General features: G+C 33.3%; 4 protein-coding genes and 1 long non-coding RNA gene across 5 annotated transcripts; 4 read left to right on the top strand and 1 right to left on the bottom strand.

Moving 5' to 3' along the window:
* Window positions 1-11,937: 11,937 nt before the first annotated feature.
* LOC139485989 (uncharacterized) lies at window positions 11,938-16,517 on the bottom strand. The gene is made up of 2 exons (XR_011655444.1): window positions 16,382-16,517; window positions 11,938-14,711 (listed from the first exon to the last, which is right to left on the bottom strand). It is a non-coding gene; the product is annotated as an uncharacterized lncRNA (long non-coding RNA).
* Window positions 16,518-43,548: 27,031 nt separating this feature from the next.
* LOC139484214 (trichohyalin-like) lies at window positions 43,549-53,380 on the top strand. The gene is made up of 23 exons (XM_071267947.1): window positions 43,549-43,754; window positions 44,777-44,926; window positions 46,013-46,173; window positions 46,589-46,636; window positions 46,970-47,017; window positions 47,351-47,398; window positions 47,732-47,779; window positions 48,113-48,160; window positions 48,494-48,541; window positions 48,748-48,795; window positions 49,129-49,176; window positions 49,510-49,557; window positions 49,764-49,811; window positions 50,145-50,192; window positions 50,526-50,573; window positions 50,907-50,954; window positions 51,161-51,208; window positions 51,669-51,716; window positions 51,923-51,970; window positions 52,304-52,351; window positions 52,556-52,603; window positions 52,937-52,984; window positions 53,318-53,380. The coding sequence occupies exons 1-23, from the start codon at window positions 43,718-43,720 to the stop codon at window positions 53,378-53,380; spliced, it is 1,323 nt and encodes a 440-aa protein (XP_071124048.1). The 5' UTR covers window positions 43,549-43,717.
* A 209-nt stretch (window positions 53,381-53,589) lies between these two features.
* On the top strand, window positions 53,590-58,438 carry LOC139484213 (uncharacterized). Its single transcript, XM_071267946.1, has 8 exons — window positions 53,590-53,700; window positions 54,330-54,482; window positions 54,897-55,489; window positions 55,683-56,410; window positions 56,882-56,995; window positions 57,332-57,406; window positions 57,993-58,061; window positions 58,407-58,438. The coding sequence occupies exons 1-8, from the start codon at window positions 53,677-53,679 to the stop codon at window positions 58,424-58,426; spliced, it is 1,776 nt and encodes a 591-aa protein (XP_071124047.1). The 5' UTR covers window positions 53,590-53,676; the 3' UTR covers window positions 58,427-58,438.
* A 592-nt stretch (window positions 58,439-59,030) lies between these two features.
* On the top strand, window positions 59,031-61,646 carry LOC139484212 (uncharacterized). Its single transcript, XM_071267945.1, has 6 exons — window positions 59,031-59,061; window positions 59,560-59,610; window positions 60,330-60,398; window positions 60,574-60,672; window positions 61,004-61,222; window positions 61,441-61,646. The coding sequence occupies exons 1-6, from the start codon at window positions 59,031-59,033 to the stop codon at window positions 61,644-61,646; spliced, it is 675 nt and encodes a 224-aa protein (XP_071124046.1).
* Window positions 61,647-61,716: 70 nt separating this feature from the next.
* On the top strand, window positions 61,717-67,114 carry LOC139485945 (sentrin-specific protease 1-like). The gene is made up of 9 exons (XM_071270627.1): window positions 61,717-62,257; window positions 62,717-62,847; window positions 63,341-63,472; window positions 63,801-63,869; window positions 64,689-64,777; window positions 65,027-65,147; window positions 65,767-65,869; window positions 66,200-66,261; window positions 66,449-67,114. The coding sequence occupies exons 1-9, from the start codon at window positions 62,206-62,208 to the stop codon at window positions 66,572-66,574; spliced, it is 885 nt and encodes a 294-aa protein (XP_071126728.1). The 5' UTR covers window positions 61,717-62,205; the 3' UTR covers window positions 66,575-67,114.
* The last annotated feature ends 4,975 nt before the right edge of the window (window positions 67,115-72,089 follow it).

Here is a 72,089-nt window from a genome sequence, read left to right as displayed (position 1 = left end):
TCTTGGAGGCTATTTCTTTCTTTTCGGGAAGGGACTCCAAGCAAACAACATGCATGTGTATAACGGCACTGTAGATTTTCGTATTAAATAAAGAAAGTTGCCGGTCCGGTACATGAATAAATTGGTTAGAAAGCAAGGTTTTAATTTTAATTAGATTGGAAAGCTTAATTCGAGGGTTAAACATAGAGAGCACAAAAAAAGGGGGGAGGTGTTCCACAGGGAATATTTTTTATCTTATGAACTGTACATTTGAAAGGTTTATTATTTTTTTTTATTTAATCAAAAAAGAGAAAAACAAATATAAGACAAATTGTGAATGGTCTTTCTTCCTTTCTCCAGTCAACTGTTTCGGTTCTTATACACGCTTTGCTTTCAAATATGCGACTTTGAGCGTTCCTGATGAAGGTAAATCGTGTTGTTTTGGTTTTGTACATTACAAAACATCAAACATGCTTTGACCCAATATATTAATGTGATATCTCATTGGTCGACTTTAAACTTGTTGGTGGTATTATTCCAATTGAATTCATCATACATACCAGGATTAATCGTTTGTATTTGCGCCAGACGTGCGTTTCATCTACAAAAGACTGACTCACCAGTAACGCTCGAATCAAAAAAGTCAAAACGGTCAAATAAAAAACGAATTTAAAGCGCATTGAGAACCAAGAAGATTTTAAGAGGAGTAAAAAAACACCATTTGATAATAATCTTGATATCAGAACTATATGTATTATTGAAAAAAGACTAATTAATATGTTTCATATAGCATATAGATCCTGCTCCACCTGTGGCGCCGTCGTGTTGCTCATATTATTACAAACCCTGTAAATAATAATTAATTCGGTAGGTCTTAAACCGATACATTGACCCATGACTAATTTTTTTCATTACAGTGTTTCTATGATTAAAGGAAATGTTGTTTTTTTTCATTCTCCTTTATTTCTTTTTATTTTTTTTAAGTATATTTCTCAAATGAAAATATAAAAAGAGAATTGTCTTAATGCACATTTATTTTTTATTCTCAATTTTGAGTTCTGAGCTGTACTATTTAGTTTCATATTGAAGGAATATCTCATACACATCAGACATAATCTTGTTATGTGAGCGTGACGTTATCAACGTTTTATTTTCTTTCTTGATTTACTCCTTGTTTAAAATGAAATTAATGGTGACTTGTAATATTTTTTCTATCCATTTGAATTAATCTTAAAAAAAATGGGATGCACACTTTTAAGTAACTTGTTACGCAGGTTGTTCAGTATGCACCACATTTATGTTAATTTGAATAAAAGAGAAAACATATTACAGTCATTCTTTAAATTTTTACGAGTTAGACTAATTCAATTTGGTCACAGTTCTATTTTAAAAACTGGATTGAATATTTGAGAACAACTGTAACATAAATATTTCAACAATTCTTAATTTAAAAATAACCAATACGAATTAGTATGCTGCTATTCTACCAGATACATTTTGCCAGATACAATTGTCTTTACTGATCCATCATGTTGATTGAGTTCAAGTATTCCCTTTTCTGTGGAGCATAAAATAAGACTTTTTTCCGCATACGCAATACCAGCACTAGGTGAGCCTAAACAGTATGTTTTCAGCACTCCTTTGGCATTTATATCTATAATTTTAATGTCATTTGAATTTCTAGATGTGACAGCTATGGTATTTGCATTAGAAATATACGTGATATCAAAAGGAGCGAATGGTTTTAAATCGATCTTAAAGTCAAGTAGCCCGTCAGCTGTAACTACTATAATGCTGCTTTCCATTTCATTAGCAAATGTAATTTTGCCATGTGGAAGTAGTGTACACCCCGTCACCCCTACTCCACATGCGAGAATCTCCTTTTCAATTTTGAGGGCGATATTTGCAAATGACTTTACGGTTGCTTTGTTCGTCATCATCTGCGCTTGCTTTTCTTTCTTTTTCATGATACTTACATGACTTGGAGAGTATTCCACATCGACTTTTCCTATGTACGGCATACTAACAGTAATTGTTTTAGTGTCAAGTGCGTCTTTTAAAACTAGCATCACTCGACAAAGGCTCTCGTTTTCTATTAACGATCGAATTAATTCTTCATCTTTCTCAATGTTGGTTTCCATTAGTTTCATAGAGAGAAAAAGTTGAACATCTGTCGCGTATTTCTCAATGTGTTCAAAGGTATTTTGATATTCTTTTATTTGGCACTGCTTTTCTTCTAACGATTTCAGTACCTGTTGTATTTTTTCGTTTTCTTTCTCCACCTTTACATATAGGGTTTGAATAAGATCGGCCTGTAGTTTATCGAGATGGTTGTTGATTTTAATCCTGGTTTATACAATATCGTTTTCTATTCTCTTTTTTTCTTCCTGTAATGATGTCAGGTTTTCCTCCCTGTTGATACGGATTCTTATGATATTTTCAGCTGTTTCATTCATTATTTCTTCAACCTCTTGAAACCTAGCCGAGGACTTAATGTCTTTTATGTAATCTTCTATTTCGATTAGATTTTTGCAGTTATTGTGTGTTTCGATGATACATTTCCTACAGCAGGGACTATCGTGTTTTTTGCAAAATATTTGCAAAATTTCATTGTGTTTTTTACAGTTTCTTGTGATTTCTAACACGTTTTGTGGTAATTTTTGATACTCAGTAACAGGAATGATAGCATGATTCCGTGTTGCCTTTAGTAAACTATGATGTTCTTTGCAGTCTATACAAAGTCCTTCTTCACATTCTAGACACCAACCAGTCGTTGGTCTGGAAAGGTGACGAAGACAGCACACGCCACACAGAGCTGTAGAATCGGACATTATGACTCTGAAATAAAATATTGAAAATTAAAAAAAGAAGCTGTAGTTGCAAACATAAAAAAAAATCAAGGTAAAGGTGAAGGAAATAAGAAAGTGTTGTTGTATACCAGGCATCTCGTCTTTCAAATTTTTGTACACTCTCAACGGAATTACAAAGGGACATTAGCTGTTACACAATATTAAAAATTATTACAAATTAAGGAATGTATCTCCCTCATGCAAAGCTCTGATTCCTTTCACGAATTTGGCTATACTTTTTGGACCTTTTGGATTATAGCTCTTCATCTTTTATATAAGCTTTGGATTTCAAATATTTTGGCCACGAGCATCACTGAAGAGACATGTATTGTCGAAATGCGCATCTGGTGCAACAAAATTGGTACCGTTGATTTTATTACTACCACTGGGTCGATGCCTCTGCTGGTGGACTATTAGTCCCCGAGGGTATCACCAGCCCAGTAGCCAGTACTTCAGTACTGGCATGAAAATACGGATTTTTTGTGTTATTAAAATTTGCTGTGACACAATATTAAAAATTATTATAAATTAAGGAATGTATCTCCCTCATGCAAAGCTCTGATTCCTTTCACGAATTTGGCTATACTTTTTGGACCTTTTGGATTATAGCTCTTCATCTTTTATATAAGCTTTGGATTTCAAATATTTTGGCCACGAGCATCACTGAAGAGACATGTATTGTCGAAATGCGCATCTGGTGCAACAAAATTGGTACCGTTGATTTTATTAAGTTCATAAGTCGAAATCAAACTGACAATGAATTTGCTAACGAAGAAAAGACAACACACAACACACAATATAGAAGACTGAGAAACACGAACTCCACCAAAAAGGGGGAGGTGGATGATGTCAGGTGGTTTGGACTGGAAAGCAGATCATATTACTCATGTACGTACATGTGAGGTGATAAGTCTTATTTCGAAGGTCACATTTGAGAAAAAGAGGACGGGATCTATTATTGTGGTAACACCATTTTAAACATATCCGTCGTCATCTTTGAAACATATATTACATAACGGTCAACCAAATCCTGACTGTGTCCGGTAAATTGTCGACTGCTTCTATAATTCAATGAAAACTTTGTCGAATACAGTTTAACATAGTTTAAGTTTACATGCTGTTACTTATATCATTGTTTTGTAAGCTTAACAAAATGTTCATAGCATACATGACAGATCATGACATACGATAAAATTGAGAATGGAAATGGGGAATGTGTCAAAGAGACAACAACCCGACCAAATAAAAAACAACAGCAGAGGGTCACTAACAGGTCTTCAATGTAGCGAGAAATTCCCGCACCCGGAGGCGTCCTTCAGCTGGCCCCTAAACAAATATATACTAGTCCAGTGATAATGAACGCCATACTAATTTCCAAATTGTACACAAGAAACTAAAATTAAAATAATACAAGACTAACAAAGGCCAGAGGCTCCTGACTTGGGACAGGCGCAAAAATGCGGCGGGGTTAAACATGTTTGTGAGATCTCAACCCTCCCCCTATACCTCTAACCAATGTAGTAAAGTAAACGCATAACAATACGCACATTAAAATTCAGTTCAAGAGAAATCCGAGTCTGATGTCAGAAGATGTAACCAAAGAAAATAAACAAAATGACAATAATACATAAATAACAACAGACTACTAGCAGTTAACTGACATGCCAGCTCCAGACTTCAATTAAACTGACTGAAAGATTATGATTTCATCATATGAACATCAGACACAATCCGTCCCGTTAGGGGTTTAGTATCATACCATCATAACATATATGAGAAGAACATAACCCGTGTCATGCCAACAACTGTTTTTAGAATAAATGTGTTTAGTTCCGATGCAAAGACCTTATCAGTGACTCAATATTAACGCCAAAATATGCAATTTTTAATGACTTGACAACAGTATCGTAATTATATCCCTTCTTAATAAGTATATTCAAAGGTTTTGTAAGTTTCTGAGGTGAATACTGACACCTTTGTGCTTTATAAAGAATATTACCATAAAAAATTGGATGTGAAATACCTGAACGTATTAGAAGTCTGCATGTTGAGCTATATTTACGAATGATGTCTTTATACCGATGATAAAATTTAGTAAATGTTTTGACAAGTTTGTGATATCGGAAACCCTGGTGTAATAATTTTTCAGTAATACATAAATTTCTCTCGTTAAAATCTAAAACATTGTTACATACACGAGCGAATCGTACAAGTTGAGATATATAAACACCATAAGATGGTGACAAGGGAACGTCACCATCTAAAAACGGATAATTAACGATAGGAAATGAAAAATCATCCCTTTTATCATAAATTTTAGTATTCAGCTTTCCATTAGTGATATAGATATCAAGATCGAGAAAAGGGCAGTGGTCATTGTTAGTATTAGCTTTATTCAAAGTAAGTTCAACAGGATAAATTTCATTAATATACATACTGAAGTCGTCATTATTGAGAGCCAAAATGTCATCCAAATCTCTAAAAGTATTATTAAATTTGTTTATCAGATGTTGTTTCGATGGGTCTTTGCTTATTTTTGTCATAAATTGTAACTCATAACAATACAAAAACAGGTCCGCAATAAGTGGTGCACAGTTAGTCCCCATTGGAATTCCGATAATCTGACGATATACGGAATTTCCAAAGCGAACAAAAATGTTATCTAGTAAAAATTCAAGGGCATATATAGTATCAAAGCATGTCCAATTAACATAGTTTTTTTGTTTATTGCTACTAAAAAATGACCTAAAAGAGTTTGAACATATATATTCACATTCTGATTTTTTGAATGCCCATTTAACTAGGTGTGTGAATTTTTTCTTAATGAGAATGTGAGGCAATGTGGTATACAGGGTAGAAAAATCAAAACTTTGAACAGATTCAAAATCACCAATATAAGCATGCAATTTATCAAGTACTTCCAACGAGTTCTTGACACTCCAAAAGTAATTTATTCCACTATTTTCGAAGGCCTTATTTGAACAATTTATTATCTGGTTTTTAATTGTACCAAGTGTGCTGGTAAGAAGAATAGACAATTTAGTAGTTGAACAATGGCTTGAAGACGAAATAAATCTGTATGTGTAAGGGGTTTTGTGTAGCTTCGGAAGCCAATATATAGTTGGGACTTTCATTGTATTTGGCTCTGCTTGTAAAGCGGTGGCTAAAAGTTTATGTTTGTTACAGAACAGTTTTGTAAAACAAATTACAGTATGATGGTGTACACAATAGAGAAAAAGGAGGAAAAAAACACAGAAATGAAGCACCTCCATCTAGATCCTTCTGGGTTGTCCCCCTAATTTTTTAAAGCCTAAATTCAAGTAAAACGTGGAATATCATATTGCCTACAAATCTGGAAATTAGGGACAACATTAAGGTCTCAGGTTTTTTTTTAAGACTAAATAAAGTAGGACTCAAATCGACATTTAAATCAAATTCTAAACTCGTCGGCGCTTGTATTACTTAATTTGTGGATTATTTCAATGAGTTATGTACAATGAAAACGAAAGTAAAACTGAATATTTCTGTTATTTTTATTTTCCGACAAATGAAAATTCAAATTTCCAAAAAGTAGCTACCGACCTTAACCTTTTTTGCAGCCGCTCCGTTGCTTTTATTTCTTTTAAGTTTCACTACAAAATCATAATTATATGCTTTGGCTGTTTTGTCAAAAACATAAAAGTTTAAAATATATATGTAACTTACCTAATGTACTATTGTATGAGTTAACCACACTGACCTCACTATCATACACATGTATCTATACACATGTACCTGTATCAAATATTACATTTATATCGGATTCTAATATACATTTCAAATGTTTGTAAACCTACATTGCATATAATGTAGGTGTAAACTATAAATAAAGTAGGATCCAAATCGACATTTAGATTTAATTTAAAAACTCGCCGGGGCTTGCACTAGTCAATTTGTGTATTATTTCCATGAGTAATGTACCGTGAAAACGAAAGTAAAATTGAACATTTGTGTTATTTTTATTTTCCCGACAAATCAACACGATAAAACATTGAACAAATGGATTATACTAACTTTTTAAGTAGAAGATCATTAGAAATATACCCGGAGTTTTCACAATTCTTCGTCGGATTAAAAACCCTCCTTTTTCTAAATATGTTCAAGAAACCACGGGAATTCAAGTAAATTTACAGGTTATTTTTATAGTTAATATAATTTTCAACTGATGTGACCGATTGATATTTGTTTCGTCACAAAAGTTGCGGCATTTTTTAATTATTTTTTTTATCCTATCCGACGACAAAACCTTTTCTACTGGTCACAATATTGGACCGTCATTCGCTGTTTTGTCTTCTGTGTAAGCTTTTGACAGTTGTACTCGATATTCATTTCATGCTTGATAATATATGATGGCATAAACATTCCAGATCAAATAACTAACTTAACATCTATCTATTTCTATTCAGTATATAATACATAAAAAAAGAGTGCAATTTTGTTACGTATAACAAACAATAGGCAAAGTTAACACAAATCAATATTCTGCAATTATTCCAATTGCATTAATTGTAATTTCTGTGTCAATTAATATAAACATTTACCATAATATGTGGTAAGGTCAAACTTGTTTTCATATTTCTGACTTGGTATATGCATTATATTATGTAGAAAATGGTGGATTAGACCTGGTTTTATAGCTAGTTACACCTTTCACTTTTATGACAGTCGCAAAAATAAAACATTATATTGACAACGATGTATGAACAAAACAAACAGACATATCAGGTAAAATTTGGGTACAGCAATAGCGTCTTTTCACACTTTGTGACGTTTGTGATAATTAAAGTCGTCTCACACTTTGTGACGTTTGTGATAATTAAAGTCATCTCACACTTTGTGATGTTTGTGATAATTAAAGTCATCTCACACTTTGTGATGTTTGTGATAATTAAAGTCATCTCACACTTTGTGACGTTTGTGATAATTAAAGTCGTCTCACACTTTGTGACGTTTGTGATAATTAAAGTCGTCTCACACTTTGTGACGTTTGTGATAATTAAAGTCATCTCACACTTTGTGATGTTTGTGATAATTAAAGTCATCTCACACTTTGTGACGTTTCTTATAACTTTACCTCCGACATTGTGACGTAGCTGATAATTTCTGCTCACACGTAAAAGATGTAAAACAAGAATTTCGGGAAAATTTTGTAGGATGATATAGGCTATTAAAGGGAAGAATTACCGTGGTTATTATCATACTCTTTCTTGTCACAAATTCTGTCATAGATACTACATATTGATAAACGGTGCTGTCTGATTGAGTCTACCCACAAATGCTTTAAATCATCTGTTCGTACCATTTATGTCCACCATTTTCTACATAGAAAATGCCTACACCAAGTCAGGAAGATGCAGTTTTCCATTTGTTTGAAGTATTTGAGCTTTTGATTTTGTCATTTAATAATAAAAAAGAAACACTTTCTGTTTTGAATTTTCCTTGGAGTTCGGTATCTCTGTTATTTTTTATTTAACTTATTCTCCTTTTAAGAACTTTAATCAGAATTTTGCTTAAGGGTTGTTTAAAAAAACCATAAATTTCAAGTCGTTACTTATATAATTCGACCAAAATTTATTGTTAATAATACTTGGTGTTAATTATTTGAATACTATCTTTATGTACTGTTCTAACCATACAGCTCTGCAACTAATATTTTTTCTTATAAATCATTGGCTCTCAAGTCTCAAATACTCCACTTTGAGCGTTCCTGGTGAAATGTTATTCAGCGCATCGGACGCATGAAATTTGTAAAGCGTTGTTTTTTATTTGTTAGAAGTGTTTGAGCTTTTGAATTTAAAATCATCCCTTCGTAAATAACCGTTTCACAAATGATATCGGATATGTTCCTTACGTCGTAACTACAATCCCTTTACCTTTTATAAATATGACCTACCGATTGCGGAATTAAGACTGTTTACGGGATTTGTTATCACATAACTAACACGACGGGTGGGGTTCGTGTTGCTTATTCTTTAGTTTTCTATTTTGTGTTATGTGTACAATTGCTTGTCTGTTTGTCTTTTCATTTTTAGCCATGGCGTTGTCAGTTTATTTTGGATTTATGAGTTTGACTGTCCCTCTGGTATTTTTTGTCCTTCTTTGATAAAGATTTGTGCAGCATTGTGTCTATTTCGCTGCTGGTAGACTGCGTATGCCCGATGGTGTAATCAACTCGATGCATAGCATACATTTCTTTATATTCCGTTAAAATTTAGAAATTATTAAGATTATAGGGTTTCATCTCCATCAGACAAAGTTTGTCTGAGGCGATTTAGCTATTATTTGTAGGTATTTTGTTTTGTCATATAGTTCTTCAACTGTTTTAGTTCTTATACATACTTGGTTTTCAGGTATTCAACTTTCCTGGTGAAGTTTAATTAAAAAAAGCGCTTCTGACAACTGAAATTTTTAAAATGTTGTTTTCATTTTTCGGGTATAATTTCTTGACAGATATTCTTCTCAACATTTTCCATAAGAAACCAAAAGGAAATGTTTATGACGTTTTCTTCATTTTTTATTACTACGTAGTAGAATAGGTGAATGCAAACAAAACATCCGCAACTATATTCTCAGATTGCGTCGGTACTGACTCAAACAATAATGTATCTGTCTTCATTTCTACGAAACATCAAGGTTGACCTGGGTATAATACCGTATAGTAGGTTATTTTCGCGGTTGTAAAGTTTTTCTATTTCGGGGCACCAAAGTAAACGGAAAATTTTCGCGGTTGTAAAGTTTTGCTATTTCGGGGCACCAAAGTAAACGGAACATTTTGGCGGTTTTTATGTTGGTGGATTGTTTAATCCCAGTTAAAATAGTTTTGCTGATACTGAATTGGTTGCGGTTCAAATATTGTAAAAATGGACAAACAAGTGTATATTGTTATTGTTTAATAATTATTTTACTTGTATGTCGTCTTATTTATTGAATATATTTTGATACAGTTAATCAAAAGAAAACCGGTAATTTAAAATATTTTACACAAACTTTTTGTAAATGTTACGGAACGTTTTTGAAGGTATGAACAGTTGATTTTATAAATTCATTAAAGAATTTACAAACTGAAACATGTGGTACCCGTCCTCGAGATATCATTGCAAGATCGTAGATATGAATAGAGCAAGGCTTACAGAAATTAAAATTGTTCCAAAAACAACTTAGTTCTGAAGTCTATAGAGGACAGTATATAGTATTAAAGTTGAATATGCGTGTCGAATTAAGGAATCACGTCGACCTAAACCATGGCGATATAGGAGAAATAACTCTTGATAAATTTGCAAAAGGGGTCAGTAGATTTCACAGGGTGCACCTACTTCCTGTATCACTCTGTTAAGCTTTTTTTTAAATTGCATATAACGGCATTGTTTATCATCAATTTCGTACGGAGCCCTGTTGGTTTCACACAGATTATAAAGTGTCTTTCAAAGTACTGCGCTGAAGATGTGTAAAGTCTAGCGCTGGAGATGTAAAGTCTAGCGCTAGAGATGTAAAGTCTAGCGCTGGAGATATAAAGTCCAGCGATGAAGATGTAAAGTCTAGCGCTGGAGATGTAAAGTCCAGCGCTGGAGATCTAAAGTCTAGCGCTGAAGATGTAATGTCAAGCGCTGAAGATGTAAAGTCTAGCGCTCGGGATGTAAAGTATAGCGCTGGAGATGTGTAAAATCTAGCGCTGGAGATGTGTAAAATCTAGCGCTGGAGATATGCAAAGTCTAGCGCTAGAGATTTAAAGTCAAGCGCACGAGATGTAAAATCAAGCGCTGAAGATGTAAAGTCTAGCGCTAAAGATGGAAAATCAAGCGCTGGAGATGTAAAGTCTGGCGCTGAAGATGTAAAATCAAGCGCTGGAGATGTAAAGTCAAGCGCTGGAGATGTAAGGTCAAGGGCATAACTGGACATCTGTGGCGCTTGACATTAATTCTCCAGCACAAGACTTTGCACATCTTCAGCGCTTGACTTTACATCTCCAGCGCTTGATTTTACATCTCCAGCGCTAGACTTTACATCTCCAGCGCTTGATTTTACATTTCCAGCGCTTGACTTTACATCTCCAGCGCTTGACTTTACATCTCCAGCGCTTGACTTTACATCTTCAGCGCTTGATTTTACATCTTCAGCGTTAGACTTTACATCTGAAGCGCTTGATTTTACATCTCCAGCGCTTGACTTTACATCTCCAGCGCTAGAATTTGCATATCTCCAGCGCTAGATTTTGCACATCTCCAGCGCTAGATTTTACATCCCCAGCGCTAGACTTTACATCTTCAGCCTTGACTTTACATCTCCAGCGCTAGACTTTAGATCTCCAGCGCTGGACTTTACATCTCCAGCGCTATACTTTACATCTTCAGCGCTGGACTTTACATCTCCAGCGCTAGACTTTACATATCTAGCGCTAGACTTTACATATCCAGCGCTAGACTTTACACATCTTCAGCGCAGGACTTTAAAAGACACTTTATAATCTGTGTGAGACCAACAAGGCTCCGTAAATTCGTTTACCTATACTTTTTAATTTTGACCCGAGTATTAAGGATCAAAGGATGTCCAGCTTAAAAGTCATAAAATATTTTGATCATTTGCTAAAATGTACTTTATATCAAGGACACCGGCTTGTTTTCAACCTACAGGTGTAATTTTATCAGATATTGAAAACACTGTGTTTTAGAATAAAAACTAAACCATTGGGTTAAAAGATGAATCGGTCAATCAATAGGCTTTTGAAATAAAAAAAATCACACAATAGGTAAATTCATTACACATTCCAGTAAAGCAGTTACATTATCTGCAAAGTTGAAAATATTGAATCAAACAAAAATCATTATCTATTTGGAAAAAAAAACAGCCGCAAAAAATATAATAAACTAGTTTCTTTTCTGCATTCAGATTAAATGTCTAACACATGAACTCTTCCTTCAAATTGGCACATTTTAGTTAAGATCTAGACCAAATATTCTGTTATCAAAATCGAAGATGATTGAAGACTTCCAATCTGCCTTAGATTGAGTTTCGCAGGGGAAATAACATTTCATCAAAGGGCATAATATGCCACAAAACAATATGAAATAAAAGATTAAAATACGCATTAAGAACATTTTCACCTAAACTTTGATCATGTTGAATAGTTAATGCTTTGTGTCATTTGAACAATCCATCTTTACAATATTTTTTTACTATTCATTATCTTTTTCACATTGTTTACACACTTTCTATACATATATATCTTTATCCTTGATTCTTTTCTTCATTTCAGTGGCTTTATATACACACTTACTTCTTTTTCTTTCCCTTTTTTTATTGATCGAATATTTACTCTTGTAAAGGAAAGTAAATGACTTCATACAAAATGTAGATCTATCTATGACTGTACCTTTTGCTTTGAGAATTACTTGATTATGAAGTTTGATCAACGAATCAGTATTAAGGTGCCTCGGGTGTCTTCATCTATCTTGGATTTTGAAGTAGCAGATAGCATTGGTGTAGATCCTTGATAAAATGTCAAAATTTTCAGAGTAGTATGTAATTTATTTAAAAGACTTTTGATGAAAATATAGAAAACTGTTAGTTTTATCATTACTACAGTTGTAATCTCTCAAAAACATATTATTTGTGTTTGATTTCTTTTTCAATATTACCAAAGTAGGGGAGGTATCTCAGATAAAGTGATTTTTATCAACGAAAGTGTTGTGAATTCGCCTAATTGATATGAAGCGAGAAAGCAAGTTCAGTGACCCATTTTTCTTTTTTCTTATCTGAGAGAATGTTTTAAGAGCTATCTTCTCACATTTTATCTTTAAGTTCTATCAAGAAATTTTCTTTTTATTACAAAACATTTGATTTTCCATGAATAATCTTTACAAAATCTGACAACTTTGAACAACCTGAAGCATAAAAAAGGCCGATGACCCATACTTTTTATTATATTTTTGAAAAAAAAACAAAATAAAAAATTTGTTTAACAAATTATAAGAACTTCTGTCAATTTTAATTTTAAAAAAGACGCACAAGACACCTAAAATGAACTTATTAATTTAAGTGAAACTTTTCGATTACTAGCTGTAGTTTGAAAAGTTTAATGATTATTCATCAAAAGCTTCAACATACATTTTGTAAGTCGTCCCTAAAACAATTCTTTCTATATAAGGTTTTGTTCTTTACCTATGTCACAGTATACAAAACTGCCCCTTTATAGTAATTTGTAACAAGTAACTGGTTGTTATCTCTATCATAGATCAAACCTATTGGATAACAGACAGCAGCCAAGGAAGTCAACACGTCTCTGTGTTGTTGACCGTTTGGAGATATCACATACACTCTATTACGACTAAAGTCAGCGACGAACACGTTTCCATTATTGTCTACAGTGACACCGTTATGACTATTAATATTCTTACATGGGAATGTCCAAAGTATATTTCCTTTAAGATCACAACAAAATACTCCACCAAAATCTAAATCAGTGTAGAATATCTTTTCTCCTAAAGTAGCCAGGTAACTATTTGTGGACATTGTGCACGATAGTATTGTCTTCACTGAGCCACCAGGATAAGTTACTTCAATTAATCCTTTTTCTAAACCACATACAATCAATTTTCCGTTTGTGAATGCTATACCAGCACAGTTTGAACCCACCCACAGTATTTTGACCACTCTTAGTGTATCTCCATCGATAATTTTGACATAGTGGGAACTTGAAGATGTGATGGCGATGGTGTTTTCTCTTGGAATATATGTTATGTCATGCGGAACGCACGGTTTAAAATCGATTTTACGGTCAAGTGATCCGTCAGAGTTAACTACTGTTATAGATCTTTGCTCCTCATTCACAAACACCATTTTGCCGCGTGGAAGAAAAGTACATCCGGTCACCCCAGCTTCACATGATTCTATCTTTTTTCGCAACTTTAAAGAAATGTCTTTTATTGATCTTATGTGCTCATTGTTTACCATCGTTTGCGCTTGATTTTTTTTTCTCGTGATATCAACTAGGCTTGGAGAGTACGACACGTCTACTTTCCCTATGAACGGCATACCGGCAATAACGTTTTCAGTGTCGATTGTGGCCTTCAATACTAACACAGCTTGGTATAGGCCCTCGCTGTCAATCATTGATTGGATGAATTCTTCGTTTTTCACCATGTGTTTCTCAATTTGCTTCATGGAAAGTAAGAGTCGAACATCAGATGCATATTTCTTAATGTTTACAAGGTCAATTTGGCATTCGTGTATTTTCTCTGTTTCTCTTCTAACGATTCCATCACTTCTTGCATCTTTTTAATTTCGTTCGCTTCTTTGGCATATAAATCTTGAATGACATCGGCCTGTAGTTTTTCCAGATGGTTGACGAATTGAATTCTCATCTGATCAATGTCCTGTTCTATTCTTTTTCTTTCTTTCTTTATAGAAGCCATATTTTCTTGCCTGTTGAGGCGTATTTTCTTAATGTTTTCAGCCATTTCATTAAGCATTTCTTCAAGCTCATTATACCTGACCGACGACTTGACATCTTTAGTATAATCTTCAATTGCGATTAAATCTATGCAGTTGTTGTGTGTTTCTATGACACATTTTCTGCAGCAAGGGCAATCGTGTTTTTTGCAAAAGGTTTGAAAAATTTCGTCGTGTTTTGTACAGTGCTGCGAGATGTCTAACACGTTACGTGGTAATTGCTGATACTCAGTTATAGAAATAATGTTATGATTTCTTGTCGCTTTCAGTAAACTATGATGTTCTTTGCAATCAAGACAAAGTCCTTCGCAACAATCAACACACCAGACTATTGATGATTTAGAAAGGTGACGACGACCACACACACTACACAGGGCTGTAGATTCGGACATTATGATTCTGAAATATTTTACATACTTATAATGATTAACAAAAATCCCATGTTGCTTCAACACCATTGAATTATAGTAAAAGTGAGTGAATATCAAATAATTATTTCACATGCAATACAATGAAAGATGTAACGGTACAGGACGTTTTGACAAACATAAACTTCAATGGTTTAAAATATAACTCAAATAAGGCTTTTAATAGAATCTACGACAGTACTTTGCTATAAAATGTGATATGGTTATATATTAACAGCAAACCTGACCGATAGATAATGAATATATGGTAACGGTCAAATGGATTTTTAATATCAATAACATATATATAATCCTTGCAACATTTTGTTTTCTCGCCACATAAACATATATTTATATATCTAATGCAGACTATAATCATCCTAAAACTTAACACGGAATTCTGTAATGGGAAAATAAAAAGAGTCGATATGCCTTTATTTTACTGATATTCTAAAGTTCTTATATTTCTTTCGATGATCGTATGTGATTGTATTTTATATGTATTCACCTCTTGTTCAACACGTGAATGTAACGGAGTGGGCTTTTTTTTTAATAAAGCATATTGTATTGTATTGTATTGAAATAGGATACAAAAAAGCTTTAGTTGAAATAACATTATGAATAATACAAGTCAGAGTACAAATCTGGATATAAATATAAGAGAAACATTTCAGGTTGCATTTCTGTAAATATTGACAATGCAATTTCCCATAGGAACTCCTTTTACAGCTAAAACTGGACCACTTTTACAATAAAGTTTTGAAAAAAAAAATCATATCCTAAATTAAATAAGGCCGTTAGTTTTCTCGTTTGAATTGTTTTACATTGTCATTCCAGGACCTTTTATAGCTGACTATGTGGTATGGGCTTTGCTCATTAATGACGTCTCACGTTTTATTTTATTTTTCAATAGAGCGGTCTCAATGTATTGCTTTATTCTTTCGATCAATAGAGCGGTCTCTATGTATTGCTCTATTCTTTCAATCGATCCAGGGATGAGTTATATTCATATTACAACTTATAATTTGTGTATGTTTAATATACCTATTGGTGACCTTCTGCTGTTGTTTGTTTTATGGTCGGGTAGTTGTCTCTTTGACACATTCCCCATTTCCATTCTCAATTTTATTAAGATACTTTTGTTATCAGATTGTATACAGGAAAACATATTGTTTCTCAAATGTTTGAATCTGTGATTAAATGAATACATGTATTTAAAAACCTACAAATACTGTAGACCGCCTGCATACTTATCAAGTTATAGAATATCATATTCGATGTGTTTATTTTACCAAGTTACATAGGCATGGATAGGTTATTCTCAGGCATAGATTACCTTAGCTGTATTTGGCAAAACTTTTAGGAATTTTGGTCCTCAATGCTCTTCAACTTCGTACTTTATTTGGCATTTTTAACTTTTTAGGATTCGAGCGTCACTGATGAGTCTTTTGTAGACGAAACGCGCATCTGGCGTATATACTAAATTTAGTCCTGGTATCTATTGATCAATTGAACATACCTATGTTAATCATTTCGAAGTTCATCATACATATTGACTACGATATCCATTATTTATGAAAGAAAAACTTAACATGTATGCCATCTATGCTAATATGCCTCTTCAAAGTAATAAATTAGGAAAATCAAGAAATGTGTACTTACTTTTCAATGATAAGTCTATTCTCGTGTTTTCAGTATGTGGATCAATCATTTGAAGTCTCAGATATATTTTTACTTCCTTCAACTTGAACATGTAAAATGTTGTCATTTCCCTGTCTTTACAAACCACGTGATTTCAAGTACGGACACAGATAATCAATAAAACATTTTTAAAACGGTGTTTCTATCGATCTTGAATGAACGAAATAGTACACGTTTCAGCCTCATTTAGGCCAGTCACTATATTCTTTGTTTGTAGGTACTTTGTTATTAAACTTATATTATTACATATCTCGATGTTGTGTATCGAAAATATCAGAACATAATTGTGTATGCGCATCCTAAATATATAGTCATACTGTTATCAAATGTATACAGGAAAAAGTCTTTATGAGTTGGTTAGAAAATGTTTCCATCTTTTTTTAATTATTAACTACAAAAAGTATTGACCACAATATGCGTGTTTGTGTCCCCAATTTGCATTTTCATTCATTACAATACATCAACTATTAACAAAACAACAAAAAAACTCGCAAAGGGATTTTCCTCTATTAAAGCTGAACTATTAATGAGTTATGAAAAATAAAATCGCAAAGAAAAAAGAAAAGTATGCTGTCTGGAGCAGAGCTTCGAGTTTTTATTTGAAATTTAAAAGCCTTTCTAACACTTTAAAAATTGTATTCCAAAACAAGATGAGATATGAATTTGTTATAAAACAGCATGGATTGCAACACCGACGACATAATACAGCGATAACGCAAAATATCCCCCGCGCATGCATCTGATATCACGTAATTTCAGTCAAGCAACACGTGTTGACGTTTGCCACGTGGTTTTGAAATAATATCTGTTTTTTTTTTAAATGTAGGGAATATTTGTGATATGGATGTTTATTTACGTTTGCATCGTATAACCTAATTAACACGTACCTTAGTCAAACTGATACCAATCACCTTAACCAACTTTAATGAAATTCCTATTGAACGTCGTAACAAATTGAAAACAACATGTTTAATAATTTCATGCGTCCGCAGTGTTTTTCTGGATTTACCTTCGTCAGGAACACTCAAAGCCAAACATTTAAAATACGAAGAAGTATAAGTACCGAAACTGTTGAATAGCTATATACCAAAAATACCTAAAATAAATAGTCAAATTCATCTAAAGTCAACTTTGACTGAGGGAGTTGAAACCTAAGTTTCTTAATAATTTCAAAATTTATAAACGGATAATTTTAGAAAAAAAAAGTTAAATCAGGTCAGTTCAGAAATACTGACTACTGAGCTGATAATACCCTCGGGGACTGATAGTCCATTAGCAGATCTAGAGGTATCGACCGAGTGATGTAAATCAGACGGAAATGCTAAACATTGCATGACTTTCAATACCGTACCATAAATAAGATAAATATTGAATACTGAACATATATTGTTGAAACGCATACACACTGATAAGACTTATCACTTAAACATTTAAACAGTATGCTGGTTTTACGAGATATGAATTGCGGTAAACTACTGTTCCTTTAATCTACACAAAGCTGTTCTGGTGAAAAGAAATGTTGATTGAAAATCAAAAACTGGAAATTTGTCAAAGCGGCAACAACCCGACCAAAAATTAAAAAAAAAAAAACAGCCGGTGGCGACCAGTGAGTCTTCAACATAACCATAAAATCATTTACACGGATGCCGGTTCAGGTGCCTTAAACAAAAGGTGTACTATTTCAATGAAAATAGACGTCACAATTATCTCCGAAACATATAAATACCAAAATTTAATAAAAGATACGAACTCCTTTGATTGTCTAATAACTTTGAACTCTAATTTGATAAATATAGCAGATTACGTTGTGTTTTATTGGTTTTTTTTGGTTTCATTAATTTTATTGTTGTTATTATAATTATTATTTTGCACTTTTTTCAGAGGCTTCATGAGTTTTATCCTATTTTTGTATTATGTCTTGTTGAGCAGTCTGTATTGTTCTATTTACTGTGGGATTGTTTTTTCTTTTCCACGCGTTTTGTAGATGTATGTTTTATTTGTCATTGATAGCCTCCTGTGTATCTTCTACATCTTTATATTTTATCTGCATGACAGTCATCCCGGTTTCACTAGATGTTGAACGTCATATGTTTTTAATGGATTCAAATATATTGGCCGTCTGAGTGGTTTCTATGCCTTCTATAGGAACCTAAATCGTTTTTATTTCTTTCGAAGTTGCATGTGTCAATTTCATGCCAAGATTTGTTGAAATATCAAAAGTATTAAAATCTGAGTACCGATTGGTTATAGGCTTGTAATAATTTTACAAAGAATTACTTCAATAGGACAAAACCTCAAACATGTTTGGACCAAGCACAGTACCATGATTCCTTGTGATTATAAACCATTTTATGCCTCCTTCGTTAAATTGAGGATGGACAAATTCTCAAGTATTTTGTTTTGTTTTGCAAGGAAGTCATTCCACTACGCTTTTGTTCTGCCTCAAAAGGCATATATAAAAACTATACTTTTCATAATTTATCTGTAAATGCTATAGTATAGTTTTCCTTTTTATAGTCTTTCCTAACTTGGTTTTTTCCATGTGAAAATTCAATCGATTTTAATTTAAACCCCTCCACCTTAAACCTTAGCATGATAGAAAGAATAACACATTGGTTGAGGATGAGACATGGAGACAATCAAAGAGCATAATAAGAAATGAAGCTGACAACGTCATGGTAAAAACATTGACGTAGAAATTGCCAACAAGTGCATATACATAAAAAACGAACGATAGAACAACACGAATCCCACTAAAGTGATTTCATGTGCTGTTTTCCATCTTATTTGACATCACTATTTCTTTATTTTTATTTATCTTGGGCTATTGGAGAATGTACTTCTATCGCAAATATTCTTAACACAATTCTTTGTCCTCGGTTTTTATTTATATCAGCGGTTCTATGTAGTGATATGATATTTTTTACAGTATTATTTTTGTTTTAATATTTTACTTACTTTCCCTCGATTATAATAAAATGATAACTCCCTTTATGAAAATCTAGCTTTAAATGTCGCAAACTAATATTTTGATCCGAATGTGTTTGATTGAGGAGGAATCAACACCGAGGGAGCCATTATGATATGATGTGATTGATTTACTAACACAGTGTAAGGACTACTGCAGAAACATTAATTTTCGTGGGGTTAAAATTTCGTGGTTATGTCTCTCTATAAAATTTCATGGGGATTTAATTTCATGGTTTCCTTAAATTTAAGTGGTATTATATGGAGGCTAAATTATCGTGGGGGCTTTAGTTTCGTGGATACATTCTTTCCACGAAATAAACGAAATTCATTCCTCCACGAAAATTTCTGCTTTTACAATATGTTAGTGTGATGGAATACTGTAATCTCCCATATGGTAAAATCAATTCACTATAATCAGTTACATTGTATGGTCCTGTAGTTGACGTATATTTCTAATATCTCGCAGCTTATCTATTTTGTAAAATGGGTAAAATGTTACAATTCCAGTTTTGTAGGATAAAAGAGGGACGAAAGATACAACGTCATGGCTAAAAATGAAAAGGACAAGCAGACAAACAATAGTACACATAACACAACATAGAAAACTAAAGAATAAGCAACACGAACACCATCAAAAACTAGGGGTGATCTCAGGTGCTCAGGACGGGTAAGCAGATCCTGCTCCACATGTGGCACCCGTCGTGTTGCTTATGTGATGACAAATCCGGTAAATAGTCTTTGACACATTCACAATTTCCATTCTCAATTTTATTATTCGGTAGGTCACATTCATGAAAGGGAAGGGGACCTGAAAAAATTCTAAAAATTATTTTAGTTATATATAACTATATAATATATGATTATTCGCCTTTGAATTTCTTGTATAAGTATTATCATGTTGAGGGTAAACCCAGAACCTCTGATTAAAAGCATCAAAAGTCATATTTTAAAGGAAGTATGATAAAGAGATGTTATATGAGTGCCACGGAGACACCTCTCCATCTAAATCTCAATTTATAAACGTAAGCTATTATAAGTCAAGGTACGGTCTTCAACACGGAGCCTTGGCTCACACTAAACAACAAGCTTCAAAGGGCCCAAAAGTGACTAGTGTAAAATTATTGAAACAGGAAAAGCAACGGGCTATTCTATATTATAAAGACGATTAGCATATATAAACCACATTAACAAACGATAACAAGTGAACATCAGGTTCCTGACTAAGAACAGGTGCAAACAAATGCAGCGGACATGAATGTTTTAATAGTACCATCCTTCACCCTTACCAGAAACCATCATAACATAGAAAGACACGCTATAAAATATCAATTCAAATGGTTTAACTCAATCAAAAGAAATACTAACACAAGAGAACACAGACTTAACGATTAGATTTTATCTATGACACGCTGCTAATATAAAACCAATCAAATAAGGGGTGAGATGTTACACGATATCAAAAAGACAATCATAACAACAGGCCGCCAAAAAGAATAAGACAATAACAATCAAAACCAATGAGTAGACAAAGACTCACAAAACCAAAGGACATTTACATCAACAGTTATAAGGTATGGTACATTGTAACTGAAAATACACAATAAATAATTTGAGAATCAGGCCTCTACAATAACTTTTTTTTCAACTTGTTCTGTAGGACAAGTACATACCAAAATTTACTTGTCCGAATGAAATTGTTACTTGCCCAAATTTTAAAAATAACCTTTTTACATTTTTAGTTGATTAAAGGAGCAAAACAAATTTAGACAATACATTTATAACAGAATTAGATGTATTTCTTTTGAAAAACTTTTTTCAACAGTTATATATACACAGGAAAAAGAAAATAATTTTGTTGACACGACAGAACGATTTTAGAGCACTCGCAGTATTAAACTGAAAGCTAGTTATAAAGGAAAACATAATAATAATAAAAGGAGTAGGTCCGGTAAATTTCAGGTTCATCTGACGTTTTTTGACGATTTTGACCACTTTGTAAACACTTAAGTGTCTATTTCATATGAATGAATTAGTTTATGTGAAAGATTTTAAGTGATTTAGTCATTAAAAACGATCCAATTCAAGCTCAAATATGAAAAATCTACCAAATATGCCGAAAAATGTCACTTTTCAGATAGTTTTTGTCAAAAATGAAAATGGCCGCATCCGTGTTCATCCTAAACCTTTATATATGTTAAGTATTATCATAAAATACAACTTATATTTAAATATTAAGGATGAACACGAATGCGGCCACTTTCGTTTTACACGAAAACCGTCTAAAATTTCACTAAAATGATAGAATTGTGAAGATTTCAGTAATTTAGCATGACTTAATGATGCTAGTACCCGATATATGTGCATCGTATTATCAAAAACAGCCCATATTTATGTAGCAGAAGCATTCTACTGTCCAATAAATAACTACAAGTTTACATTTTAACAATTTTGTAAAACTGCTATATTTTGGGGCCAAAAGGGGTCTTACTGAACCTACTCCTTTCATTCATCAGAGACTAAGTTCTTAATAAAAGTTAAAAAATATCCTACACCATTGCATTGAATGATTATTATTAATATAATGAGTAATTGGAAGGTAATTAAATCTTTAGTTATATAATTTCAAAGTATTTTTTGATTATTTTTCCAAAGTAGATATAAAGTATAATGAGGACCATACTAATATTCATATTTGCCCTAACAGTCATAAAAATTAATTAACAGATTTTGGTAATAATTTCAAGTTTAGGGTCAAGTTTTCAAATTCATTATGTGGTAAAGCAGTGTTATAAGTACTTGAAGAATTTCGTGTATAGATCATGACAAAATTTGTTTCAACAAAAATATTGAACTAGAATTGGTTACATTTGTATTTGTTAAAAGAAATCTATAACTATGGATAATTTCGCTAAAAATTTAATGAAACTAAATTGGTTTCGAAAGCCTTTATACATTATTATAACAAATTTCAATGTTAACAGCCCGAGTTTCAAGAAAATTTTAAATGTAATATGTCTTAGCTATAGTATTTGAACACTGCATGCACATGTACTTTCATTTATACATTTGGTACTATTTTTTTTTCATTAGGTTGAAGCCAGTTTTGTTGCAGAATGGCAAATGTTTGGTACTGGTTGGAACTATGAAAGTAATACAGGTAAAATTAAAGAATGTAGGCTTTAACTTTATTAAAAGAAAATATATTCCTAAATGTCAAGGTCAAAGTGGACATTGTAGATTCTAAACACCCCTGTGCAATCTTTATAAGCAACAGTCTTCTATGGTGAGAGGATGCCATACTTTGCAATGCTTTTGTTATTATATGAAATATGATTTTTTTTCAGTTTCAATGTGAGTGAATTTTATAGTTAATTTATAAAAAAAAATGGCTCGTTTATCATTATTTTTATCATTTTGTTATTGAACAACCAAAGTTGATAACAAGTAATATAAAAGTCTCACTCATTATGAATCCTATAATTATATAAATTTAATTTACTCTTAATACAATTTTTTTATATTTCTCATCAATTGTATGTCTGCTGGTGGACGTTTCGTCCCCGAGGGTATCACCAGCCCAGTAGTCAGCACTTCGGTGTTGACATGAATATCAATTATATGGTCATTTTTATAAATGTTCTGTTTAAAATACAAAACTTTGAATTTTTCGAAATACTAAGGATTTTCTTACCCCAGGAGTAGATTACCTTAGCCGTATTTGGCATAACTTTTTGGAATTTTGGATCCTCAATGCTCTTCAACTTTGTACTTATTTGGCTTTTTAACTATTTTGATCTGAGCGTCACTGATGAGTCTTATGTAGACGAAACGCGCGTCTGGCGTATAAAATTATAATCCTGGTACTTTTGATAACTATTTACACCACTGGGTCGATGCCACTGCTGGTGGACGTTTCGTCCCCGAGGGTATCACCAGCCCAGTAGTCAGCACTTCGGTGTTGACATGAATATCAATTATATGGTCATTTTTATAAATTTTCGGTTTTAAATACAAAACTTTGAATTTTTCGAAATACTAAGGATTTTCTTACCACAGGAGTAGATTACCTTAGCCGTATTTGGCACAACTTTTTGGAATTTTGGATCCTCAATGCTCTTCAACTTTGTACTTATTTGGCTTTTTAACTATTTTGATCTGAGCGTCACTGATGAGTCTTATGTAGACGAAACGCGCGTCTGGCGTATAAAATTATAATCCTGGTACTTTTGATAACTATTTACACCACTGGGTCGATGCCACTGCTGGTGGACGTTTCGTCCCCGAGGGTATCACCAGCCCAGTAGTCAGCACTTCGGAGTTGACATGAATATCAATTATATGGTCATTTTTATAAATTTTCTGTTTTAAATACAAAACTTTGAATTTTTCGAAATACTAAGGATTTTCTTACCCCAGGAGTAGATTACCTTAGCCGTATTTGGCACAACTTTTTGGAATTTTGGATCCTCAATGCTCTTCAACTTTGTACTTATTTGGCTTTTTAACTATTTTGATCTGAGCGTCACTGATGAGTCTTATGTAGACGAAACGCGCGTCTGGCGTATAAAATTATAATCCTGGTACTTTTGATAACTATTTACACCACTGGGTCGATGCCACTGCTGGTGGACGTTTCGTCCCCGAGGGTATCACCAGCCCAGTAGTCAGCACTTCGGTGTTGACATGAATATCAATTATATGGTCATTTTTATAAATTTTCGGTTTTAAATACAAAACTTTGAATTTTTCGAAATACTAAGGATTTTCTTACCACAGGAGTAGATTACCTTAGCCGTATTTGGCACAACTTTTTGGAATTTTGGATCCTCAATGCTCTTCAACTTTGTACTTATTTGGCTTTTTAACTATTTTGATCTGAGCGTCACTGATGAGTCTTATGTAGACGAAACGCGCGTCTGGCGTATAAAATTATAATCCTGGTACTTTTGATAACTATTTACACCACTGGGTCGATGCCACTGCTGGTGGACGTTTCGTCCCCGAGGGTATCACCAGCCCAGTAGTCAGCACTTCGGAGTTGACATGAATATCAATTATATGGTCATTTTTATAAATTTTCTGTTTTAAATACAAAACTTTGAATTTTTCGAAATACTAAGGATTTTCTTACCCCAGGAGTAGATTACCTTAGCCGTATTTGGCACAACTTTTTGGAATTTTGGATCCTCAATGCTCTTCAACTTTGTACTTATTTGGCTTTTTAACTATTTTGATCTGAGCGTCACTGATGAGTCTTATGTAGACGAAACGCGCGTCTGGCGTATAAAATTATAATCCTGGTACTTTTGATAACTATTATGGTCATACATCCTTTAACAGCAGGTTATTAGCAGCAGTTTTATAAAGGATATAAATGGCTGTCAATGGTAAATACATACATTTTAGGATAATTACATGTAGTAACCTTTGAGAACAAAACTTGAGGTTTCATTTGAGACTTTTTAATTAGATAATGGTGTTTTGCTGGCATAAACATTTCTTTTTTGGACAATATGTTTAGTAGATTCAACTATAAATTGTAGGATCATGTAAATTTGTACACAGATGTCTTTGACTTACATTTGCCACTTCACTGACTTTGGTTCTGTTAAACATCCAAGTTCATATATATCTCAGCAACTATAAGGTGTCAGATCATGCAAACTTATAATTATACACACAGATGACTCTCAGAGTCTTATTTAGTAACTCAGCTTCCAGGAAAAAAAGAAAGTCACAGTGATCCACATTTTACACTATTGACTTGTACTTTATTTTAAAATTCAAATATAAAGTATATTATCAAGACTGCCACTGGTGCCACAATGAAGCTAACTATGTGATGTAGACTACTTATCTTTATCACAAACTTCATCACATGCTGTATATGTAAATTATACAGCATGTGATGAAGTTTGTGATAAAGATAAGTAGTCTACATCACATAGTTAGCTTCATTGTGGCACCAGTGGCAGTCTTGATAATATACTTTATATTTGAATTTTAAAATACCAAAAAGAACAGTTCAACTGAATTGATTTAATGTAAATGGTCAAGGTCACGGCTATTAAATATATACCTTGAATTTGCATTTGTATTGGACACTATAATGCTCCCTATATTGTCACTTATATTTCATTCCAAATTGCCAATGTACATAAAAAAAATACTAAAAAGAATGTTCATCATATGCAGAAGCAGTATGAAATTGCATACCCATGAGGTGAGCTAATTATTGCAATCACTTCAAAAACCTGGCCATATATCACATTATGATGTTAAATGCCTAGAGTGCCTTTGCTAGTCAGGTATATTATCTTTTTAAACTGATGTTTTAATGCACGATTGGATTAATTTTTGCACTGTAATATCATATATTACACCTTTTCATTACAAATAAATAAATTAAACTTTCAGGTAAATGAGGCATCAGAACGTTCTCCAAGAAAATTTATGCTGAAAATATGGGAAAGTATTATTAAAAAATTGGAGAGGCAAAGAGATAACCAGAAAACACAGGATTTAAAAGAGAAGAATTGAAAAAATAAAGGGAATAGACAGAGGCCCCAAGTGTTCAAGTGTTAAAGGAGGACCAACATATGAAATAGAAATTAAAGTAAACGACAATCTTTTGTGACATTCAGCAAATTCTTTCTCATATTCTTTATAATATATATATATATGTATACATATATAAACAAGTCTAAATTGAAAACTACGTTCAAACCTATGATTGCGTTGGATAAAAACTGCATTTTTTATACGTGTGCATGTAAAACAAATTTCGTTGTAGAATGGTCTAAATACAGCACAAACAACATTTTCCAAAAAAAAAAAAAAAAAGTGAAGAAGTATATTTTAACAAAACGCATTTGACAAACAGGTCGAATAACTGATGTTCTTAAACCCTGCTGACTGCCATTGGCGATTGCCAAATAAATTGATCACCAAAAGATGTAACAAAATGGATCTTAATATGAATTTTATACTAAACAGAAAAACAATAAACTTGCAGCAAAGATTTTATACCACAAACACGAGGTGCAAAAAAAATTTGTACACCAGATCCGGATTTCGACAATAAATGTCTCTTCAGTGATATTAGGGATCGAAACGGTATTTGGAAGGCCGTATGATTTATCTCAATTTAGGATAGACTCTTAAATTTAAAGAGTCAAAGTAGGATGAACGGATCATATAAACTGGAGCGAAAATATGATACAAGTCCAAACGAAAAAATATAAACAAGTCTAAATTGAAAACTACGTTCAAACCTATGATTGCGTTGGATAAAAACCGCAAATTTTTATACGTGTCAGCAGTGGCGGATCCAGAACTTTTCATAAGGGGGCCCGCTGACTGACCTAAGGGGGACCCACTCCAGTCATGCTTCAGTGATTCCCTATATAAGCAACCAATTTTTTTTCCACGAAAGGGGGGCCGGGCACCCCAGCCCCCCCCCTCCCCCCCCGTGGATCCGCCTATCGTGTGCATGTAAAACAAATTTCGTTGTAGAAGGCCATAATTACAGCACAAACAACATTTTCAAAAAGACCAAAAAAGTGAAAAAGTATATTTTAACAAAACGCATTTGACTAACAGGTCGAACAATGTTCTTAAACCCTGCTGACTGCCATTGGCGTTAAATCAGATAATAAGATATAACATTTTAAATGAACATGTTCAAAACAATCGTGGTGCGGTCGTGTTTTTTTTAACACAAACAAATCATATATCATTACTCTTATAGTCAAATAAGATACTAAGATATAACATTTTTAACACTAATTTCATTGTTTGGGATTAGTGGTAGTACTTTGCTTGTTGTGTAAGTGATTAGAGACGTGTATAGCTTTTGACTTTTTACTTTTCAACATGAAGACGTTATGATACAAAGACGTAATGAACATAGTCCAGTCGATTTGTGCAGATTTTTGACAAAATTGCTCAGATTGTGGTAAAAGCATGAAATTTGGCATAGTAGTAGTATATGTCATGGACAACATTTTAAGCTATGGACCTAATCTGAAAGTTGAAATTGGCGGAAGAGGCGGCCATTTTAAAATGGCGGCCGTTTGATCTCAATAGATTAATAATGAAAAATCATGAAAATGATATTAGAGAAGATATTGACATGAAATCTGGTTAATAGAACAGTGCTGAATCCAATTGTCTTGTAGAACAAAAGTTTTGGAAATATTACCCATATTGAATGGCGGCCATCTTGAAAATCTTTTTTTTTTAAGACAAAATATGTAGTCATTACTCGATATAATAAAGAAAAATGCATTGTGGAAGATATACAAATGTATTTGTTGGAGCTATATAAACAGGACAAAATGCGAGCCTATCCCCCTCCCCGAGTTATTCTTCTGTTTTGTAGCGGGTACAAAAGCATTAACACTCGGACACGAAGAGGATCATAAAATGAACTATTACTCTGAAAGCAATATTCGTGCAACCGCTTGTTCAAAATAGAATAACAGGAACATTTTATTGTATACGTACAGATAAAGCAAGTAAATATTTGTATACCTGTCGTTTATAATTGTTGGCTGATTACTGGATAATTCGTTTTGCTGATATTGTTCATTTGAAACAACTTTCAAAAACCTTGATTGCAGACATATTGAATTTTATATCATACAAGTAATGTTATAAGAACATAAACTGCTCAAATGTTCTCAATTGACGTTAAAAATATCTAACAATAAATAAAATGTACATGTTTTGTCAAACCGCACTCTGTTTATCATATTCTATCGCATTGTCCTCCACATTAACATAGAGTAGTACAACTTAATACTGCCTTTACACATTTGCATTTCCTTAGTAACCGTGTTCACTTTGACTTATAAGTTAAGCGCTTGCTGCAGGAAATTATTATATAGTCATATGGTATATTCATCACAGATGACAAGGACTGTCATCTGAGGACTTCATATATATATATTTTGATTTTTTGGTAGCCATTTTGAATGATGGCCATTTTGAAAACATGAATTTCCAATATATCATTATTCGCTAATCTTATTAATTCACTGTTTGCATTCATACTTTTTTTACTAATTTATATTGGATATTTACAAAGAGGTCAGATAAGGCATGCGCATGTTTACAAAATTAAGATATCAGAATCAAAATTTCTGTTACTTAAATGTTTGCCTAAGTACTTTTTTAAAACAGAAATTACATTATATAATTTATGACCGAAAGTTTTTTTTTTTTTTGAAAAGATCAAAATTGTATATTTCAAAAACACTGGAACTAGATATCAGAAAAACATAATGGGCAATTAGACTGGAAGGAATGTGTGAAACGGCAAGAGAGGACATGTAAGGGTTTGCAATGCCAAGCAGATACAAACAGTACAGTCATAGACATTTGAGCTGGCAATCACTCTTTAGATGCAACCATACGAAGATGTTGGGTCTTGAATTGGTTTTCCTTTCGCTCAATTCGAAACAGTTGAATGAGGGCTATGGAACTGCAGAAGCACTCCAGAATCACAAGGCAAAATGGCACAAATCATGTCAAACAAAATTTCAGACCTCAAAATATTTCATCAGCAAAAGGGAAAACATACTTGTTGATATTGTTCATTTGAAAGTTGTTGACACAACCTTTTTCAACTTTTGATCTTCAGTGCTGTACAACTTTGTACTTTTTTTCGCTTTCGATCTTTTATATCTGGGGGTCACTGGTGAGTCTTGTGTGGACGAGGCGCGTTTTTGGCGTATTAAATTTTAAACCTGATGCTTTTTGTTATTCATTAATCATGTGTTTCTTTGTCTAATACGTTTTCCTATTTATTTGTATTGTAGTCCTGTAATATTATGTTGTCATTTCTGTGTTATATTTAACATTGCCATTAAAGTGCGAGGTTTGGCATGCCATAAAATCAGGTTCAACCCACCATTTTTTCCTTTAAAAATGTCCTGTACCAAGTCAGGAATATGGCCATTGTTATATTATAGTTCGTTTCTGTGTGTGTTACAATTTAACGTTGCGTCGTTTGTTTTCTCTTATTTTTGAGTGTAAATTGACATTGCGATAAGATGTGTCACGGTACTTGTCTATCCCAAATTCATGTATTTGGTTTTGATGTTATATTTGTTATTCTCGTGGGATTTTGTCTGATACTTGGTCCGTTTCTGTGTGTGTTAGTTACATTGTAGTGTTGTGTCGTTGTTCTCCTCTTATATTTTTGCGTTTCCCTCAGTTTTAGATTGTTACACCGATTTTGTTTTTTGTCCATGGATTTATGAGTTTGAACAGCGGTATACTACTGTTGCCTTTATTTCTGATGTTAAAGATAAGTTCCCAATTGAAAGGAAACAATAGTAAAAGTAACCAGACACTGTAAAGTGGAACTGGATCAAAAAGAACAATGACTGCAATGTATTTTTTTCTGTGATGATGTATCTGAAGATCTCCATGATGCATCGACATTTTTAAATCGACAAAAATAGGGCATGACTGTGCACTTGTACTACAAGACATATTCCCTTAGCCAAAGTAAGAGCTGGAGATGTCAAATCACTATTATCATGTTTGATGATTGATGAAACTTGACAACATAGCAAATAGGCAGAATAAAAGACACAGAAAGAAAGCCAGGAATCTTTTATCCTTGGGGTTGTGCTTTCCTAAATTATAAAAATTCATTGATGGCACACGGTCTGGAAGAGATATTGTACCAATCTCCAAGCTTGCAGATCACGCTAAATTGTACAGTAAACGCCTTGAACATCTTGGAGTTATCATGAAAGGAAGAACTGATGCAACGCAGTTAACAAAATTGGAATGTTGCTGTCATAGGATATATATAGGCATACAAGCAAGATAAATTAGTGCTCTTGATTTTAAACAAATGTAATCGTGAAGCTCTGAAACAGACCTGATAATAAAAGAGTAAAAATGAAGTCATGACCATAGCCATAACAGGTAAAATATATATGTTTGATACTAAGAATAACTTTACAGGGACACTCAATAACAGCTGTTGACACGAATCAGTTCAACAGACATAAGTTTCCTTAGTAAGAATAATACAGGATGGCCAAACATCGAGATACAGTCCAGACATATCGTTGAGAAGGAGATAAGACTTACCATTTCTCAGCTATAATAGTTCAATTGTGCAAATCGTCGTTGAAAGGATACAACTGCAACTTTTCGGTTCTCAAATAGAGAGTAAGATGTCTCAAAGATTGTGGAACCGATTCATTTGGAATGCCTACATTGAATGTCCCTGTAAACCTTTTTATAATAACAAGCTTAACTCTTCAAACTATTCTTGTTACTTTGACTATGAAGATGCCTTCATAATCACGACTTAAAGACATGGCCTGTTTCAGAACTTCCCCAGCATATTCGTTGAGAATCCGAAGAAAGACGCAACCTTTCATGTGTGCTTGCATATCATCTATGACAGCTAGTATTCAATTTTTCAGAAGTGTTGTATTATTCATTCCTTCCATGACAACTCATATTTACTAAGAACGTTTACTGTACGATTTACCAATATCATCAATTTCAAATATTAAAACAATATCTGTTCCAGAGTGTGAGCCGTCACTGTTTTCCATCAATTTGGCGAGCCCCATTCCATGGATAACAGATTCTTGACTTTTTTTCTGTGTTTCGAATTCTGTCTATTTGCCTTGTCGTGCAGTTTTAACAAACATTTAGCATGATATCTGCTCCTTAAATATTAATCTCTAGCACTGAGTCTGGCTAAAAGACAATGGTTAGTAGTTAAAGTGACAGTCACATACTCTATTGTCGATCATAATTGTCGAGGCTTCATGATGATAGTCAGATACCTCATCACAATGAAAGAAAAAATTCCCTGCAATCATATTGTTCTTGTTAATTCATCACAACCGTGGCTGGTTATTTTACTTGTATTTTCAATCCGAGACTTTTTTTTTTGTTTTTCCTGACAAAATATATTTTGATCTTTAGATTTGCTTTGACAGGATAAGTACCTTTTGCCTTGTGATTCTCCCGTTACGGAATTCTTTCAAGTCTATTTATTATTTTTTCAGCTCCAGTGACTTTAATACCTAGTAGTATTCCTTTTCAACATACAGTGGTCATAACTTATATTGTATATACGCATTTTTGGGGGGTAAAAAAGTAACTAAGCCATACATGCTAAACTGCAATTAAAAGAATTTACGCGTATTTTTTAAATACATTTATTTGTCAACATATGTATGCCTTATTTGAACACTTGGTGAATATATCCTATATGAATAGCAACAGTCATAAATAAATGATTCGCAAAACTAGTTGTAAATGCATATAAAACTTAGTATCAATTCAAAAAACGATTCAGTATAGCGAATAATGATATTTTCGAAATTTACGTTTCCAAAATGGCCACCATTCAAGATGGCCACCTAAAATTTCAATAGTCCTCAGTTGATATTCTTTGTCATTAGATAAACGAAAGTTTATCAAAATTGGTAAAGTTATATATTTTTCATATTTTTTCTAATAATTTTTATCAATTTTTGGACATGATTTCAAAATGGCCGCCCATAGCCGCCATTTGATTTTCTGAATTGGGTCCATAGCTATAAATGTTAGTTATGACCTCAACTAACACTCTGTAAAATTTTATGCTTTTACCACAATCTATTACAATACGTTACGTTAAGGGCATACGATACAGTTACGGAGGAGGTAATGACGTTGCTAATGTAAAATGTCAAACTGTGACATATCGGGAAAAGATGCATTTTTCAACTGATTTTTATCATTCAAACTAATTTAATTTTAAAACGAGTGCATGGACCCCTATTTTTTAAAACGACATTTTGTTTCATTTTGCAGGGAGATTATGTGGACTAAATTTTATAAAACTGTAAATAATGAAATTTTTAAAATTTTGATAAATATACAGCAAAAAATGACGTTTCTTTCTCAATTCATGTCTATTTGATAAATATGAGTTATTTCTGAATAAAAAAGCATAAATTTTTAGAACACTTATAAAATACAGAAATTACAAATTATTTAACAAAAACCAATTTGTGTTTATCTTTTAAAACAAAAAAGTTATGTCTTTCTTTCGAAAGAAAAAATACGGCCACAAATCCGAATTTTGAGCAAATATACAAAATTTCAACCTCATTTCACTCAAAAAGTAGCACATGAAGGTATATTTTTTATTACATATTTGATTTAATCAGACAAAAAATAGCATATAATATATTATATGAAAATTTTCATCAAACTGTAAATACGGGATCAAAACTGTATCGTATGCCCTTAACAACCAGTAAGTGTCTCTGTATTGCGGTTAATTCGTTACAATCATTACTCTTATAGTTAATTAAGATATAACACTTTTAAACAAGAATGTGTCCCTAGTACACGGAAGCCCCATCCGCAGTATCATTTTCTATGTTCAGTGGACTGTGAAAATGGGATAAAATCTCTTATTTGGAATTAAAATTGAAAAGATGATATCATAGAAATTATGTTTACTAAGTTCCAAGTTGATTGGACTTTAACTTCATCAAAAACTACCTCGACCCAAAAACTTTAACCTGAAGCGGGACGAACGGACGAACGATTGGACGCACAGACCAGAAAACATAGTGCCCAATGGAGCATAAATGTGAATATTAAAGGTTTATGACCCCTTCTGTAGCCATTTTTGTACGAATTTTTCAAACTTCAATTGTATCAAAACTACAGATGTAATGAATAATAGAGATATGCCATTTTGTACATATACCAAGGGGAAACTTGATGCAAAGCATTATTATTTATTGTTACATTGCATTTAATAGAAAAAGAGTACTTTGTGGCAAATAAATCAAGATTTTTATAGAAAATTCACAGCCTTTAATACAGAGATTTTTGTTATAAAATTTGAAACATAGATTACTCACTTGCTTTTCTATGATGTGCTAGTGTTTATTTTTTACAAAAAGTTCTAAGCAACCTGTAAATTCCAAAATACCTCGTGCTGAGTCACTAAAGTCGAGCGCACCCTAAAAGGTGTACTTGATTTGACCCATATTTTAATTTGTTTTAACCAATAGCTACATTAGTAAACTCGTTTGAATGAAATCAATGCTAGCACTGCATGTAACAATCTTATATCTATCAGTCATGAAATTGCCAAATATGAGAGTACAAGGATAAATGCTGTGGATTTTCTATAAAATTTCCATATGTTTAGCATTGAATCAACACAAGGGTACATAATCCTTAAGATAATCGTGTAAAAACATTTTTTTTTATTTTTTTAAGGGTTTGAAGAGTTTACTCGACTTGTAAGTCAAACGTAAACAATTTGGTTACACGCCATTATTCCGACAGCCCATTGGTCCGACAACCTAATAGTCCGACAACCCATTGCTCCGACAGCCCAATACTCCGACAACCCATAAGTCCGACACTTATCAAGTCAAGTACCAGGGTATCAGGGTAAAATAAAATGTGTCTGTCCGTATTATTACATTTAGATAAGTAATAACATATTTTAAGAAATAACTCCGTATATATATAACATAAGGCTAAGGTAGTTCGAATACTTTCTATATATACACAATTCGAAATCTGTATATAGAATATAACAGAAAAGAATATGTCATTTTCCAAATTAAAGGATCTTTAAAAAGCATATAAATCAAGAACAATCATTGATGGTACGAGCTACTGATGACACCCCGCCCAAACATTTCGGTAGACAGGAAGTGTTTGAGTTGTGAATCTGAATAAGCATCACACAGTATAACTGACTTATATAAATCTTGAAATCAAATTTCAGAAATAATTTCTTGTAGTTCCTGAGAAAAATGTGACGACAATTTTCAACTTGGCTGTCACATGTAATGAGTAATGAATTTGAAAACGCATCACACGCCATGCATAGCCGACTTCAATTTACGCTGTTCCTACAACCCCTAGGATTTGTAACACAATCTTCGAAATTTCCTCCGCAAAACAAAATAAAAATGTTAGCAAACACGAACCACTATTAAAACAAATTCAATATATGTTTTAAATGATGTTTTTATAGCTCTTGATCATATACTAAGTATTATCTAGTATATTTGAGGATTAAAATAACCAAGCTATGTGAAAAAAACGGATGTCCAACGTTACATTTATGAAAAACTGTTTTGACTCTTATGTATAGTGATCATATTTTTTATTCTCTGATCTTTCAGAAACTTGACAGGAACAACGGCATGTGTATATTAGCCGTTTTACGGACAATTCAGGAGTAGATTACTATATTTTAAAATGTATATCAGAAGTTAAACAATTTAAGCAAGCAACTTTAGAAGACTTGGAAAATAATTCTCAAGCCAAGATTCAAGAAATTGAAGGGGTGTATTTCGACAAATTATGTGCCAAGAAAAATACAATTCTATTCAAATAAATCAAGGTTAAAAAAAGTTTCGATTTACTTGCAGAGTGTCAGATATATTTGTATTGGGGTTGAATTAAGATATAGAAATTTTACAATAACAGATGATATGCACCATGAAAGTTAAACATCATATGATAAAAGTTTTGCACATTATTTATGGAAACCGTATACATGTACAGTACTTCCGTCCAATTTTTCCTATCTACATTACTTGCAACAGTAAGCACTGCATTTTAGGTGAAATAACTTAAAAGGTAAACATTATTAAATCGATTTCCACAACTTGGGGTAATTTATGATAAAATGATATCACAAAAAGAACAGAACCAGAAATCAACCAACAACATATAAAAAAAACCGAATAAAACTTGCAAAAATTAATCAAAGTCAAAAACCCTCTTTGTCGCCGCATTTTTAGTGTAACGTCGTGTTGTAGGAACATCGTGCACAACGTTTAAACCTTTCAGAAATTCTTGTAATGTAGTTCATGAAAAAGATGCAACGAAAATATTTATGGGACGGACGGACGAACTGACGGACGGTTAGACGGACGGACAGATAGAGGTAAAACAGTCTACCCCCACATTTTCGAAGCGGCGGTCTGATTATTTGGTCAACATTCATGACATTAAGACATTACAATACTAATATGATATAATTATCTTCATAGCACTATAAGCCTCGGTCACAATCGGAGCAAGACAAAATAGAAAAAAAAACCTAACACATTGATATCAAATAACAGTCAGTATCAAGACATGTTCTCCATAATTCAAAAGAACTAACAAATTGAATGTAATCATCATTCCCTCCCCCCTAATAGTAAAGTGTTCTTGTGTTAACATCGTATCATATTTTATCTTACTTTTTAAAGTTCTTACATGTGCTAGAAATATGGTGAAAGAGTTCATCCCTCAAATTATTATGAAGTGAGCATTTGATTGAAAAATTACTCCCATACTCAACTGTAATTTATCAGCTGTACAATACGATTTTTTTAGTATCTAGCATTTTCAATTCTTAATGTAATGGAAGAGCACCGATTGTGAATTAACATATGAACTACCTTTCTTAAAGTCAATAATATCTAAATATTTTTCTTCTTTTTAAAAACATTCTTTAAATGAAAAATAAATTTCAAGTCTCCAACAAAACACATAATGTACTAATTTTTAAAATTAGACAATATGACAAAGACACAAGCAGGACAAGAATGTCACACATTGTATTAGATTTTTTACTGGTTTGTTATTGGCTTTCATACTGCACTCATCTTTGAGCAGTCAAAATGCGTTGACATATATTTCTGCGACAAAATTAATTTAAATAAAACGATGAGTGATATAAGGAGAGAAACTGTTGCGACCAAAGAGGTCGGGTAGTGTTATCCAACTCCGATATAATTATCTATGTAGTTAATAGTGGGGGAAACATCACTCCCCTGATACGCGAAAAAAGGGGAACCGAAGATCTAGTTAAGTCTTAGGTGCATGATTTTTTTTATTAGTTGTTATTGGCTTTGAACTACAGTGCTTTCAGATAACTGCAAATACTCTCAGATATATTCCTAGTGTCTTTTTGTTGTCGGGATGTACAAGTTCCCGGGCACATTCACTTGTATTTTTGTCCATCTGATGAGGTAAGCCTTTTTCAACTGATTTTTATAGTTCGTTCTTATGTTGAACTGTTATACCACTGCCCTAGGTTAGGGGAGGGTTGGGATCCCGCTAACATGTTTAACCCCACCACATTATTTATGTATGTGCCTGTCCCAAGTCAGGAGCCTGTAATTCAGTGGTTGTCGTTTGTTTATGTGTTACATATTTGTTTTTCGTTCATTTTTTATACAAATAAGGCCGTTAGTTTTCTCGTTTGAATTGTTTTACATTGTCATATCGGGGCCTTTTATAGCTGACTATGCGGTATTGGCTTTGCTCGTTGTTGAAGCCCGTACGGTGAACTATAGTTGTTAATGTCTGTGTCATGTTGGTCTCTTGTTGATGGTTGTGTCATTGGCAATCATACCACATCTTCCTTTTTTTTATAAAGAAGGTAGATCGAGACACACATGCGAAAAAATAGCGAACTAGAACAGCACAGACTGATAGTGGACACACAAACAGTGAAATATTAAGATAGATAAAGTATCTTTACACTTAAAACGAATATGGTACGAGGGTAAAGACTGAGCAGTTGCCATAAGCATGTGTATTAACTCTAATATACTGAGACAAATATCCCGCATGGAAAGAATAATTGTAATCAGGACGGAAAACCACACATATCATAGAGAACGGTCGGAGTTGGTCTCTTTAGAGAAAATTCATCCATACACATAACGCATTGTCGGAAAAATGGGCTGTCGGAGTAATGGGTTGTCGGAATAATGGGCTGTTGGAGTAATGGGCTGTCGGAATAGTGGGCTGTCGAGTAATGGGCTGTCGTAATAATGGTTGTCGGACTAATGGGATGTCACCAACAATTTTACCCAAGTAACCCGAGTCGAAGTTGACCCGGAGGGTTAGACTGGTTCCCGATCGTAATATTCAGTATGTTACACATTTACCAACATGAGAGAGTATGGCTATTAGCTAATGCCTGGAACGTAGTACCGGGAACCAGAATACCGGAGGGACAAATCGTGTAACCCATATAAAAAAGATGTTGTATGATTGCCAATGAGACAACTGTCCACAAGACCAAAATGAAACAGATATTAACAACTATGGGTCACCGTACGTCCTTCAACAATGAGCAAAACCCATACCGCATAATCAGCTATAAAAGGCCCCGAAATGACAATATAAAACGATTCAAACGATAAAACTAACGGCCTTAGTTATGTACAAAAAATGAACGAAAAACAAATATGTACATGTAACACATAAACAAACGACAACATCTGAATTACATGCTTCCGACTTGGGACAGGCACATACATACATAATGTGGCGGGGTTAAACATGTTAGCGGGATCCCAACCCTCCCCCTAATCTGGGACAGTGGTATAACTTTACATGATAAGAACGCATGAACAACATAAGATGTCTGTTTATCAATACCATACATAAAATAACTGCATATACACTAACTTTTTTTTTACAGTACTTTTTATACCCCCATTACTGTTTCACTTGAACTATTGTCAGCTTATTCGTATATGTGCATGTTTTCTGACACATATAATAATTGCAATTCATCTAAATTAAATGTTTTAATGTTCATTTATACAGTCATGTAATTATAAACATTAATAAGAACATGAAATCAATTTTTCTTACACTTTTAAAATTCAAATGAAGTAAAACATTACATGCAAGTGAAATCAATACAATATGTTACACAGAATAATAGTGGTGCATTTCTTTCCAGTTGGTCTCAATCAACATATACAGAAGTTATGGTAAGAATTTAGTCTTAGATGCATATTTTTTATTAGTTGTTTTTGGCTTTGAACAAGCTGTCAATAACTGCAAGTACTCTCAGATCTGTTCTTAGTTCCTCTGTTTATAGGAGATACACTTTTCGTTCTTTTTGTATTTGTATATAAATTAGACCGTTAGTTTTCTCGTTTGAATTGTTTTGCATTTGTCATTTCGGGGCCTTTTATAGTTGACTATGCGGTATTGGCTTTACTCAGTGTTGAAGGCCGTACGGTTCTGTGTCATTTGGTCTCTTGTAGATAGTTGTCTCATTGGCAATCATACCACATCTTCTTTTTTTATATATACCAGTAGTGGTAAATATTATTTTCAGAAAAGCATTTCCCTATAGATTCATACAGCAATTTGTTTTAAGGTGGTATGGGTGTCTTCCTCCATCTTGGATTGTAAAAAACAGAGAATCAAAGGTCCATATTTTCTATCAAGTTAGCAAAATGTGATGCAAGAATGCAGATATTTAATGTGAATTTTCATTTAAAAGAACCAATTTATAAGAATATAACTTACAAATATTAATATTTTTGCAAATGTTGATTAGTTTTGGTTGTTTTTGAATTTTTTTTAATTGGCATTTCAAGGGAAGTAACTCTAAAACTGCATTTTCTGAAGGATTCTACATGAAATTTTCCTATATTGTATTTTAGCCGGAAAAAACGTACGGTGACCCTATCTTTTCTTTTAATAAAATCAAAGCATTGCCTGAAAGCTATTTTTTCCTTAATAAGTATTTAATAATTCTATCATTTTGTTTAGTTTCGAATCACAAAATGGTGTTTTTTCCTGTATAATCCATAGAAATTGTGTCATTTTGTCACGTCCTGTAGCTTGAGAAAATGCGCGGTGACCTATCATTTTTATTATATTTTGCAACATATATCAATAGATACTTCGTTTTGGTAAAGTATGAACAAATTCTATCATTTTTATTTTAGACTCCCATACTACCTTAATTCCTTGATGTTTATATTTTTCAAAGAGACAACAACCCGACCACAGAGCAGATAAACATGTTAAATCCCGCAGCATTTTTGCGCCTGTCCCAAGTTAGGAGCCTTTGGCTTTTGTTTGTCTTGTTTGTTTTTAATTTTAGTTCATTTATATGTTGTGGAGTTTAAAATAGTACACATTTGGTTTAGGCGTCAGCTGAAGCCCGCCTCCTGTTGCGGGATTTGCTCGCTGTGTTAAAGACTCATTTGTGGCCTTCGGCTGTTTTCTGCTCTTTTGTATATCTTTATGCTCAATCAAGTTTGACCATATACATAGGTATAGAGAAGACGACAAGTGTGTACAATATTTACAATAACTTAAGACAGAACAAACAAAACAGTTGCTAAAACATTTATATAAAGTACATTTTAGTCAAGAGCACATATACCTGTGTGAATAATCGTTACAAATTTACACAGTTTAATCAATTCTGATTTGTTTTATGAAGACATAATTTGTTTGTATTTGACAATATTTGCATTTTTTTTAAACCTAAAACATCCATACAGAAGGTATTCGCATAACAATAAACTGAACTCAATGCAAAGAACCTTAAAACGTATACTTAGACAGAGAGCTCAATCCATTGATATACTTTGTTTTACTGGTCTCATATAACTTAAATTATCACTATCTGTTTCCAAACTGCATTGAGAACCTGTAAAAAAGATATACAAATTACAGTAAAGGACCTGTTTGAATAAGATGAAAAAAGTTGGTGATATTTTAAGGTATCTATACGAAAAAAACCAGCATATCTCAAGTCATGCTTCAGTGATTCCCTATATAATCAACCAAATTTTTCCCACAAAAAGGGGGCCTGGGCCCCCTTGAATTCGCCTATGCTGGATTTTTTCACCTCCTTTACTTGGCCCTAGACAAATGCTTATCTGTTTTACTTTATCGTTCTATCGCTGGCTTTTTTAGACTAGAGACTTCATTTGTACAACCCTGACGTCAAAATTCAGAAAGTCAACCGTATCTTTGAATAAAATTGTAAATCTAGAACAAAATGTCGCAAAATTGAATGTACACAGATAAATGAAAATATAATTTTGTAGAGTAATGGAGAACGGAAATATTTTTACAAAATAAATAATTTTGTTGTTCATAGTACAGGAGTGAAAATTTATAGTAATAGCAAACAAAATCAAAGCTGGTATAATTACATTACAAAAAAAGAGACGAGATAAAACTTTAAATAATTAGTTAAAATCAAATGATAGAAAAGCATTAAAAATTGTACCAACCGGTCAAATTAACACGAAAGTACGAGTTTAGAGTAATCGCAGTTACTGAAAGCTATTTAAAAGTAAAAACAATTAATAATGAAAAAAATATGCATCAGAGACTCACATCAACTAAAACACATCCCAGGGATTCAGTATTTTAACGTCATATTCGTATAAAGGAATGTGTTCGACCTGTTAATTGCAGCTATTTTCTTGATTTGAAAACAATGATGAATAATTTAAAATCAAACCTTCTATTTTTAAGGTTCATTATAACAAATGGACAAAAATGACTGCATTTACACATAAAAAAACTAATCTAAGGACAGACTTACCTGGCCAGTTCGAAAAGTCTTAAGGTCTGGCATTCATTAGATATATAAAAGTTAAATTCATTTTAGGTTTCAGAAAGATATTTTCTGCAGAAGGTGTAAAAATATACAAACACCTGAATTGCTTTGAAACTGTCCACTCAGTTGAATCCTTTAACTCACCTATAGTTGTGTAGATAACTATGGCTCGTGTCAATCAAGGACACTTAATACAATACAATCCATTTTTCATCTGTAACTTTTATGTATCTAGTGGATGCCAGGCCGTAAAACTTTTCCAACTGGCCATTTTTGTCTATTTGCTATGTTGAACTTTAATTGTGTTTGAGTATCTATCCATGCATTGAATATGTTCACAGTACCTTTATTAAGAAAAATTAAACGAGACCGCCTAGTTTAAGGGTAATTATTAAACTGTTTTGAGTATTGTTAAAATAACATAATAACCTTTTCATTATTAGCTGACTAGTTTAGTTTTGTCCGCTTGATTTATTATTCCAAAACAGATGGAATGTGAACAGTTTCATTGATAGATATTGAAAAATAGACACCGAAACAGAAAATGAGTATACAGTGAAACCTGATTAAACCGAACCCTTAACAAACCGGAAACCTGTCTAATCCAAACTTGTTCTGAAGACCAATCATATCACATTTTATGCATTGTGAACCTGATCATGAAACCGAATACCTGCCAAAACCGAACAAAATCTCAAGTCCCGAAAGGGTTCGGTTTAGTCAGGTTTTACTGTAATTTTATATTGTTAGGGTGTAACCATTCCTGATTCGGTTAAATAGGAGATGGTGTGGATTTGCAAGAGGCCTTTGAAATCAGCATAAAATGAAAATAAACATGGTGAAGAATCGTCTCAAATATAAGTCCTCAAATAACAAAATAAAAGTTGAGTAGAACTAAATTCATTGAAATCAGAGGCTTCATTTCTAGTAAAAGCAATTTAAGAATAAAGGTTCCATACCTTTTTTGAGTTACATGTTCACCCAATAACAAAAAATCAAATATAATATCAATGTATAAAACAATAGTTACTCTGAGTATTTAACTTATTGAAAATAAAGACGATTTTTCACAAGAAAAGTACTAATAAGTTTAGGCCAATTCAGCATAATTTACTAGTCGAAAACCCAGGGTAAATTTTGCACATAAGACTGGATTCATATGCTTCTTGATATTTCGACGAAATATTTTTTTGTTACAATGATTGTGAGTTTGTTACAACATTCCCGAAAATCCGATGAAATAAAATCAAATTCTACACAAATAATTGTGTTACCCAGTGGACTGTGGAGGTTCAGGGTTCTTATTGCCAGCATAAGTAATCGTAGTCTGAAAATTAAAAAGTAGATCCGATTCTTTACTTCTACTCCAAACGCGATTGGAACCTCTTCTTTTATTTTCTTTTATGGCAACTTCGTCTATTACTGCAACGTGGCCTTTTTGTCTGACTGAACAGGAAAAAACCAAACGTCAATTGAATCACTATATAACAAACAACCTGAAATTTGTTTTGTTTTTTATTTCAGACACCTTGTTCTATATTTTAATGTTGAAGAAGCTGTAGTAACAAGATAATTGTATCTTTATGTGAAGAAATGAATACGTCTTTCATATTTTCAGTCATCACATACGATGCAGGTACGTTTTAATTGCTATTAAGTATGTATAGCGCGGCTACAAAATCTTCAGAGATTGAATTTGGAATACGTATTTACTGCCACTATTAAACTAACGGGTACTCAATTTACAAAGTATATAACGAGCCAACAAAGTATGTGGCATAGTTGCAGTACTTTTTAATCTATCCGTGCTTCTTTCATTTTATATTCCAGTAGTAATGAATGAAGTAAAAAATTACCTAGTAAGATATATATATATAAATCTGAAAATGTAGGATGTTATATAACAAGTATAAAGTTGTATAAATACCAACCACAAACATTATGCCATTTGTTATTGTTGACCAATCTCCATTATCTTCTTTCTCAACAATAAAAGCATAGATATTAACACATATCCATCGGCCATTATCATATACGGCTCTACGGATATTCTCTGCTACATTTCTTATCATGGATAAGTCGTTGTCGTCCCGACAAAGTTTTTCGCGAATTGATTTAATTTTTACAACTGCCGAGGAATACATTTGTAATTGATAACAAAAACTCAAAATATAATCGCATCAATGGAAAACAATAGCTAGTTTCTAACTAAGAGTACTATTTATTCCACTGCTGATTAGAAATCATGTCGTCCTAAACAAAATATTGGTTAGTGTATTTTAAATAAAACTTCAACTAAACATCTGCTTATGTTATTGAACATATCTATATATACAGTCTGCAAAAGTTAAGCACCACCAAAATATAACTAGCAATACTTTTGTAACTATTGCAAAAAAAATAAATAATAATGTTTGGTGTAACGAATTGCCGTTAACATTCACTAAGAAAATTCATTATGACCAAACAGATTGAGCTCCGATAAACCCGTCAAGCAACTTTGTATTAAAGGTTATCTGCACTTTTACAAATACACTGTTTAGATACCTTTAAACAATTTTCGTACTGGCAAGCGTACAGGTGACAATTGACCTTCATCAGGTCATTGTGTAATATGACAAGGCGTAAGGTATCGTTGGCTGAATTTTGGCAAGCAATTGGCATGTCAAATGCCGGTAGGATGCCGGTAGGAGCTCTTGGAGCATATGTTACGAATTCAATGTTAATTACATGAAAGCAACTAGATAACAACCTTTGAAACCAGAAATGCGTACGCATCTACTTGTTAAAAATAGAACGGCTTCCCCGTATTTATTTCCGGCGCTCTTTTTGAAAATGAAAGTAGAACAGGAGGGAAGAGAACAGCTAAGCTAAATAGTTAAAACATGTAGAACTAGAACAACGCAAATATGGAACAACCCCCACTCCAACAGACACAGGATACAGGTAGTTCGAAGATTTAATATCAATACAATGATATAATTTCTAACCTTCAGATTGAATAGTTAAACTCCTAATTCTGACAGTACTTGTACCTTTATTGATACATTTTTAAACCACATTAGTCGGTTCTCATTTTTTATATAAAATTGAACAAATATTATATATGAAAGCAAAGCTTATATACAAAAATAACTCTATACAACATGTATCAAAGAAAGTTTAACTGTCCTGTCTTTTGAAATGTTGACATATACAGTGATATGTTACTGTTTTCGCGCTGAACATCAGCCCAGGCAGCCTAGGCTTGTAAAAGTTCTCTCGGGCCTGTAAAAATCATATCTACAGGTCCACAGAATCTAACTAAAAAATTTCTAAAATTGATCTCCGGGGCAGTAGATTTAACAGTTCATCGTAAAGAGTCTGAGTGAGTGACCGTCACTGAGTGAGTGAGTGTTAGGGTACGACCATTTAACTTCACAGAGGGGTATGTTTTTTTATGCATGAATGTTATACATTTATCTCCTGAGCCTAAGGGAAATATGATGTCCTCTTCATATATGATTTTCCTTGGATGAACAAATCTTCATATCTTCCTACATTTGTAAGCCCTTGGAAATGAGCGTTTTATTCTACTGTCTTTACCTTTTTTTACTTCGTTAAAACATTTATATATTAATCAATATACTTCTTTCATTTTGTCTTTTCTTATCTGTTTTTTTTTTTAACTATAAAAAACAACGTACACAATGATAATCAGTTGCGATTAAAAGTTAATTATTGATTCATTCTTGTTTGTTTTTAAATCTGAAATTATTTTTAAAAATGAAAATACTATATTATACAAATGTATATATAAAAAAAAAACCAATCAAATGATAACGTTATAAAACATGTACCGTTTGTAACCTCACACAAGGCAAGCCCTATATCCAGAATGGAATATGAATTGTTGATGTTTATTTTGCTATCAAAATCAACACACAGTGGAATAATAATACTTTAATGTATAAGCCCTTTTTTTCCAGGATGGTGTGATTTTTTTTCCACATTCCATAACCCATATAATGGCTTTGTTGAGTCAAAAGAACAGTTGGAGGAGCTTAAGTGGCACTATGAAGTGGAGACAAAATCATATTTTGTTTCTGTGAAAACTTCATCCACTTTTGGAAACACTGGTAGGTTTTTTTCATTCACCAGTAAGCACTAAAAACTAACATGTTATAAGAAGGCACATTTAATAATGAAACATGAGGTGGGGAAAGTAATCAGGGGAAACAACTTACAATATACATGTTCAAGAACATGGTAGTAAGGGAAACAATGCAGTATTAATACAATACAATATATATTGGCAATACTTTTTTTAAATATGAGATAGTTACAATCAAAGCCACTGAGTAAGCAAAGACTTATAAAACCAAATAAAATTGAGAATGGAAATGGGGAATGTGCCAAAGAGACAACAACCCGACCATAGAAAAAAACAACAGCAGAAGGTCACCAACAGGTCTTCAATGTAGCGAGAAATTCCCGCACCTGGAGGCGTCCTTCAGCTGGCCCCTAAACAAATATATACTAGTTCAGTGATAATGAACGCCATACTTATTTCCAAATTGTACACAAGAAACTAAAATTAAAATAATACAAGACTAACAAAGGCCAGAGGCTCCTGACTTGGGACAGGCGCAAAAATGCGGCGGGGTTAAACATGTCTGTGACACATCTCAACCCTCCCCCTATACCTCTAGCCAATGTAGAAAAGTAAAATACGTTTACAACAACAGTTGAAATAAATAAAAAATAACATGTACTCCACTTAAAATTGGCAGTGAAATCAGGTTCAGAAGGGTAAGAAATTTATGAAATACATTATGAATGTATTTCTTTGTCCAGTACATTGATGAAACTGAAACAAAACTAATTGTGTAAAACAGATTTTAGCATTAATTTTTATTTGAAAAAGTGATCTGATATGTATGTGTAATTTGCATGAAAATAATTCATATCATCATTACTGACTATTATGCACTACTTATCATCCATTTGTGTATATTTAAATGCTCTAGGCTTAAAATCTCTGTATCAGTGGACCAGTTACCACTGAAAAAAGATAACTTCTTTCTTAAATTAAAACTTAAAATGAGATGGTAACTGTCCTGAACATGCTGAATGAGTTTAGGTGATAAATATACAATACATGTACATTTCACTCTGTAATATAAACACAGTAGTAATCAAGTATTGAATATTTCAATTATTAGATATTGGCAGTAAGCAGCACAAGATCCAGTGGAGGGAAAAGAACAATCTTCATATGCCAGACAATCCCTATATAGTCCTACAAACAGAGAGATTTGAGTGTCACCATGGGCCAGATAGAAATAAGGCGAAAAAGCCCAGAATGCACAGGTACATTTTATTGGTATATATATAGTATTAAATGATATTTTGGAAGATGTATATAAATTGCTTTTAACTTGATTAAAAAATATTAAATGTATCAAGTTAATATCTTCTGATGACTAACCTGTAGAACCTGGTTTTATTGTAGACACTTATAGATCCATCTGTGATCTCCCATAGGACCAGATAATGGACCAGAAATACTCAGACACCAAACAGGTTTTACAAGTTAGTATCTTCTGATGACTAACCTGTAGAACCTGGTTTTATTGTAGACACTTATAGATCCATCTGTGATCTCCCATAGGACCAGATAAGGAACCAGAAATACTCAGACACCAAACAGGTTTTACAGGTTAGTATCTTCTGATGACTAACCTGTAGAACCTGGTTTTATTGTAGACACTTATAGATCCATCTGTGATCTCCCATAGGACCAGATAAGGAACCAGAAATACTCAGACACCAAACAGGTTTTACAGGTTAGTATCTTCTGATGACTAACCTGTAGAACCTGGTTTTATTGTAGACACTTATAGATCCATCTGTGATCTCCCATAGGACCAGATAATGGACCAGAAATACTCAGACACCAAACAGGTTTTACAAGTTAGTATCTTCTGATGACTAACCTGTAGAACCTGGTTTTATTGTAGACACTTATAGATCCATCTGTGATCTCCCATAGGACCAGATAATGGACCAGATATACTCAGACACCAAACAGGTTTTACAGGTTGGTATCTTCTGATGACTAACCTGTAGAACCTGGTTTTATTGTAGACACTTATAAATCCATCTGTAATATCCCATAGGACCAGATAAGGAACCAGAAATTCTCAGACACCAAACAGGTTTTACAGGTTAGTATCTTCTGATGACTAACCTGTAGAACCTGGTTTTATTGTAGACACTTATAGATCCATCTGTGATCTCCCATAGGACCAGATAAGGAACCAGAAATACTCAGACACCAAACAGGTTTTACAGGTTAGTATCTTCTGATGACTAACCTGTAGAACCTGGTTTTATTGTAGACACTTATAGATCCATCTGTGATCTCCCATAGGACCAGATAAGGAACCAGAAATACTCAGACACCAAACAGGTTTTACAGGTTAGTATCTTCTGATGACTAACCTGTAGAACCTGGTTTTATTATAGACACTTATAGATCCATCTGTGATCTCCCATAGGACCAGATAAGGGACCAGAAATACTCAGACACCAAACAGGTTTTACAGGTTAGTATCTTCTGATGCCTAACCTGTAGAACCTGGTTTTATTGTAGACACTTATAGATCCATCTGTGATCTCCCATAGGACCAGATAATGGACCAGAAATACTCAGACACCAAACAGGTTTTACAGGTTGGTATCTTCTGATGACTAACCTGTAGAACCTGGTTTTATTGTAGACACTTATAGATCCATCTGTGATCTCCCATAGGACCAGATAAGGAACCAGAAATACTCAGACACCAAACAGGTTTTACAGGTTAGTATCTTCTGATGACTAACCTGTAGAACCTGGTTTTATTGTAGACACTTATAGATCCATCTGTGATCTCCCATAGGACCAGATAAGGAACCAGAAATACTCAGACACCAAACAGGTTTTACAGGTTAGTATCTTCTGATGACTAACCTGTAGAACCTGGTTTTATTGTAGACACTTATAGATCCATCTGTGATCTCCCATAGGACCAGATAAGGGACCAGAAATACTCAGACACCAAACAGGTTTTACAGGTTAGTATCTTCTGATGACTAACCTGTAGAACCTGGTTTTATTGTAGACACTTATAGATCCATCTGTGATCTCCCATAGGACCAGATAATGGACCAGAAATACTCAGACACCAAACAGGTTTTACAGGTTGGTATCTTCTGATGACTAACCTGTAGAACCTGGTTTTATTGTAGACACTTATAGATCCATCTGTGATCTCCCATAGGACCAGATAAGGGACCAGAAATACTCAGACACCAAACAGGTTTTACAGGTTAGTATCTTCTGATGACTAACCTGTAGAACCTGGTTTTATTGTAGACACTTATAGATCCATCTGTGATCTCCCATAGGACCAGATAAGGAACCAGAAATACTCAGACACCAAACAGGTTTTACAAGTTAGTATCTTCTGATGACTAACTTGTAGAACCTGGTTTTATTGTAGACACTTATAGATCCATCTGTGATCTCCCATAGGACCAGATAAGGAACCAGAAATACTCAGACACCAAACAGGTTTTACAAGTTAGTATCTTCTGATGACTAACCTGTAGAACCTGGTTTTATTGTAGACACTTATAGATCCATCTGTGATCTCCCATAGGACCAGATAAGGGACCAGAAATACTCAGACACCAAACAGGTTTTACAGGTTAGTATCTTCTGATGACTAACCTGTAGAACCTGGTTTTATTGTAGACACTTATAGATCCATCTGTGATCTCCCATAGGACCAGATAAGGGACCAGAAATACTCAGACACCAAACAGGTTTTACAGGTTAGTATCTTCTGATGACTAACCTGTAGAACCTGGTTTTATTGTAGACACTTATAGATCCATCTGTGATCTCCCATAGGACCAGATAATGGACCAGAAATACTCAGACACCAAACAGGTTTTACAGGTTAGTATCTTCTGATGACTAACCTGTAGAACCTGGTTTTATTGTAGACACTTATAGATCCATCTGTGATCTCCCATAGGACCAGATAAGGGACCAGAAATACTCAGACACCAAACAGGTTTTACAGGTTAGTATCTTCTGATGACTAACCTGTAGAACCTGGTTTTATTGTAGACACTTATAGATCCATCTGTGATCTCCCATAGGACCAGATAATGGACCAGAAATACTCAGACACCAAACAGGTTTTACAGGTTGGTATCTTCTGATGACTAACCTGTAGAACCTGGTTTTATTGTAGACACTTATAGATCCATCTGTGATCTCCCATAGGACCAGATAAGGGACCAGAAATACTCAGACACCAAACAGGTTTTACAGGTTAGTATCTTCTGATGACTAACTTGTAGAACCTGGTTTTATTGTAGACACTTATAGATCCATCTGTGATCTCCCATAGGACCAGATAAGGAACCAGAAATACTCAGACACCAAACAGGTTTTACAAGTTAGTATCTTCTGATGACTAACCTGTAGAACCTGGTTTTATTGTAGACACTTATAGATCCATCTGTGATCTCCCTTAGGACCAGATAAGGAACCAGAAATACCCAGACACCAAACAGGTTTTACAGGTTAGTATCTTCTGATGACTAACCTGTAGAACCTGGTTTTATTGTAGACACTTATAGATCCATCTGTGATCTCCCATAGGACCAGATAAGGGACCAGAAATACTCAGACACCAAACAGGTTTTACAGGTTAGTATCTTCTGATGACTAACCTGTAGAACCTGGTTTTATTGTAGACACTTATAGATCCATCTGTGATCTCCCATAGGACCAGATAATGGACCAGAAATACTCAGACACCAAACAGGTTTTACAGGTTGGTATCTTCTGATGACTAACCTGTAGAACCTGGTTTTATTGTAGACACTTATAGATCCATCTGTGATCTCCCATAGGACCAGATAAGGAACCAGAAATACTCAGACACCAAACAGGTTTTACAGGTTAGTATCTTCTGATGACTAACCTGTAGAACCTGGTTTTATTGTAGACACTTATAGATCCATCTGTGATCTCCCATAGGACCAGATAATGGACCAGAAATACTCAGACACCAAACAGGTTTTACAAGTTAGTATCTTCTGATGACTAACCTGTAGAACCTGGTTTTATTGTAGACACTTATAGATCCATCTGTGATATCCCATAGGACCAGATAATGGACCAGAAATACTCAGACACCAAACAGGTTTTACAGGTTGGTATCTTCTGATGACTAACCTGTAGAACCTGGTTTTATTGTAGACACTTATAAATCCATCTGTAATATCCCATAGGACCAGATAAGGAACCAGAAATTCTCAGACACCAAACAGGTTTTACAGGTTAGTATCTTCTGATGACTAACCTGTAGAACCTGGTTTTATTGTAGACACTTATAGATCCATCTGTGATCTCCCATAGGACCAGATAAGGAACCAGAAATACTCAGACACCAAACAGGTTTTACAGGTTAGTATCTTCTGATGACTAACCTGTAGAACCTGGTTTTATTGTAGACACTTATAGATCCATCTGTGATCTCCCATAGGACCAGATAAGGAACCAGAAATACTCAGACACCAAACAGGTTTTACAGGTTAGTATCTTCTGATGACTAACCTGTAGAACCTGGTTTTATTGTAGACACTTATAGATCCATCTGTGATCTCCCATAGGACCAGATAAGGGACCAGAAATACTCAGACACCAAACAGGTTTTACAGGTTAGTATCTTCTGATGACTAACCTGTAGAACCTGGTTTTATTGTAGACACTTATAGATCCATCTGTGATCTCGCATAGGACCAGATAATGGACCAGAAATACTCAGACACCAAACAGGTTTTACAGGTTGGTATCTTCTGATGACTAACCTGTAGAACCTGGTTTTATTGTAGACACTTATAGATCCATCTGTGATCTCCCATAGGACCAGATAAGGAACCAGAAATACTCAGACACCAAACAGGTTTTACAGGTTGGTATCTTCTGATGACTAACCTGTAGAACCTGGTTTTATTGTAGACACTTATAGATCCATCTGTGATCTCCCATAGGACCAGATAAGGGACCAGAAATACTCAGACACCAAACAGGTTTTACAGGTTAGTATCTTCTGATGACTAACCTGTAGAACCTGGTTTTATTGTAGACACTTATAGATCCATCTGTGATCTCCCATAGGACCAGATAAGGGACCAGAAATACTCAGACACCAAACAGGTTTTACAGGTTAGTATCTTCTGATGACTAACCTGTAGAACCTGGTTTTATTGTAGACACTTATAGATCCATCTGTGATCTCCCATAGGACCAGATAATGGACCAGAAATACTCAGACACCAAACAGGTTTTACAGGTTAGTATCTTCTGATGACTAACCTGTAGAACCTGGTTTTATTGTAGACACTTATAGATCCATCTGTGATCTCCCATAGGACCAGATAATGGACCAGAAATACTCAGACACCAAACAGGTTTTACAGGTTGGTATCTTCTGATGACTAACCTGTAGAACCTGGTTTTATTGTAGACACTTATAGATCCATCTGTGATCTCCCATAGGACCAGATAATGGACCAGAAATACTCAGACACCAAACAGGTTTTACAAGTTAGTATCTTCTGATGACTAACCTGTAGAACCTGGTTTTATTGTAGACACTTATAGATCCATCTGTAATAAACCATAGGACCAGATAAGGAACCAGAAATTCTCAGACACCAAACAGGTTTTACAGGTTAGTATCTTCTGATGACTAACCTGTAGAACCTGGTTTTATTGTAGACACTTATAGATCCATCTGTGATCTCCCATAGGACCAGATAAGGAACCAGAAATACTCAGACACCAAACAGGTTTTACAGGTTAGTATCTTCTGATGACTAACCTGTAGAACCTGGTTTTATTGTAGACACTTATAGATCCATCTGTGATCTCCCATAGGACCAGATAAGGAACCAGAAATACTCAGACACCAAACAGGTTTTACAGGTTAGTATCTTCTGATGACTAACCTGTAGAACCTGGTTTTATTGTAGACACTTATAGATCCATCTGTGATCTCCCATAGGACCAGATAAGGGACCAGAAATACTCAGACACCAAACAGGTTTTACAGGTTAGTATCTTCTGATGACTAACCTGTAGAACCTGGTTTTATTGTAGACACTTATAGATCCATCTGTGATCTCGCATAGGACCAGATAATGGACCAGAAATACTCAGACACCAAACAGGTTTTACAGGTTGGTATCTTCTGATGACTAACCTGTAGAACCTTGTTTTATTGTAGACACTTATAGATCCATCTGTGATCTCCCATAGGACCAGATAAGGAACCAGAAATACTCAGACACCAAACAGGTTTTACAGGTTGGTATCTTCTGATGACTAACCTGTAGAACCTGGTTTTATTGTAGACACTTATAGATCCATCTGTGATCTCCCATAGGACCAGATAAGGGACCAGAAATACTCAGACACCAAACAGGTTTTACAGGTTAGTATCTTCTGATGACTAACCTGTAGAACCTGGTTTTATTGTAGACACTTATAGATCCATCTGTGATCTCCCATAGGACCAGATAAGGGACCAGAAATACTCAGACACCAAACAGGTTTTACAGGTTAGTATCTTCTGATGACTAACCTGTAGAACCTGGTTTTATTGTACACTTATAGATCCATCTGTGATCTCCCATAGGACCAGATAATGGACCAGAAATACTCAGACACCAAACAGGTTTTACAGGTTAGTATCTTCTGATGACTAACCTGTAGAACCTGGTTTTATTGTAGACACTTATAGATCCATCTGTGATCTCCCATAGGACCAGATAATGGACCAGAAATACTCAGACACCAAACAGGTTTTACAGGTTGGTATCTTCTGATGACTAACCTGTAGAACCTGGTTTTATTGTAGACACTTATAGATCCATCTGTGATCTCCCATAGGACCAGATAATGGACCAGAAATACTCAGACACCAAACAGGTTTTACAAGTTAGTATCTTCTGATGACTAACCTGTAGAACCTGGTTTTATTGTAGACACTTATAGATCCATCTGTGATCTCCCTTAGGACCAGATAAGGAACCAGAAATACTCAGACACCAAACAGGTTTTACAGGTTAGTATCTTCTGATGACTAACCTGTAGAACCTGGTTTTATTGTAGACACTTATAGATCCATCTGTGATCTCCCATAGGACCAGATAAGGGACCAGAAATACTCAGACACCAAACAGGTTTTACAGGTTAGTATCTTCTGATGACTAACCTGTAGAACCTGGTTTTATTGTAGACACTTATAGATCCATCTGTGATCTCCAATATGACCAGATAAGGGACCAGAAATTCTCAGACACCAAACAGGTTTTACAGGTTGGTATCTTCTGATGACAAACCTGTAGAACCTGGTTTTATTGTAGACACTTATAGATCCATCTGTGATCTCCCATAGGACCAGATAAGGAACCAGAAATACTCAGACACCAAACAGGTTTTACAAGTTAGTATCTTCTGATGACTAACCTGTAGAACCTGGTTTTATTGTAGACACTTATAGATTTGTCCTAGATATATATAGTCCAATGTGTGGTCCTTTTGAGGATGAACATTTAATTTTTTTAAGTAAAATGTGCCATGCTGATCATTTGAATTTTACATTGTTTATATAATAGATGACTATTAAATGATGTGACACTACGTGTATCTGTTTCAATATTTCAGCAATCGGATCACTCTGCTTATCAAAAGAAACGTTTCCACATCCAAACAACTAAAAAATTGAACTGTCCTGCGACCATTATTGCAAAAGAGATGATTTTCTTTACTGACTTTAAGGTAGTTATTGATTTTGTATTGATAATCTTTTTCCTATCTTACAATTAGCTAGTTTACAATTTTTCATAGTATTGATACACCTTTTCTTATTTTGTTGCATGTATATCTGTACAGTATTAAATAGGTACAGTTTTTATTTCTTTTGAATAGATATACAGAAGTATTGTGGAAGAACAATTATTTGTTCATTACAATTTTCATAGTATTTGTAGATCCCTTAAAATTCTCAAGGAATTGTAAAACTTCTGTTGAAAAAATTGATCTCATGATGAAAATCACAAACATAGTTATCTTCAAATGGAACAACTTTTGCAGTATGTGTATTTACCATTTTTCTTGTATTTTTTCTTGTAAATATATCCTTTCAGATGAGGATCACCATATCAGTTTGGCAGTACATGTACTTTGGTCAGTCATTCAATCAATTTCCCTTCCTAAAGATTTCCTACTCCATTGAATTGGTTTTGATGAAATCTTAGTTAACATGAAGTTTGGGTGTTACATGTAGATGCTTGAAGTAAGATGATTATTGTCATATGTTTACAAAGGGGAAAAAGAATGCTTAATGATTTATAGATTTAGAGATCGATCTGAAGGAGTAATATATTTTTAATTATTTATTTTAACAGGACTGTATCTCAAAGTATAAAAAAGAGCAACTGTCCAGGGTTATTAGAAGCAGTTTAACTGATACAGATATTAAACTGGCAATGACACGCCATATTTTTATATCATTGCCACAAGGAGAAAGAAATGGACATCAAAATCATCTTCATGGAGAGGTAATTAAAATTTTGCTAACAACTTAATAAGTCTTTTTTCTGTCAGTCAAAAGGATTCAGTAATTGGTAATGGTTTAATGTTATCCTAATGCTTAAAATGCTGTTTTGCCCCGACAAAATAACATCAGCATTTTTGCAGTATCTTTCATTAATAAAATCGGAAATTATTTCAGTGTGCCCTCAGTGAAATAACCTTCAAGTGTTAACTATTTTGCATATTCACCTTTTCTAGGGGCCATATGTGTATAATTTTGATAACTTTAACCTTACTTAGAGTAGTTTGTAAGTGAACCAAACACAAAATGAATAAATTTTGTGACATTAAAATGTTTTTATTATGCCCCATTTATGGACATAAGGCCTAGTTCATAGATTCCATGTATATACATTAGTTAAAACTTTTAATAATTTCAGGCCGCAGAAGTTTCCATACCAGTGGACAAAAGAATTATTGTTAAAATTGAGGAGTATGTTGGTGAAGGTTTAGTGTCATCAAGCTGCTTAAGACCATTACTTGAGCAGTTTGTAAGACACGAAATATTTGCTGGTGAGAAATGTGCCAACTGGACGAACAGAAGATTTTTCCCAAGTCAGCGGGATATATCTAACTTCGTTTATGCTGCTAAGTTGAAGGGATTGAAGGCCAAATATGATCAGGAAAACTTAATGGCTCATGTTGATGAGTGGCAGAAAGACAGGCCAGAAGATAAGTTTCTTTTCTCCGGTTCTGATGTGAACACAGAAGATACTGGAGACTCAACAGGTTTCTTTTTCTTATACCAATCAACCTGGCAACAACGACTGCTTAACCTTTATGGCAATGAGATTTGTCTTCTAGATGCTACATACAGAACAACAAAATATTCAATTCCACTGTTTTTCTTGTGCGTCAAGACAAATGTGGATTATTCAGTTGTAGCTGTTTTTGCATGTCAGTATGAAAACAGTAGTACCATCACTAAGGCTCTCAACCAAATTAAAGAATGGAACCCTAACTGGAACCCGAAATAGTTCATGGTAGACAACTGTGAAGCTGAGATCAAAGCTAGTTTTTTATGAAGTTGAAGTCCAAGGAGCTTTATAGTTTTTATGCCGAATTAGAGTTTTGACTTCAATTTAATGATCCACTGAACATAGGAAATGATAGTGATAGTGGAGCATACCTGTACTATAGACATATTCTTTTTTTTGAAATTTTAGATATCTAGATGTTAACATAAAAGCATCTGCCTTCTACAAACAGTACAACCAGCACATACCTGCATTTCTCCATAATCGACCAAAGGAGTTAATTGACCACTGTAGGAAACGTATTTCACCAGCAGAGGAAGTTGAAGGGAAAATTGTTAAAGGGGAGGATGGTTTGTTTACTGTCAGTAGCTTTACAGATCAGAACACCACATACATTGTATCTGTTGGCAGTGATACTGAAGTGCCATCATGCCAGTGTGAGGACTGGCTTCGCTCACACTGGCCATGCAAACATCTTCTTGCTGTGATTATGCATTTTCCAGAATCAAGCTGGAATGATTTACCTGTCCATTATAGAGACAATCCAATGTTCATCTTGGATGAGTTATGTATTCAGGACATTGGTTTCAAGGTACCAACTGATTCATATGATGAACCTTTATATGAAGAAGCAAAAGAGGCTTCAAAAATTGAATCACCAATAAAATTGGAAACAGATGAAGACCAAGATCTCACTAGTACTATTAGAGAACAACTAGAACAGATCAAAGGCTTAACTTACCTAGAAGTTCCCTATGCTATTCAAAGGAAAGCCTTGGACCAGTTAATACTGCTTACAGACTTACTTCATCTGTCAGTGCCATCAGAAAGTAATTTGCCACTACTGGAATCAAAGGCTACAGTGAAATCATCTTTCAAGGCTCCTTTTCATATCACCAAAAAGAAGTCCAAACTTGGTAAATATATAATGTCCACAAATGTCTAACTTTGAGATTTTTGATTTTAAAATCTATATTCTACTCAATCTGAATATCATACTTTGTAAATGTTATTGCTAATTTATTGTGATTGTTATCTTATATTATATAGTCCTTAATTACTGTAGGATTCCATATGAATCTTCAATACTTAACTACATTAATGTGCAAAAACCATATCCATGATATCTGGAGTTTTTTCTACCAGAATACTTTAATATCACATAACTGATGGTCAAACAGATTAAAATTATTATAAGAACCTGCCAATTATGGATTTCATATTTTTTTAACCATGTTTATCAAAAAGTAACATGTCAACTGCCATGACTAGGGACATTTTTAAGTTGCTTGCCACAATTAAGATACTTTTTCAAATTATTTGTTTAAATTTGGTTTCTGGTGTCAAATGATGTTTTAATGATAATATTGATCTTTACTTATCTAAAGGTCTTAGGAAGACAACATCTGGAAGAAGAAAGTTTAAAGAGCTTCCAAGCAGAACTAAGAGAAAAGCTGCAAAAAAGAACTTCCAGAAATTCCAATCAAGAGATATTAATGCGGGTAATTTGGTTGTACATGTATTTGAATTGATTGTAGTTAATAAGACTGTGAAGATATTTTAAGATATTTTAACCCATTAAAAATATAGGTTATTCGTTGATAGAAATTTTTCTTCGATCATTTTTCAGCTTCTACTGTTTAAAATAATGGTATGCTGCTTATATTTGATGAGATATACATTATTTGCAATTTTAACATCCAGTAAAACTTCCTGTTTGGATATTGATTTATCAGGGGGTGGTTGCATAGGTTTACTATGGACACATTTCTTTTATGAGGGTTTGATACATGTTGTAAAAGGAATTGAATTAAATTTTCTTTTATGGAATTTTACAGAACCCAAAGATTTCATTGATGGCATCATGGATGAACTAATTTCAGGAACAACATGTCTTGAGGAAACCAAAGATTGTGAGTTTTGACAATTAAAGTTTCAATATGAAAAAAGAAAAACAAATTTAAGATATTCAAACTGGTCTCATCATTGCTTATAGCAGAAGTCAGTTTTGATTTATATGCACAAAACAACTCATACTGTACACTATTTTTGTTTTACAATGTATATTGATGAATATTGCGTTATTATCATAGAAATAATATTATGATTGATTACAATTAATTTGTTAAGAAATTTGTCATGTTTTTAATGTAATTTCACTGTAATTATTGCACTTTTCTTTTAATCTCTGTATGCTGATTATCTGAAAAAGTGGAAAAGACTGATAGAGTTTGCTGGTAATTTCATGTAGGCATAAAAATATCTTTATGAAAATATAAGTGACCATAGAAATAAAGGACAAGTCATTTTTTTAAACTGATATTCACCAAGCCTTCCCTTATCAGCTCACATGATAAACATGTGGTAAAGTCAGGATCAACAACAAAATATCGTATATTCCATACATATAGGGCAACTTTTTACAATTGCCTAAAAGGATAAACCATAATATTGCGACATTATTTTCATGATAGCTTTAATTCACTTTTTGTCTTTCAGCTCTGAAAGAAGATACTCTAAGAAATAATTGCAGTAAAAAATCAAATGTAGATACTCATAGAAAAGCAGGTATGATATTTGTAATGGTTTTTTTCATAGACATGAGTGAGGAATAAGTGAAAAACTTTTCCTCTTTTCTGATAATTAAGATTACAATTTGTAGTACTTTGATTTGATGCCTAAAAGTAACATTAAGATTGATTTTGAAAAAAATATCGCATGTATAATAGTGAAACTATACTTTGTTAATAATTTAAGCTTGAAAATAAAGTTACCAAGCAATAAGAAAATTGCATATATAATGTATACACTTTACAGATGAAACCCTCTATTTGCAATGTGCAACAAATTGGGATTGCGAATTTGCAAGTATGAATATATTATATTCAAAAATCTTCTTATATCATTAAACAGTAGAGAAACAAGTCATGTAAGTATAAAAAAACAAAAGGTACATATTATTGTGTGTGGTATAGGTTTTATTATTTATCACTTTAGTTTTTTCAACTGACTTTATTATTGAATTACAGACAGCATTGCAAAAGATACTTTATATTATTTGATATAAATTTGCCGTCATATTAAAAAACTGTTTATATTATTGCTTTAATTAGCTGATTCCATTTAAATTTTATTTCATGTAAAAGTCAAATATGAGCTTTTCTTAGTTCAAAGTCAGTTGAAAATCTTAAAGGAATAGCTTTATAGCACTTGGTGTAGCTTTGATGTAACTCCTTTGTAATCACCATGTGTATATCTTATCAATATCATTTTCACTATCTTTCCATTTCACCTTTATCATCAGAATATGGTATGGCTTCTCAGTTATCTATTATAAATGCTGTATCTATTGTATACATATTTATTTATCATGTAACGAACATAGCTTTAATCATCCAAAGCATCTTATACAGTTAATGAATTGTAAGTTTGTGGCATACTAGATTTTTTTTGGTTGGTGATTTAATAATTTATGGTGATGAAGCTATAGTGCCAAGTGTGCTTTTCTCATTGCTTTTTGACTGTATGGCAACCAATATGGCTGACATGGCTAAAATGAAGATATATGGTAAAAATGCAAGTTTTGCCTATTCAGACTCATTATTTGGAGTTATTGCCCTTTAATGAGAATTTCTATTGCTTCTTTTGCATTATTTTTCTATTAACAGGAAAACTTTTATAATTAAAATGAAACTTTGAAAGGGAAAATTGATCAACAGAATTTACAAATAAGTCAACATAATCGAAATAGCTTAATTGAGTAATTCCCCTTTTATGATGATTTTTCTTAAAGAAATAGCCATTGTTGAAGATGTAGGTGAGTGACACATGCCATTTAGAGAATTTGTTATTTTCCTTATGTACTTTAGATGGCATTATGTGGGGCTTTACATTTCTGGATATTAATTTTTGTGTTTCATAATAGAATAATTTAGTGTTTTGCTTGCTTTAATGTCTTTTAATCAGTACCTGCTGCTGTAAAAATACACAATAATTCACTTGTTAGAAAATTCAACTTCCTATTAATCTATGGTTATCTCAATGTCGGTATAATATTTTTTTCTAGTTACTGTCCAGAAGAAAAGGAAGCTAATTGATAACACAACAGATGACACTGGTATGTGTAGGGTTATTGTAATAAGGGGAAATATTTGATTTAGCAAACAAAATACAAATTAGAGTTGGCTATCTTACAATATTACTTTGAAACATATATAGAAAGGGCAAGGGATTTGCCAAAAATTACATAGATTCTCCTTCTGAATTGAGTTGTGTCTCTATCTGCTGTAAATTTAGAAATTTTGAGTCACTTATAGCTTACTTTTCATCATTGAACCTATGACTGCTTACTTTACTAGATTACTAGAGTCTTTGTTTTAAGCAGAAATTTTCTGTAAAATCACATTTTTGTATAAAATGACAAGATTGCATTAATAAATGCACAGAATAATTTATGAATTTTCACTAGTTCCACCTTCTTTATCAGCCATTAATCTACCCTGTTTAAGATGTACTTCCTTGCTCAAATGATTTTAGCTGGCTAGTTATCTTCTTCTTTAATATGGTAAGCAAGCGAATCACAAGAGACATGAGCGTAAGAGTAACTGAACGTGCTAAAATTTTAAAAAATCAGCTTTTGTTGGAAGGAAATATTGTATCTTATGAGTTGAGAGAATTTTGTATATTACATTGATGTTATAATTTACAATATACTATTTATCTTTAAAGCTGTAGCAAACTTCTTTTGATATATCTTAACCAAATGTTGTTAACTGTGTACCCTAAGAAACCTCATACAGCCCATACTACTGAAACCTTCCTATTTTTTATTCACAGAGACCAGTAAGAAAAAAATGAAGTTTAATTTCAAAGGAACAATGCCAACAAAGATGATAACTAAAAAAAGTAAGTATTTCATAGTTGGGTGGTTTTCAGGAAATATTTATATAGAAGTAATTTTGAGGCCTAAACTTAGTTTGATAAGAAGACCCAAATGGAAAAAAATATAAGTCATGTATCCCCTGTTAGCAGTGTTCAAAGTGTATGTAGCTAACATTGTTTTATAAAAATGTTCTTTCAGATGCTAAGGATAAACAAGGCAGTAAAGGAAAGCTATTAACAAGTTCACAACCGGATGATAAAGATCCCTGCAAAGAGAAAATACTTGTCAAGTTGAAGGGTAATTTTAACAAAAAAATAGTAAACTTAAAATCTGTCATGCAGCTGGAAGTAAAACAGTCAAAAAAATATTCAAACAGATTTTGATATAAATTTTGGAAGCGACCCAAGGATGCTTAACCTTTTTCAGTGTACATTTATGTTACTTTATATTTGTTATTATTAAACCACAAAATTTAAACTCAATCTCAATCTCAGGATAATAATCTATGTATTATTGATCATAATTAGAAATATGTACAATTTTGTATATCATAAAGCATGTATGACTTGTTTTATCACACAATACATTTCAACTTCAATGCTGGTAATAACATGCAATTTATTTTAAGGATATCTTAAAACTTTGACACCAAGAAATTGGGAAGATCTGGCAGCAAAAGCTAATTATGTCAAAGGAACAGCAGCAAAGCGAGCAGCAGTTGCATTGGATAGTGCAGTTGAAGATGCACATGTTTTGATTTCTGTTGTCAAAACACATGTTCCTAGTCATATGAAGATATCTGACCATTGTCTTGTTGAGTTACTTTTCACCATCATTGCTAGAATGGGTAAGCAACTGCAGCAGTTTAAACTTCAATGACAAGTTCAGAAAAAATTATTTGAATTACATTCAGAATTGTAATCATTATGGTAAATATCATTATTAACAATAAGATTCCATTAAAATATGATACAGGAAGAATGCAAAGATTTATAAGATTCATTTATTTTGTGCATTTTTTAAATAAAATTCAGAGTAAACTATATTGTAACTGTATTTTATTAGTTGATGAAGGAATTCTGATCTTGGAGAAGGATCCCCTAAAAACTTCAGAAACCCTAGAGAAAGAGATGCAGGAACTGATTAAATTTTTAAAAGAATCAGGTAGTTGGTATTCAATATTTTTGTATAATTATTATATACAGGGACAATATTTGTGTTGTCAAGATGTTGTCAATAATGTCACATCAAAGCAAATGGTGAATGCATAAAGAAAGAAATAGTTCCCTACATTTTCTGCTGTAATTTTATTAAAAATCCCATAGTCAATGTTACAAAAAAAATAACTAATCAAAGAATTTAAACATTGAAAACACCAATGTAGCTGAACATGTTGAGGGTAATAATAGAAATTAGAAGATGTGGTATGATTGCCAATGATTAAACTCCACCAGAGACCAAATGAGGTAGATGTTATCAACTACAGATTGCAGTAAAACCTTCAACAAGGAACAAATCCAAAACAGTTAAAAGAGAACACCAACGGCCTGGTTTATCTACAAAACAATGTTTTATAATTCAACCCTGCTAGTTGACCAGTCCAAAAAAATTGACTTCAAACATATGTAATATACAGTCCATGACCCAGTACTGTTTTATTATTGATATTTTTCATATCAATACAAATGAAAAAACTGTGGGTTCCTAATATCCAGCATATCAAACCAGTTGGGATACAGACCTCTTGAAATGTTTTGTTTACTTTTTTGCTGAATATATATCATATGACTTTCAGGAACTTTGGTATCAAAGGCTAGAAAAATCCAATGGATGGATGGTTTTATGACTGACTTGACAGTCACAGAAATTGATAAACAAAAAGGTTTGCCATTTAATATTTCAAATATGTTGATATTTAAGATTTACTTTGTGTCATTATAAAACAAGTTTTAAATGTCCTTCAAACTTTATTTTCAGCTTTTTTTCTGGCCTTAATGGACCCAAAAAGCAAGACATAGGCATGCAGTTATACTAGCATTGGCACAGCTCATTTCCACGGAGATTATGTGACCCTGCCGCCTCCTTCATGGCCGCCTTAATCATGGTCTATTGACTTTGAAACTTTTGCTTATTTTACATGTATTAGTTTGTGCTTAATTTAGGTTCATTTTATGGGGAACCACTAGTGGTGGGTTTATTTTACAAATAATCATTAAAAAAGATCATATATTATATGTACACTTCTCTATCCATTCATTAGTATGATAAAGCATAGGTAAAAGAACAGTTGTAATAACAGAAAGTAATACCTATTGAATCTATATAAATGCATTTATTTCAGTTGAAAATAAAGTTGCCAAGATTTGGGATGAAGATGTGGCCAACAAATATTTCATTGCCAAGGTTTTTGGCATAGACATCACATATGGCGACATAAACTCTCTCAAAGACTCAAACTGGCTAACAGACAAAGTAAGTCAATGTATTCAACAAATAATCCATACCCATAATATTCTTTTCTGTAGAAATCTCTTCAACACTGAGGATTTTTTTGTTTTGTTTTACATGCTTGCTTTCATTGTGAAATTTTTATTATTTCTAAGAAATACGATAAAATACTCTATAAATTACATGACTTCCTATAGCTAAATATGTCATATAAAAGAACCCAAACCAAACTTTGAAATGAATATATGAATGTATGCATTTCTTTAAAAAGAAAATTTTAAGAACTTGATATCATTACTGATTTCTTTCTTTATAGTGACAGTAAGGTAAAATGACCAAGAAACTGCATCATTATTACATATGATTTATGATTTCAATTGTTAAATGTTCTAAAAGAATATCATATTTCCATATCATCAATTTTTTTAAGAAGGCAAGTATTTTCTTTTGATAAATTTGCAATGGGATATTGCATTGAAATATAACATTGAAGAATGGCATTGCTTGTTGAATTAAGGTCATGGATGCATACCTGACATATATTGCCCAAACTGAGATGGACAAGGGAAACATCAAAGTAAGACACCAGTTGGTTAGCAGCACAAACAACATCATTAATGGAAAATATGTCCCTGGACGACATGAAAAGGTAAACACCCTGTCACCAAAAAAAACAACATATAAATGATGAATTTTGCATAAAAGAGTAACATTTCTATGATAGCCATTTAAGAAATTTTCTGAATACTATTATTTAAAGGGTAATTGTCAATAATGCTTACTAGGTTCGTTCTGAAATGTCAACGTTAACCACAGGGATACAAAATACTACCAGTAGCATGATAGACCTTTTCATGAAAATAAATAATAGATATTGTCTAGCCCTGAATTCCATCATGTTAAGGGAAGAAATTCATGTTTCATACAATTTTAGGAAAGATTAGAATTATTTGTTCTAATGATAGCTCTAATTTCAGAACAAATTAATACCATACGACTTTGTCATTGGAGCCTACCACCAGAGAGGAGGTCATTGGGATTTGCTGGTAATCATTGTTGTGGTGCATTAATTTTTTGTTTATAGGATTAGATTTGTCTAATATAAATTACAACAACTTAAACACTCTATGTATTAGTACTTCTAATGAACAAATACACCTTCATTTACCATATTGTGAAAAAAAATGTTCTTATTGTCCCATTAACATGATTAAGGACAGTGAACTAAAACACAAACCCAACAACATAATTATTGCATGTATAAATAAAAAAATCATGAAACTGATTCCATTTCTCATTTTATCACCAACTTTCATCTATCCAATTTAGGAATTTTGTTAGTGAATTTTATCATAAGTTCATTTTACCAAATACATGCAAACGTACTTGCAATAATTATTTTCAAAAGCAACTATAATAGATTTGTGGTCATCAGAGGGCTGTGTATAAAAAATTGGCCAACAATTACAATTCTCTCTATTAAAAGAAGATATGTATAAACTTCAGCACTTTTCTTTTGTGAAAATATTTAGGAACTTTCTAATTTAACCTTGATGAATTAGATTTACAAAAAGGGAATATAGCATGACCCTTGTTTTCCTGTTCAATCTGTGACTCCTTTTTGTGCATGTCAAAAATGCAACCCTGTAAAAATGATTTTGACAGAGCTAATACAATTTTTTCTGTTAATATTTTATAATGTTTTCTAAATAAATTTGCTAGTGAATGACAATATTTGACCACAGGACCATGATCAAAAAGATTTGCATTTTGAATGTCATAAGACATGGCAAGACTGTTGTATAAGTTTTGTTTTCATTACTCCATACCAAAACAATATAATACTTAATACTTTTGTTTTTCAGATTGTTGAACCATCAAAGGGAAAGGTTGTTTTTCTCAACCCTTTGGGAGCCTCACCAAATCAAAAGAGAACAGTTCTTTTGAATTGGAGGTAAGCTACCTTATCCAGAATTTTTATATTTATAAAAGAAAAGATGATACCTGCAAAGGAGTGCAAAAGGGGTCAAATCCTATATATTTAGTGAGTGAACTGTTCACAAATTCTGTTCTTTATCTTTTGTAAATCTGGTACAGTGATTGAAATAAAATATATTACATTGAAATTTTCATTACTACTATGCTGATATTTAATGTGTGTGGAGTACTAAGTATGTAACGCAAAATAATATATTTTTCTCAGAAAATACATAGGACAGATGCTTCTTCTTCATCCAGAGAATGGGTACAAAAACTGGACACTGGAAGTACCTGACCATTCCAAACAACTAGATGGATCCAGTTGTGGCATCTTCTGTCTTTTGGTATACATTAATATTAATGAATTAAGTCATAATTAACAAAATTATTGATTGTAGTATTCAATTTGTTTCTGCTGTGTTCATCCATTCATCTGTCCCATCTTGTAAAGGTCCATAAACAAGACACTGTTAGTCCTACAGGGTTAATGCTTCTTCAGTAAATGTGCTTTGAAAAATAATGAAGGTCCATATCAAAATAATGTAACCCTCACCTACATCTTATACATAAGTAACTTAGATTAAGACCTGTAATGAGGTTCTCGCCTTAGACACATTAAATCCTACATAATTGTCATTTCATCAACAAAAGAATGTTTCTAAATAACATATACTAGTAAACATTTTGTCTGTGCATTGAGGTAGTGGTTATACACAAACATTGTATAAGCTTTGAAAGATTTCACTCAAAATTTCATACAAAACTCTTCAAATATATACTACATATTTACCTTTTTTTTTTAATTACCCCATCATTATTTCAAATAGCAGGACTTGTATAGATTATTTATTGACACAAAAAAGGGTGCAACACTTTGATCAAAACAGCACATCATTTAGTAAATTGGCAAATTGCTAAGAACTTAATGTCACTATCTTTATTAAATGTTTCTAACTTTTGCAGTTTGCTGAGAAATATCTGGCTGGACAATCTCTGCTTGGTATAACTCAGGAAGAAGTAAATAATAAAAGGGTAACGATAGCCCACACACTGATGATGTTTGAAGGTATTATAAAAATAACTATATAAATCAATACTGAACATAATAATAAATATATTAATTACAATATTTTACCCTCCCAATTACATATTTAATCCATTAGAAGGATGATTTTTCTCATTGTTGAATACCACAACACTGACAGAGAAATTATGTTTTGCATTTGGATATTGTGTGAAGAAGAAATCAGTGTTTCAATTGAGTTAACCACATATATTCTTTCAGTATCACATATTTTGAAGGAGTATCTTAAATATTGTTTTGGATAATAATAATAAGTGCTTTGTTAATATTTTAAAATATCTCACAAATTTTTTTAAACTCCTTTCTTTCCAGGACACATGGTGGGATGCTGTCCATGCTGTGGATTTCGAACAAATGCTGATGAAGAACAATTGGTAATCATTTATACTCTATATATTCTATTCATAATCTTGTCTGATCTTTTCAAATTTATCATGCATAGAGATCAACATAATTTTTTGTAACAATTGCTTTTACATAATTATCTATTTTCTATTTTTTAAAAGACACATTACTTAAATATAATTAAAGGTTAATATACATGAACATTATATTTTACAGATTCAATGCAAAATATGCAAGAATTTGTTCCACAGAAAAACCCATTGTGTTGGTGAGGCTTTTGCAGCTGGCACCAGCAATGAAGACTTTGTTTGTGAAATAGACAGAACAGTTGAAAAAAATTAGCTATTTTGTAAATAATAATCAATTTTGAGATATTTATACATTAGGGATAGTCAACCATGGTTACTGAAGTTAGTCTTATGCCTGTACTAACCCCTGTAACCTGTTTATACATAAGGGATAGTCAACAATGTAAAATGAGTTTTGTTTTACTGAGAACAAGTGTTGTACAGTTATATTTCTGTGTCGAACATACTGCCAGGTTACTGAAGTTAGTCTTATGCCTGTACTAACCTCTGTAACCTGTTTATACATAAGGGATATTTAAACATGTAATGTGAGTTTTGTTATACTGAGAACAAGTGTTGTACAGTTATATTTCTATGTAGAACATACTGCCAGGTTACTGAAGTTGATCTTATGCCTGTACTAACCCCTGTAATCTGTTTATACATAAGAGGTAGTCAACCATGCCATGTTAGTTTTGTTTTACTGAGAACAAGTGTTGTACAGTTATATTTCTGTGTAGAACATACTGCCAGGTTACTGAAGTTAGTCTTATGTCTGTACTAACCCCTGTAACCTGTTTATACATAAGCGGTAGTCAACCATGTAAGTGAGTTTTGTTTTACTGAGAACAAGTGTTGTACAGTTATATGTCTGTGAAGAACATACATGTACTGCCAGGTTACTGAAGTTGATCTTATGCCTGTACTAACCCCTGTAACCTGTTTATACATAAGGGATAGTCAACAATGTAAAATGAGTTTTTTTTTACTGAGAAAAAGTTTTGTACAGTTATATTTCTGTGTAAAACATACTGCCAGGTTACTGAAGTTAGTCTTATGCCTGTATTAACCCCTGTAACCTGTTTATACATAAGGGATAGCCAACAATGTAAAATGAGTTTTTTTTTGACTGAGAACAAGTTTTGTACAGTTATATTTCTGTGTAAAACATACTGCCAGGTTACTGAAGTTAGTCTTATGCCTGTACTAACCCCTGTTACCTGTTTATACATAAGGGATAGTCAACAATGTAAAATGAGGTTTTTTTTTACTGAGAAAAAGTTTTGTACAGTTATATTTCTGTGTAAAACATACTGCCAGGTTACTGAAGTTAGTCTTATGCCTGTACTAACCCCTGTAACCTGTTTATACATAAGGGATAGTCAACAATGTAAAATGAGTTTTTTTTTACTGAGAAAAAGTTTTGTACAGTTATGTTTCTGTGTAAAACATACTGCCAGGTTACTGAAGTTAGTCTTATGCCTGTACCTACCCCTGTAACCTGTTTATACATAAGGGATATTTAAACATGTAATGTGAGTTTTGTTATACTGAGAACAAGTGTTGTACAGTTATATTTCTGTGTAGAACATACTGCCAGATTACTGAAGTCAGTCGTATGCCTGTACCAACCTCTGTAACCTGTTTATACATAAGGGATAGTCAACAATGTAAAATGAGTTTTTTTTTACTGAGAAAAAGTTTTGTACAGTTATATAAAACATACTGCCAGGTTACTGAAGTTAGTCTTATGCCTGTACCTACCCCTGTAACCTGTTTATACATAAGGGATATTGAAACATGTAATGTGAGTTTTGTTATACTGAGAACAAGTGTTGTACAGTTATATTTCTGTGTAGAACATACTGCCAGGTAACAGTCTTATGCCTGTACTAACCTCTGTAACCTGTTTATACATAAGGGATAGTCAACAATGTAAAATGAGTTTTGTTTTACTGAAAACAAGTGTTGTACAGTTATATTTCTGTGTAGAACATACTGCAAGCTTACTGAAGTTATTCTTATGCCTGTACCAACCTCTGTAACCTGTTTATACATAAGGGGTAGTCAACAATGTAATGTGAGTTTTGTTATACTGAGAACAAGTTTTGTACAGTTATATTTTTGTGTAGAACATACTGCCAGGTTACTGAAGTTGATCTTATGCCTGTACTAACCTCTGCAACCTGTTTATACATAAGGGATATTTAAACATGTAATGTGAGTTTTGTTATACTGAGAACAAGTGTTGTACAGTTATATTTCTGTGTAGAACATACTGCCAGGTTACTGAAGTTAGTCTTATGCCTGTACTAATCTCTGTAACCTGTTTATACATAAGGGGTAGTCAACCATTTAATATGAGTTTTTTTTTACTGAGAACAAGTGTTGTACAGTTATATTTCTGTGTAGAACATACTGCCAGGTTACTGAAGTTGATCTTATGCCTGTACTAACCTCTGCAACCTGTTTATACATAAGGGATATTTAAACATGTAATGTGAGTTTTGTTTTACTGAGAACAAGTGTTGTACAGTTATATTTCTGTGTAGAACATACTGCCAGGTTACTGAAGTTGATCTTATGCCTGTACTAACCTCTGCAACCTGTTTATATATAAGGGATATTTAAACATGTAATGTGAGTTTTGTTTTACTGAAAACAAGTGTTGTACAGTTATATTTCTGTGTAGAACATACTGTCAGGTTACTGAAGTTATTCTTATGCCTGTACCAACCTCTGTAACCTGTTTATACATAAGGGGTAGTCAACAATGTAATGTGAGTTTTGTTATACTGAGAACAAGTTTTGTACAGTTATATTTTTGTGTAGAACATACTGCCAGGTTACTGAAGTTGATCTTATGCCTGTACTAACCTCTGCAACCTGTTTATACATAAGGGATATTTAAACATGTAATGTGAGTTTTGTTATACTGAGAACAAGTGTTGTACAGTGATATTTCTGTGTAGAACATACTGCCAGGTTACTGAAATTAGTCTTATGCCTGTACTAATCTCTGTAACCTGTTTATACATAAGGGGTAGTCAACCATTTAATATGAGTTTTTTTTTTACTGAGAACAAGTGTTGTACAGTTATATTTCTGTGTAGAACATACTGCCAGGTTACTGAAGTTGATCTTATGCCTGTACTAACCTCTGCAACCTGTTTATACATAAGGGATATTTAAACATGTAATGTGAGTTTTGTTTTACTGAGAACAAGTGTTGTACAGTTATATTTCTGTGTAGAACATACTGCCAGGTTACTGAAGTTGATCTTATGCCTGTACTAACCTCTGCAACCTGTTTATACATAAGGGATATTTAAACATGTAATGTGAGTTTTGTTTTACTGAGAACAAGTGTTGTACAGTTATATTTCTGTGTAGAACATACTGCCAGATTACTGAAGTTAGTCGTATGCCTGTACTAACCTCTGTAACCTGTTTATACATAAGGGATAGTCAACCATGTAAAATGAGTTTTTTTTACTAAGAATAGGTGTTGTACAGTTATATTTCTGTGAAGAACATACTGCCAGGTTACTGAAGTTGATCTTATGCCTGTACTAACCTCTGTAACCTGTTTATACATAAGGGATAGTCAACCATGTAAACTGAGTTTTTTTTACTAAGAATAGGTGTTGTACAGTTATATTTCTGTGAAGAACATACTGCCAGGTTACTGAAGTTGATCTTATGCCTGTACTAACCTCTGCAACCTGTTTATACATAAGGGATATTTAAACATGTAATGTGAGTTTTGTTTTACTGAAAACAAGTGTTGTACAGTTATATTTCTGTGTAGAACATACTGCCTGGTTACTGAAGTTAGTCTTATGCCTGTACTAACATCTGTAACCTGTTTATACATAAGGGATAGTCAACCATGTAAAATGAGTTTTTTTTTTACTGAGAACAAGTGTTGTACAGTTATATTACTGTGTAGAACATACTGCCAGATTACTGAAGTTAGTCGTATGCCTGTACTAACCTCTGTAACCTGTTTATACATAAGGGATAGTCAACCATGTAAAATGAGTTTTTTTTACTAAGAATAGGTGTTGTACAGTTATATTTCTGTGAAGAACATACTGCCAGGTTACTGAAGTTAGTCGTATATCTGTACTCACCTCCATTAACTGTTTAAAAGTAAGAGATAGTTAACAATTGTATATGGGTTTTGTTTTACTTAGAAGTGTTATGTGGTTACATAACAACGTAGAACATACTGTCAGGTTACTGAAAGAGGGGCGAAAGATACCAGAAGGACATTCAAACTCATAGATCGAAAATAAACTGACAATGCTATGGCAATAGACGTATGTCTATACTTACCTCTATAATCTGTTTATACATAAGAGATAGAAGAACCGTGTTATATGAGTATATGTGTCTGTTGTCCCAAGTGTGTTTTAATCAGTCCTATGTGGTAGTGTGTGACAACTATAGTACCTGGTTATGGTGGTTAGTCCTTATAAGATACTAACCTGTAAAACCTGGTCTGTGTCTATGGTCCAAACGGTCTTATAATCAGTCCTCTGTGGTAGTGTGGGACAACTATAGTACCTGGTTATGATGGTTAGTCCTTATAATATACTAACCTGTAAAACCTGGTCTGTGTCTATGGTCCAAACGGTCTTATAATCAGTCCTCTGTGGTAGTGTGGGACAACTATAGTACCTGGTTATGGTGATTAGTCCTTATAAGATACTAACCTGTAAAACCTGGTCTAAGTCTATGGTCCAAACGGTCTTATAATCAGTCCTCTGTGGTAGTGTGTGACAACTATAGTACCTGGTTATGGTGGTTAGTCCTTATAAGATACTAACCTGTAAAACCTGGTCTGTGTCTATGGTCCAAACGGTCTTATAATCAGTCCTCTGTGGTAGTGTGTGACAACTATATTACCTGGTTATGGTGGTTAGTCCTTATCAGATACTAACCTGTTAAACCTGGTCTGAGTCTATGGCCCAAACGGTATTATAATCAGTCCTCTGTGGTAGTGTGTGACAACTATAGTACCTGGTTATGGTGGTTAGTCCTTATAAGATACTAACCTGTAAAACCTGGTCTGTGTCTATGGTCCAAACGGTCTTATAATCATTCCTCTGTGGTAGTGTGGGACAACTATAGTACCTGGTTATGATGGTTAGTCCTTATAATATACTAACCTGTAAAACCTGGTATGTGTCTATGGTCAAAAGGGTCTTTTAATCAGTCCTCTGTGGTAGTGTGTGACAACTATAGGACCTGGTTATGGTGGTTAGTCCTTATAAGATACTAACCTGTAAAACCTGGTCTGAGTCTATGGTCAAAAGGGTCTTATAATCAGTCGTCTGTGGTAGTGTGTGACAACTATAGGACCTGGTTATGGTGATTAGTCCTTATAAGATACTAACCTGTAAAACCTGGTCTGAGTCTATGGTCCAAACGGTCTTATAATCAGTCCTCTGTGGTAGTGTGTGACAACTATAATACCTGGTTATGGTGGTTAGTCCTTATCAGATACTAACCTGTAAAACCTGATCTGAGTCTATGGCCCAAACGGGAAGATACATGTAAGGAAGAAAACTGGTATCCGTTGCCTTAATAGTATTAGTATCATAGTCCTCTTATGTGTTATGTGACAACCATAGTACTAGGTTATGGGGGTTAGTCCTCAGCAAGTTACAAACTATAAAACATGATCTGTGTCTGTGCCCTTAAATGGTTGTTCAAACATTCCTGTTAAATAGAGTTCAACAACTACAGTTCCAAGCTTTGGTGGTTATTATCCGTTAGAA

Source organism: Mytilus edulis, chromosome 8 (genome assembly GCF_963676685.1).
Source record: "Mytilus edulis chromosome 8, xbMytEdul2.2, whole genome shotgun sequence".
Classification (NCBI taxonomy): Eukaryota; Metazoa; Mollusca; class Bivalvia; order Mytilida; family Mytilidae; genus Mytilus; species Mytilus edulis.
This window is presented reverse-complemented; position numbering and strand designations above follow the sequence as displayed.

What these genes read in the sequence shown, in the direction of transcription:
- LOC139484214 (XM_071267947.1), top strand. Translation starts at nt 43,718, where the DNA reads ATGGAACAACCCCCACTCCAACAGACACAGGATACAG. An exon ending in ACACCAAACAGGTTTTACAG is followed by an intron (nt 48,161 to 48,493) that starts GTTAGTATCTTC and finishes GATCTCCCATAG; the next exon opens with GACCAGATAAGGGACCAGAA. An exon ending in ACACCAAACAGGTTTTACAG is followed by an intron (nt 51,717 to 51,922) that starts GTTAGTATCTTC and finishes GATCTCCCATAG; the next exon opens with GACCAGATAAGGGACCAGAA.
- LOC139484213 (XM_071267946.1), top strand. Translation starts at nt 53,677, where the DNA reads ATGATTTTCTTTACTGACTTTAAG. An exon ending in AACCCTAACTGGAACCCGAA is followed by an intron (nt 55,490 to 55,682) that starts ATAGTTCATGGT and finishes TTGAAATTTTAG; the next exon opens with ATATCTAGATGTTAACATAA. An exon ending in AGATACTCATAGAAAAGCAG is followed by an intron (nt 58,062 to 58,406) that starts GTATGATATTTG and finishes ATCATTAAACAG; the next exon opens with TAGAGAAACAAGTCATGTAA.
- LOC139484212 (XM_071267945.1), top strand. Translation starts at nt 59,031, where the DNA reads ATGGCTGACATGGCTAAAATGAAGATATATG. An exon ending in AATACTTGTCAAGTTGAAGG is followed by an intron (nt 60,673 to 61,003) that starts GTAATTTTAACA and finishes ATTTATTTTAAG; the next exon opens with GATATCTTAAAACTTTGACA. An exon ending in CACCATCATTGCTAGAATGG is followed by an intron (nt 61,223 to 61,440) that starts GTAAGCAACTGC and finishes GTATTTTATTAG; the next exon opens with TTGATGAAGGAATTCTGATC.
- LOC139485945 (XM_071270627.1), top strand. Translation starts at nt 62,206, where the DNA reads ATGGATGGTTTTATGACTGACTTGACAGTCACAGAAATTGATAAACAA. An exon ending in AGAAATTGATAAACAAAAAG is followed by an intron (nt 62,258 to 62,716) that starts GTTTGCCATTTA and finishes CATTTATTTCAG; the next exon opens with TTGAAAATAAAGTTGCCAAG. An exon ending in CACACTGATGATGTTTGAAG is followed by an intron (nt 65,870 to 66,199) that starts GTATTATAAAAA and finishes CTTTCTTTCCAG; the next exon opens with GACACATGGTGGGATGCTGT.